This window comes from Telopea speciosissima, chromosome 10 (assembly GCF_018873765.1).
Source record: "Telopea speciosissima isolate NSW1024214 ecotype Mountain lineage chromosome 10, Tspe_v1, whole genome shotgun sequence".
Classification (NCBI taxonomy): domain Eukaryota; kingdom Viridiplantae; phylum Streptophyta; class Magnoliopsida; order Proteales; family Proteaceae; genus Telopea; species Telopea speciosissima.
In genome coordinates, this window is record NC_057925.1 from 43,018,400 (window position 1) to 43,071,769 (window position 53,370).

Sequence of the window (53,370 nt, forward strand, 5' to 3'; positions counted from 1 at the left end):
CTACTTTCACAAGGTCTTCTATCTCCCTCTTCAGTTGGTAGCCGTCTTCTGTGTCATGCCCATAGTCCTTGTGGAAGAGACCATACTTGTTGGGATTGCGCTTCTCAGGTTCTGCTAGCATGGGTCATGGCCATCGAATTAGGTCACGGTCCTGGATCTGCATAAGAATTTGGGACCTGGTGGTGTTCAGCAGTGTGAACTCTGGACTGCCTGCTCTCTCACTCCTCTCTGGGCGACGGTCACTTCTTCTTGTTGGGCGATTGCCCTTCTCTTGTCGACGTTCAGTCCTCGACCTGTTACTCTCTTTACGGTCGTCTGGTGCTGACCTCTTGTTGTCCTGTGGCTTAGCTTCAATTGCCTTCTTCCGAGCTTGTACTATCTCGGCCATGTTGGCAAACTCGTTGCATCGCTCCAGGAGCTCCTTCATAGTCCTGGTCTCATGACGCACCAGGTCCTTGATTAACTCCATGTCTCGGATGTCCCTAGCCAAGGCAGCATGCTGGGTCTGATCCTCTAGGCCTCTGACTTATAAGGACTCCTTGGTGAACCTGCTGACATACTCCCTGAGGGACTCCCCAGGATTTTGTATCATGTTAGTAGATTGACCGTGGTCTTCTTTTGTTTGACACTGCTCTGGAAGCGGGTCACAAATTGTTCGCATAACTCTGCAAATGACCCAATCGACGTGGTCGTAGTCTGGAGAACCATGAGGTCGTCGCACCCTTGAGGGATGCAGGGAATGCTCGACAGGATACCACGTCCGATCCACTATATAGCGTCATCATGTCATTAAAATATTTGATGTGATCATTAGGGTCGGTGGTACCACTGTAGAGTTCAAACGTGGGTAGCCTGAACCTGGATGAGAGTAAGGCTGACATGATCTCTTCTGAGAAGGGGTGTTGTCCAGGGATTGAGTGTGTCTCACCCTTGGTCTGCTTCTTCAACCCTTCCAGCTTCTCGTCCAACTCTCGGAGTCTCTTGTCTAGCTCTTCATCCCATGTTTGTCCTTCACGTCTGACTGGTCGCTCGCTGCGAGCTCGTTCGCTCCCTCTCCTGGAAGTCCCCTCCCGTCTCGACTGCTGGCTGGATGGTGAAGGGTCATGTTATGATGGATCTTGTCTTGACCGCGAGGGGCTTGCTCTATAGTAAGTCCGACTTTGCTCTGGCGCATAGCTTCCTCCTAGTCAACCATCAAACACCGACCTCCGGATGGACCCTTCAGGGTTAGGTACAACAGATCGGTGTGATGGTGTTCTCCCCTGATTCGACCATGCTAGAGGATCCGCCGATCTCCCCTTAGGTTGGGAAGGCTCTCCCCGCTGCCTGGTGTGCCTCTCTGATCTGTCACCCCTGGGAGGGGTCCTTCTGGGGCTCTATTCATGTCAATGGTCCGTCCTGCGACGGAGTGATGTCGCACGTTGCCTCAGGTAGTCACGAAAGAGTCGTTGATCCTCGAGGATCTATCGCTGTAGGCCATTGATCTGACCCATAGTTGCTGGGGCATTGGGGTCAAGTACCACCTCCACCACCACTTCGTTGTTGGGTTCGACTACCGCAACTTGATCATCGTCTGGGATCTCCCTCTCTAGAGAGACACGGTCTTGGTCATTGGCTCTGCGACGTGAGCTCTCTGGAGGAGGTGATCCATTCCCCTCCCTCGGGGCATTGTTGGTGGAGGGAGTGATCCTCTTGCCTCATGGTGCCATGGTTGAACAGATATGGAAACTGGCTAGTAAAGGTAATGGCTAGCGTCGTTCCCACAGACGGCGCCAATTTGTTGTGTCAAGAAATCTCTCAGTGGTCCTTTGAGTGTCGTAACCTGCAAAAGACCTTGGGTGACAAAGGAGAACCAGTGTGGTTTCGGCCTTGGACTCTCCGATGCCTAAGTTAGATCTCTCTGAGCAAACAGATGAGTGAATAGTAATATTCAAGATGAGTTAAGATGTCCCTTGATGGGGCTGTGTACCTTGCCTTTTATAGTAGAGCATGGCGGTGTGGAGAGTCCCAGTCGATGTAGAGTGTTTGCCGTAGGTGATAGAGTCCCTGAGTAGTAGGGCTTATCCTTTATAGGTTGTCTTCCCGTGAAACGTGGTGTCACGGTAGACCTAGTAGTCGTCTTCCTGTAAGAGGTAGTGTCATGATAGGCTTAGCATCCTTGGTGGATAGACCTCATCTACGTGGTAGGTGAGGTTCCTAGTATATGAGTCCGTTCAATTACGTGACTTGATAGGTGGTGGCCTAGAGTCCTTGGTGATGCGATCTGTGTCTTGTTGATGGCGATGGTTGCTACCGTGTTCGAGGGAGACTGTGCCTGGGGATGACGTGTTCGAGGGAGCTGTCATCCAAGGGGGTTGGCGCCCAAGGAGGTCCACACCCCAAGAGGGGTTGGTGCCCAAGGGTGGCCGCGCCCGATGGGGTTGGCGCCCGTGGTCGTTGGTGGTTGGCGTCTGCGGTCGGTTCTTCCCCCGCTCTGTCTTGGCCTGCATTCTTAGGTCATGCCACATGGCGACCTCTGATTGGTTGGTGTGAATTTAGGTTCATCACTTCACTATTTGTTACTTGGTGGTGGTGGAGTTAGTCCATGTTATAGAAGACTACAAATACATTTCACCGAACAAATTTTAGTCCAAAGTAAGGAAGAAAAGTTGCTCAAACTCTAATTCAAAGTGTTAGTAAAACTACCAAAATTACCATGAAATAGAGATAGAAAATATATAACAAGAATAATTCCTCTGCCCCAGAAAATGAAGTGAAATTACCAAATTGCCATGAAATTTTAGTCTCTTTAGCTCTGTATGGCAACATTTCTGTGTTTTTTGAGTGTTTTTAGGCCTGACACATGAACTTTTATATGTTTCTATGTTTTTTTGAGCGTTTTTACGTCCTAAAATGTTGTATGGTAACTTTGAAAAAATAAACATTTCTGTAAGCTTTAAGAAACAGAATTATGTGTGGCTCACACCTAATAGAATTCCATTCCAATTACTTAGAAAAAAAGTGTACATAAATTCCAGAAATGTTGCAGTAAACAAATCAATACATTTTACCTATATCTCCCAAAAAAATAACAGTAAAGTAATAATGTATGGAGTAAACGAATCAATCAGTAACGCAAGTGGCACAAAGTCAACTCACTGAACACAAGCTGGGACAATGTAGTTCTATGACTTAATAACACCCACAGAACTTCGATCATGTTGAGGCCTGATTAGAGATTTGAACATCAATGAGGCCAGATCAAACATATATTGAGGCTTGATTAGGGATTCCAACATGATACACCCATAACAGAGCAGAAGGCTTGATTAGATATTCCAACCAAGGATTGGTTCACCCAAATCCAAGTTCAAGCAGAAGAAAATCGATTTAAAAGAAGATAATGGGAACTAGATCGCATGGAAGAAGGAGAGATTACCTTCAAAAAAACGATTCACGCAAGGTTCTTTGAAGAGCTTAGAAGTTCGCTGCAAATACCCTTCTCTTGCTTCGATCGCAGAGGTTGTTCAAAGCACGCAATGGTCCTTTGTAGAGCCAAGGAAGAAGACGATTTACGCTATGTTTCTCCAAGAACTCCTCACACCTTACTTTGTGTTTCTCCAAAGAAGAAGAAGAAAACGCTCTATGTGCCACACAAGGGAGAAGACACTCTCTAATGGGATAAAAATTCCTCTCTACTATGTGTTTCTCCAAGGACCTTTGTCTACTCCATTTCCTCTCAAGTCCATTTCCCCAAGTTCCGCTAATAGAAGGGGAAGAAATGACCATCCTACCCTTGCCTAAACACACTGCCCGGGTGAGAGCTGAATTTTTATCACCTGCGGTTCCCCTGCCTGGTATGGTTCCCTAGTGCTTCTAATAATAGGGGGTGGATCCCACCTGGGCAGTGTGTTAGGTCAGGGGGTGGAGTGGTCATTTCAGCCCCCTATGAGAGGAACCATACAATCGTACTGGTCAGCGAACGTCAGGGGATAACGATTTGCTGAGGTCCACCCCCTCTATTATAGGAACTTGGAGAAATGGAGCAGGCAGGAAATCGAGCATATACAAATACCTTTCTCCAAAGAAGAAAACAAGTTAGGACTCACTTTTGACTAGGGGTGTAAATGAATAGTCAAAATCCGTTTCCATATCCGTGTCTGTATTTGTTTAGCACTATTCGAATCCATCCGAAAGCTACACGGATGCGGATACGGATAGGCTATAGCTATCCGAAAAGCTATATTTACATGTAAATGGATAAAATATCCGATCCGTATCTGTGTCCGCACTATACGAATCCGTCCGATAGCTAATCGGATGCGGATATAGAACTATCCGAGCCGAATCCGATCCATTTACAGCCCTACTTTTGACTTGTTTTATGTTTTGAAAGGTAATTTCCAAATATGCCCTTCGTAACTTAAAACGGACATTTGTTTCTCCGTTTTTTATAAAAAGTGTTTTTATCAAATGAGAAACATCAATTTTATGTTTCTCACATGGGGAAAAAGAGTGTGCCTAATGGCCCTAATCACCGGTTTGTTTTAAAAAAACATAAAAACAAACCAGTCAATCCATAGTCCATAAAGGTTTCAGTCTGTTTCTGTTCCAAATAAACGAAAAATCACTAGAAGCGTTTTTTTGGTGTTTTTTTCTTGAGCGCGTTGCCTCTGCATTGTGAAAATGAAGTAGTCTGAAATCGAAGAATCATATGGAGCCTGTCTTCCCTCCCCCTCGGTCTCATGTTCTTAGATCTATGAATCAAATGGGGTGATTAACTTGTAGATGGGCCTTCTTGTTGCTGGTACGAAATACCCTGGAGAGAATATCGAACAACTGAGTTCGTCCTAGACGCTCCGGCCGTCGTTTTTGTCTCTCTCTCTCTACAATCTGGTTGTTGTTGCGATCTGAGTTAAAACTCTGGGTTTGTCTCTCAGGAGGCCTTGAACCATTGAGATTTTCGGACATCGCGCGGTTGAGCTACGAGGGTAGCAGAAATCTGTAAGCTCTCTCTGTGTGCATCTTCCTTATAAATGAATTTTCTTGTTAGGGTTTTTAATTCTACAAATAAAAATGTAAATCTTGCATTCCCAGAGTATACTCTGCAAGTAATTCTTGTAGGTATGAGGTGTCTTAGAAGCAAAGGTATTCAACAATAATTTTTGTGTAATGGGTAATGACATTTGTTTATTTGGTAAAATTTATTGATGGTCTATCTCAGGTAGTCAGGTGTGACTATTACTCATTTGTTTTGCTTCCAGTGACTTGCACTACTGTAAACGCTCATTGAAGACCTGAGTTAGAGAGAGAGAGAAAGAGGATGGGAGGAGAGGTGGCGCTGGCTCCAGGATTGTCAAGGAAGCTGAAGAAGGTGTTGGAGTCGAGGACGGACTCGCCCGATCTATTGGCATCACTTAATACACTCTCCACCTTCTACATTGACAACACTCCTCAGGCTCGCAGGAACCTTAGATCCACCATCGAGAAGCGATCCCTCACCATCAACCATGAATTCCTCCTCGCCTCCAAAGCTGCCCAACAGGTAAAGTTACTACCTCTATCCTCAGCTCTCTCTCTCTCTCACAAACACACACACACAATTATGAATTCTGATGTATGTTTTGATTTTTGATTTCTCTTGGTGGTAGGCCTTGGATCGAGTGGAGGAGGAAGTTAACGCATTGGCCGATTGCTGCGACAAGTTAGTTCCCCTCTTCCTTTCCTTTTACTTTGCTCAGTTTCATTGATCAATCATTTCGGTCGCATCTTCCAAAATCTATTGCTGGGACTTGGGTGTGTTCTCTTAATGGATTAAGTTGGATATGGTAGAATTTAATTTCAGTTCACCAACTAGGTCTTGGCTCTTTCTGGGGTCATTAATTTTGAATCGGAATTGCCAAAACGCAGTTCAAAATATCTCAATTCCTTGTTGTAGATTAACAATTTGCATTGATTGTCTTACTTTCACTTGTAAATGGCAGTGAATTGTCACTTCTAATAGATATAGACGTTTAGGTAGATTACTCCTTTGCTGATACCTCATCTTGTGTGAAGACTAAAGTCCCATCAAATTTCAGTTTAATTATTGCTTGACATTTGCATTTTCTCAGGATTGCCAAGGCATTGAGCGGTTGTAATGCAAGCACGGGAGATATCATTAGTACTACAGAAAGGCTCAAACAGGAACTTGAAATCACCACTCAACGGCAAGAGATTGTGTCTTGCTTTCTTCGGGATTATCAACTTTCTAATGACGAGGTATGTGGCTACAACTTGAAGGCAGAGACCGTGAGCCAGGAAATTACTGGCTTTCTATTTTACGGGATATTTTTTGTTTGTTGAGTGTTGGGATTCTCTCTGCTAGTTCCTTAATGAATATAAAAATATATCAACCACATTCCTAAGGCCAAAAAGCATGCATCCAACCTAGACTTATATAGGAATAAAAAGATAAATCTCCATATTCAAGAACATTATTCCTAATGCCATAAAGGAATAGAATCCATCATAAATTCAGAACATGAAGTATTCATTGCTCAAAATATAATATAACTGATTTCATATCAAAAGATGAAGCATGCAAGGTATCAAAAATCTGGTGTTTAAACACAAATATTAGTATAGACCATATTGTTTCTCAAATTCCATAATTGAATTGTTCATCGGACAGATTAAAAAAAAAAAAAAAAAAACTTAGATAAGTCTTCAATTTCTTCACTCAACAAGGGGAGTTCCTGGGCAAACACAGGAGAAGATTTTCTTCACCATCTCCTTGATGGAACACACCTCATCCTTGATCAAGAATTTCTACCTTTTCTTCCAGAGACGAGAGTAGGTCATTCAGAATTCCATGGTCTCTCTTCCATGTAGGTGTTCATGTCCTCCATATCTTCCTTAGAGATAAATTGTGATGGTTCTCAAGATGGCTCACCTTCTTCCTCTGAATCTGCTGACATTGCATCGTAGCCTTCCTCCACCTCATCCATCCTTTCAGGTTCTAATTTCATTTTTCTCATAGTGGCAGCATCAGGAGGTTTTTCATTATCAACCTCAATTACCGCATCATCAAGATTTACTTCAAAACGTCTCAATATTTTGGTGATCAGTTTCCCATAAGGAAGATTTCCAACATTGCTGAATTCAGTACTGATAGCCATATTCTTGATTATGATAAATGGAAGGTTTAGAGCTCTCCACCGAAGTGGAACACTGTCAACTTAAAGCTTTCCCTACCTTTCCCTTATAAATTAACATGGAAGTCCAACGTTGAAGGTGCTAACTTGGGAGATTCGATTTCCTTGAAAAAGGTAAACACGTGTGATATGCTACCCTTATGATCTATTCCTCATCAAATGTGCCAATTATGTCATGTGGATGGGGAGATGAAGAAACTTGCATTTCATCCACTGTGAGTTTGCAAAAGAGATGTGGGTTAATTTTGTAAGGTCTTTGGGATTTTTGGATATATTTGTGAGATTGTGATGGTTAGAGCAGCCATTTGGATTGTATAGTCATATTGTTCCATGGGATTCTCCTTCGATGTGGTGATAATGTAGACAGGGTTCATAACTAGATTAGCTCTATTGGTCATGTGGTTAATTCACCAATCATTTCCTCCATCACCTATGGCTATCTTGCACAATTTTGATGGGAGTAGCTTGGCAATCATAGTCCTAGTCTTTCCAGGTTCAGTTGTTATTGCTGACTCAGTAACAGTGGAGCCAAAAGCATTGATTTTGCGTCAATAGATATCCTCATCCATAGAGGCTAATCAGTTAATTATTGAAAAATTCAGCTACTGTGACTGGATGGATATGTCTTCTCAGGTCCAGGGCTTTGGAGGATATATAAGTTGAGAAGGAGTGCCAACACTTTTGTACCCACAGGAATATTTCATTCTATTGGTGCCTCAGTTCAGCCAATACCATACTTGATGCTTTGGCTGGAGATAGAGATGATCTTTATGTTGGCCTTGCCAAAGACACTGATTGAGTGGGAAAACTGATGTGGATGTGTCATGTTTATGTTTTTGATTGATTGTTTATCTGCTGTTCTATTATGCTTTGTATTCCTAGAGCTTATCAGTTTCAGACCCTTGTATTCTTTCTGCATTTGCAGCTAGTCTTTGAAAGGGCAAAATTTCTTATTTATTAAAAGAAAGTTTGCATGATCTGAAATGGCAGGTTTAGTAGAAATATTGTTCTCATGTTATTGTTGTGGAAACGGCTATACCGTTGCAGATTAATGCTTTGAGGGAAGAAGATCTGGATGAAAAATTCTTTAAGGCACTTTCTCATGTTAAAGAAATCCATGCCAACTGCAAAATACTGCTCAGGACACATCACCAGGTATCTCCACTCACACTCTCCATCTGTCTTTACCCTACATTATATTATATATATATATAATCCACCTGAGAGTTGTGCAATCCATGTTATGCAGCCTCTGTCATATATTTGTTGCTCTCTTTTTTACCCCCTTTGGGTTGGTCAGTTTGCCTTATGATTGTACACACACACACACAGAGACATGCATTTCATGCTTTGTTTACAGAGTGTGCTTTCTCTACGTCAGTGGTGCTAGTGAAGACATGATTTATCTAGTTCTCTTTCTAGCTTTGAAGATCACTTTCAAGCTTCCTGATATTTGACCTAGTATTTCATGCATAGAGATATTCTCCGGCAAAAAATTCCTTTGATTCAATAGTTGTCACATCGTCACGGCGATCCAAGTCGGTGGAGGGGTGTCATGTCGATATATCGACATGTCGCCCACCATGGCGATCATATCGACCTTGTTTTATTTTTTATTTTCTCTATTTTTAATGTCATTTAGTATGCTATAATATATACCCTATAACATCAAAAATTAACATGAAAGTGTACTAATCTACTATGGTTTAATTCATGAAAGTGTAATATCCATTAGTGTATATGAAATCGTGGATTATCAAATAATTGATAGCAATAGTCTTGCTGATAATAAAGTTGAAAAATCATGAGAGTTGAGATATGATTCATATGAAAGTGACTACAAAAGAAACAAAACAAAAAAACAATTACAAGAACGTAATTTATAGAGTGAATAAAGCTAATAAACAACCCATCTAAATGAAAAAAAAAATTTTCTGATGTGAATATGTGATTGTGTATTAGTGTTTTCTGTTTCATGTTTTTTAAAATTTTTTTTTTGTTAAGGAAAAAGTATTAACATAAAAATGGTTAAAAAAAATTATTGTTAAAAAATTAAGTTTTATAATTTGAAACAACCATGTCGCCCGATATGGCCATATGTTGTGGTATGACGTCCATGGCGATGACATGGAGGCCATATCGGTTGATATTCTTACATCATCCATATCGGTGATCAATATGCCCACTTCTCCAGTGATATGACGCCATGGCGCCGCCATGACAACTATGGTTCATTCAAAAGCAAATATGAAACAACTATCATATGGTATTCAGTGAGAGTATAGTTGTCCTGTCCTTTCTTTCTGATTTTGGAACCAATCTTAGTAAGAAAATTCTAAAAATCATGGCCAAATGTAGTTTCTAACATATGGCTGTATTCCAATTAACAGTCAAACTTACTCTGATGCAATCCGTGTCACATAAACCATGAAAAGGATTTTGCAGAAGTTACCAAGCCTCCAGTGAAAAGAGAAATAAGAGAAAACTGATTTGACTGGTCAAACTGATGGGAAAATGAAAAATTGGTGCAAGGGGTTTACTCACTGTGGTTACGAGGTTTACACTTCACAGCCAAGATCCCCTTTTACTTCTCAACAAATGGGTTTTTGACAAAGGTTGATCTTTCTCTAATTAGATAATGGCTACTTCTCAAAGAAATAACAACCCAAGTATCCTTTGTATGATTGATGTGTAAAAGCTTCATTACCATGTTTAATATCTGCAGCATTTGCCTTGGACAATGTGGTTTGGACTGGAATGGAGGAAATCGATCACCTTTAGTGTTTTCTTTACTTTGTTTTGAATTTTCATGGATGGAGCACCATCCTGTTTTTTTTAGGATGTAAGGGATTTTTTATTTTGATTTTGTTGTAAAAACTTAAATTTGATTGGTGAAAAAGGCCTTTAGAGGTCTTGGAGTACTTCCCCCGGACCCCCCCCTCTTCAAGCCTTGTGCTGTTGTTTTGTAACTTCACGGGTCCTTTTTGAAGGTGGATTCTTAGGTAGCTATTTCTCCCTTACTCTTTTTTCTTGTTATTTTATTTTTCTGTTGCAGTAGGCTATTCTGCTCATACAAGTGATCTTTTCACCATTATTTGCTTTTATTAACCTCTACATTTAGGCACTCACTTCCTGTCCAAATCATGCCTAGTCATTCTGTTTTTATCCATCATCAGTCCTAGCTGTTTAGGGCTTTTTCCCATACTTCCTGTTTCTGTCTCACTGATCCATTCCAGCCCATATAGCTTCCATCCAAGTCCATGAAAACCATACTTTCCACCTCCAGAACTCTAACTGTAATTTCATCTAAAACCCACAGAGGCACAGCTTAGGTTTATTGATCTTGCAGGCAGTGGGTTGTTACTTGTGACATCCTCGGTATTTAATGGATCTTCAATTTGGTTGTATCCCTTTGTTTGCTGTGGGGGCAATGAGGCCTCTGCATATTGTGTATATTGGTGGCTTTTATGGGAGGATTTTCTATCAGAAAAAGCCTACCATTTAAAACAAAAGGGAAAAGAGTAAAGAACGGACAGGCAATTAGGGTGCTATGGGTTTTTTTTTGGGTGACAGGGTCCAGTCTCTAATTGCAGGAAAAATGTGGATTTCTTTCTTTAGTTTTATTTTATTTTTTTTTTTTTTATGGGTAAGCCCCTAGGACAGTTGACTCATGACCTCTCTTAATTGTAAGGTGTTAGTCCTTGGTGCCAACCGAGTTACCTCCTTGGGATTCTTTCTTTAGTTGATCAGCTATTTGGAGGTTACTGGATCTAGGATTAGAAATAGGGAAAGGGAAATTGGTCTGGCCGTTTGAATGTCTTCTGGTAGCATATTAGCAGTGGTAACGGTGAAGAAATAAGAAAAGGAAGAGGGGATCTTGTGCCAGAATATTATTAAAAGATAACATAGAGTAGAGACATGAATTACCTGGACCTCCTAGGGCTTAATTCAACTGGGATTTCCGCACTGGAGAAAATTTCTCTTCACTCTTAGTCTTTTGAAATAAGTATTTTGTTTACAGATGTTAACCGTCTACCCACCACTGATTTCTACTGACTTTTTTACTCTTCAAATTATCTTATATCTTAGAAACCTCTGATGATCCAAATGAGCATTAACAGAGATGAATATCTTCATTACGAAACCAGATCCAAATATATCTATTCCCATTGCCAACAGCTTCCTATCTGACTTCCCTTTTCTGCAGAATTCTTGGAACAATTTCATCAATTCTACTTTAATCACACTCCAACGATATTTGCTAAATGGGATTCCATACATTTATAGGAATGTACAATTTTTGTCCAATTATTCTGGCGGTAAGCCAAGTCGCTAGATTAGATTGATCGGCATGATTGACTTCCTACTATTTGGATGGAGGAGACTGCAGGTGGTGATTAATAAGTGAGAAAAGGAGTCTTCTGCTATTTGTTTCTTATTTACTCTTTCTCCAGATATTGATTTTAATTTCTCTTGTTGATATTGCACAATCCTGTAGTTGCAACTCATGATTTTGGATTGCATGCCTGGATTGTACCTTCCATGGAAAGTAACTTTTGTTCAAAATTTGCTTTTAAAATACAAACCAATGTACAATAATAAACTGTTGTTTTTTCTGCCTGGGAGTATTCCACAGCGTGCAGGTTTGGAACTGATGGATATGATGGCTGTATACCAAGAAGGAGCCTATGAGCGTCTTTGCAGGTAATGTTTCTCCAGCATGTAAAACTGTTCAGGCCCTTTTTGCTGGTATCTTGATCTGGTTGTGTTGAATATTATGATCATCAACATGAATGCATCATCACTTTTTAAACTCTGGATGCCTTTATTAGTTTAATTCCCGAAAAGTTACAGAGAACACATCAGACGTGTCTGAACTTTGAAATCCACATGCACTGTTGTCTGTCGAGATAGATGTAGTCTTCATTATGGATGATTCACAGAGATCATTATTCAGCTATCATTCTTAAATAAGTCTGACTACTTGGTATTGTTGCACTGATGCTTCTGTCATAAATGTGTATATGAACTATGCGACAGGATGTGAATTGATCTCATCGTATAATTGTCAACCAGCTCATAATATCTTATCTGTCAACCCGTGCCCTTCAGGCGTTGGTGGCCTGATCAGATCGTCCACAGAAATGGTATTGGGGGTGTACTCAGGTCCCATGGGGTCAGGAATTTCATCAGAGCAGAGCTTCTATCTCTTAGGATGGGGCTACAGTTTGCATTGCCAGACGAGTTTCCCAACATCAGTATGGAGGGTGACTCCGCTACCATTATAGCTTGGCCATGGACCAATATAGAGGTTCCCTGGCCCAATGTTTGAAATTTTAGTCGAAATACCGAGATTTTGATGAAGGTCGAAACGAAAGCAAGTGCGACACTATAGGATTACAAAATTTCAACCGAAATGCTCATTTTGGTGATACGTTTCGGTGTTTTGACCAAAACATTACTTACGTTTATATAAAACACTATTTCACGAAATGAGGTGGAAATTCTGAACTCCCTGTTTCGACAGAAGCCTCAGGAAACCCCCAGAAAACTGGATTTTCACCCCAAAAAACCTCATATCTCTTGGTGGATCATAACATTGTGGATTACTTTGGAGTATCTACATCGTTTGCTGGATTAAAATGAAGATTTGTGCAAGATTTGGATTCGAAGGTAAACCCCTTTTCCCCAAAACTAATTTTTACATCAAATAAGGCAAATATGTATTGGTTGGCCTTCATTTTTTTTATGTTAGAATGTCAGTTGATCTACCAATTTTCTGTTTTAAATAATTTTTTTTTTAATTTTTTGGTTTGAAAATTGATTTCTTGAAATTATGCTTTGGAAAAAAAAAGGGGTCAATATATATTGGTTGATTTCAATTTTTTTATTTATGAGACACCATCGGTCAATCTACGACTTCACAGAGTCAGAATTTGTTTTCTATTAAAAAATAATATTTTATTTTAAAAAACCAAAAAATATAGAAAAATGCTGGGGAAGAGTTGGTTCCTCCGTAGTCTGGACCAGCTGCACCAAATGCTGGCGGTAGTGGTTAAGCACATGGTAGAGATGGAGGGAGGAAGAAGTAGATGCAAATGAAAATTTCCTACAAGTGGTCATAGAATATCAGAGGACCCATATTAGACGAGGATGTCAATGACATCCTTGAGCACGATATTGCCATCTTCAAGACATAGGATACAGGCAGAGGAGGCTGAAGCACATGTGGTCTGATTGGAATGGCAAAGTGGGTGGCGCCATGTCCAAGTGGTTCTTTTACCATAGTATCCCAATAAATGCCACTGAGGGACGATACTGCCAGAACATGTTATAGACATTGTAGGGAAGGCTGGCCTAGGAGTGAAGGGGCCCACTGCATATGAGCTCATGAATTTCTACTTGCCTTACTAAATAGAAGAGCTTGGGGACTACATGAGGGCTTCAAGCAGTTGTGGCCAGATTATGGTATGACTGTGATGTGCAATGGATGGACTGAACCCACTAGGCATTCCATCATCAATTGTATGGTCTATTGTGATGGGAGGACCGTGTTCTTTAAATCAGTGGATGCATCCAAGGAGAGGAAGGATGCAAAGCTTATCTGTAAGTTGCTAAAGGAAGTGGTACAAGAGGTGGGTGTATAGAACATTGTCCAAATGGTGGTGGACAACAACAACAACTACAAGAAGGCTGGGGAGAGATTGATAAACAGCAGCAGGTACCACCTATTTTAGATCCCGTGTGCAGCCCACTGCGTTGACCTCATATTGAAGGACATGGGGAAGAAATCCATTGTACAAAGTATGATTGAGGGGGTAAGACAAGTGACCACATTTGTATACAATCATGTACATGCCCCCTATAGATGTTGAGGAGCAAGTGTGGTAGGGATTTAGTGAAGCTTAACATTACTCGATTCACCACAAACTATGTTACCTTGAAGAGCTTCGAGGCAAAGATGGTTGGACTGTCACTTCGGTCCGTGTTTGCTTTAGAGAAGTGGTTTGGTTCAAGGGATTTGAGTTCTCCACAGGGTAAAGCAGCTCGGACAACCATGTCTATAACCAGTTTTGGCGTGACTGAAAAAGGTTAGACGAAATTACTTGGACACCCCCTAGACTATTGCCCGTTTGCTTACAATACCCAACTTTTCAAACAATTACTTGACACTCCCTAAAACCTGACGGTGTTAGTCTGCTGTTAGTGTTTAAATGAAAATGTCTATTTTACCCTTATGAGTTAGTTAACTTAAACGTATGAAGTTAAATGACCAACTTACCCTCCTTCTTCTCCTTCTCCTTTCTTCAACTATTTCTTCTTCTTCTTCCTGCAACTACAGTTCAGCTGCAGAGGGAGGACCAAACCTCACCACCGTCACCATCAATGCATGATGGGTACATCGGGAGGGATTCTCGGTTTCTCGCCCTCTTTGCTCTTCTTCTTCTTCTTCTTCTCTTTTTTTTTTTTTTCCAATCGGTGGAACCCTAGAGGGAGTAGGGGTGGAGTAATAATCTCAGTTCATCTCGCGGCAGTTATCCACTTATGCAGCAATAATCTCAATCCATTTGTAAAGGTCAAAATTTTCAATTGGTGGAACCCAACAGTCCATTTGTCAAGGTCAATCGATGTACACCATTTGCAGCAATAATCTCAGAATGGACAAAATCTAACTGCCATACTATCTTCAGCCTGTGATACCAGATACTTCAAGTTCAAATAATCCACTTATGCTGTTGGTATTGGGGAACTAATCTAGAAGCATCCCAATTGAATGATAATGAAATAATATTCTTCAAAATCAGAACCCTGAGGGCAGCGAAAATACTTAATCGGAAATCAAGTTTTTACCTCCATGAACAGAGGAACAGGCAGCAGGATCTCAAATTAAATTTTTTTTTTTGGTACTTGAATCGGCCATGAAAGAGATTTATTAGGGTTTAAATCTGAAATCAATTAAGGGTTTTGGGTTATTTTGATTTGAGATTTGTTTAAGAAAAGAGAATTTTTTCTGAAATTGATTAGGGTTTGAATCTGAAATTGGGTTGTAGGAAGAAGTAGAAGGAGGAAAAGGGTAAAAGGGTCACTGCACTATCTTTTAAGGGTAGTTTAGGCATTACAAAAAATTTAACCGATGACATCATCACTAAACTAACGGATAGAACCTACTTGAAAGAAATGGTAAAATGCAGGGGGTGTTCAAGTAATTGTTTGAAAAAGGGGGGAGAGTAAGCAAACGGGCAATAGTCTAGGGGGTGTCCAAATAATTTTCTCAAAAGGTTATTATAGTACTTGAGCCAGTGGTAAAGGTCTTGAGGATGACTGACTCAGAGAAGAAGCCTACTTTGTTACACTTGTATGCTGCAGTGGAGATGACGAATGACCCGGCAGTGATACCACATGGTGGCAAGAGTTTCCTTTAGATCATACAAGATCATTGGGAGAAGCAACTTATGCATCCACTGCATAGGGCTGGTGTGTTTTTTATTTTAATCAATCTAACTCAATTACTTTCCGTTAGATCCTCAGTAAGCATTGACAATTTGTTTATATAATTTCCAGCTTATTATCTTAATCCCAAGCATAGTTGTCATGGCGTCGCCATGGCGCCGCCATGGCGTCGCCATGGCGTCTGGGCCGGGAGAGGTGGCATATCGAGCTACGCCATGGTGGATGTAAATATATCGCTCGATATGGCTTCCATGGCGACGCCATGGCGTCGCCATGGACGCCATACCACGATATGTTGGCATATCGGTCGATATTTTGACAAGTTAATCTATATTTTCAATTTTTCATACTTTCATATACACTAATGGATATTAGTTACACTTTCATGAATTAAACCATAGTGGCATAGTATACTAGTAGTAGTGTAGTACACTTTCATGTTGATTTTTGATGTTATAGGACATATATTATAGCATACTAAATGACATTAAAAATACAGAAAATAAAAAATTAAACATGGTCGACATGCTCGCCATGGCAACGCCATGGCGGGCGACATGTCGATATATCGACGTGACACCCTTCCACCGACTTGGATCGCCGTGACGCCGTGACAACTATGATCCCAAGTACTAGTATAAGCACAAACTTGGGATGAATCAAGGCCTAATTGATGCAGTTCAAGCAGTGGTGGCAAAGTTGGAACCAAATCCAGATATACAATCCAAGTGCAATAATAAGGTGAGACTTGTAGTTTTTAAGCACTTAGAAATGAAGGTAATTGTATTTAGTATTTTTTGTAAAATTACCAATAATTGAAATGGGGTAGATAAAAAAATTTCGGAGTTTCCTCTAGGACTTTTGGACGTGCAGCCGCAAAGTCTAGTCGGGAGACTACTGCTTCTGGTAGGTCCGTGTTCATCACCCTAGTTTCTTAGTTCTATATAAGTATGTACAAAGTACAAACACTTAACAAGAGTAATCTTAATGCTAAATGCTCTAATGCGGGTGAAGGGTGGGTGCTATATGGGAAAGAGGCACAACTTGAGGAAGATAGCAATGAAGGTGCTCTTCCAAACATGTTGTGCCTTTGGATGTGAGCGTAACTGGAGTACATTTTCACTTATCCACTCCAAGAGGTGAAACTGATTGGCTTATGCATGGCTGGAAAACTTGGTGTATATGCACTACAATATATGCATGAGCATGGAAAACGACAAAGATCCAATTGAGCTCAACAACGTCTTCCAGTTAGAGTCAAATGAGGAAGAACTCCTTTACGAGTGGGTGAAGGATCAAGGAACCCTGCATTGGATGAGCCTAAGGGTAAGCCCAACACCGAGAGTGCTAGTAAAATGGCTGCTGATGTCAATGGATTTATGGCTTTTCGAGAGGGTCAAGTTCACTCACAGACACCTTGACCTTTTAAGTCCCAACCCGGCAGTGGATATGAGGAGGAAGACATCGACTGGTCACATTCCTACGGCTGCACTTGCACACCGTCCCTAGATGGTGGTGGTGGTGATGATGACGATGACGATGATGTGATGGTGATGATGGGGTTGATGCAACATTCAGATTAGAGAAACAGGTATGAACCCATTCAATCCACATGGGAGAGTTAGTTTATCCATGCCACCCAAGATCTTAACTATGGTGCATGTGCCCTTCATAGAGGCTACTCGAGAGGTTTGCGCCATTAGTTCAAAGTTCAAACCAGCTGAAGAGGATGATAGCATGGATATAGACATTATGAGCTTGTTTGGCACACTAGGAGGCCTGAGTTTGGAGGAGAGTAGTGGATATAGTGGGTATGGACAGGCAAGACAGTGGCGTGCACCCTCGTTTGTGATAGAGAGCTCCAATTCCATGTCTCATGGCATCTGTGAGTTGATGTGGCTTCAAGGTCTCTTGAAAGACCTGGACCTTCCCGTTTCTGTTCCTATGATGCTTTGTTGTGACAGGCTGACAGCTAGTCCGTGATTAATATTGCTCACAATCCAGTCCAACACGATTGCACCAAGCATGTGGAGATTGATCGTCATTTCATCAAAGAAAAGTTAGATCAAGGATTGATTTGTATTCCTTCTGTAAAATCTGGAGGTCAGTTAGCAGATGTTTTTACAAAAGGGTTAAATAGTAAGTTGTTTCATCCTAGGCGCTGATTGGTAACACTTCAGCTCCCAATTCCATGATTCTGGGCAGAATCACTTTTTTTTGGATTCTATGATTTTTGGGTGCAATATCACTGATTGGTAAACTTTCGTTGGAGATGATCTCAGAGTATATTCAGAACAAAATCATTGATTGGTATGCAATTGGTAGAATTATTCTGAAATGATTAAATCATTTGTCCACAAGGTTCAAACCTTATGAATTATCAAAATATATAGATATGTAACCATAAGCCAATATTGGCATATAATATTTCAGTTGCTCATAACGTCCGTTCTAATTGTTATATGCTACAAACTTTAATCAACATTAAAGTTACAATTATCTTAAGCATGTTGTATAAATAGTGAAATAAGTCAAAAGAAATAGCCATAGAGCCAAGAAGATAGTTAGGCCATAGTAATGGTATAGGAGAGTTCGATGAACTGGAACTTCACGTTGCACTTCTCGAGTGACCACAGTTTCATTCACAGTGAATTGCGAATCAATTGTTCGGTCCATTTTTCTTTCATAAACATCGATCCACATAAATGAACGTGAATGTAATATCTCTGTTGGACAAGTGTAAAGTTGCCTGTTTGGATTGTTTTTAGTTCGGGAAGTCCTCTTTATCATGCAACCATTACCACATTGACACATGAGGGGGGTCATCTGTATTCATTTTTTCTGCAAATAAAGTAACAATGATCAAAATTGAAACATCTATTCATAAAACAGTAAAAGCATTATAATGTAGAGATATTATAATGAACTGCAAACAACACCGAAAACAATGTAAACAAATTGGTCATTACAACATTGCAGTAAACAGATTATAAAATCAGAAATCAAAGTATGTTTTCCAACTTAAGGAAGCGGATGCATTCTGTGAATTATGAGTCATGTTGATACACACCCAATCTGGCAAATTCCCCATCAGCTTTTTAATCCGACATTGCTAGCACAGGCATAGGAATCCCCAAATATCATCTGCTATTCTGTCCACTGAGGTAGACCATTTTTCTTAAATTTTTCCCATGCTGGGTTTTCCTGAAAAAATATTAAATGTTATTATATTGTAGATGATATATGTTAATACATAATTATAGTATTGCAGATGATAAATGGTATGAATAATTACCTTCAAATGCATGTCACATACACCATCATCTTCTACAGTGCAAGTCCGAGTCACTGCATTCCAGCTGAATCCCGTTGTTTCTAACAGCTTTTTGAAACTAGCATAGTCATTCCTTAGTTTATTCATTTTGTTTTTAAGCTGTAACATTTCAAAGTTGCGGCCTAATTCGGACTGAAGATGCTTGTGTATGTTATTCCACCCAGTTTTGTTGAAGGTGCTGGTGGTTTTGTTACCCCTTTTGACCTCTGTAATCATTACATCTACATAGGCATCTACTTCATTTTTGTCCATTTTGCGGACTCTACATCATTGGTGGAAGTGCTTGCCATGTAATAGTAAGTACTATATCAGTAACAGGTCTATATCTGGTTAAAGTATCACAAACAAACTACACAAAGAATATAGAAAAACAAAGAGATAACTGGTAAAGCAGAGTAGAATCAAAATATCCAAAAAATCACAGAATGAGAGATGAGAGACCAAATATTGCTTCAATATTATCCTGAGGACCTCTGCTCTCCGGATTGGTACTCAAATAGTTAGGATTTGGAAGGCATTCAAGTAACCATATCAGAAACCTATGGTACCTAATAAGTAACAGACTAATAACTGATCTACAATTTCTTCCCTTTATGAATGAACAAAACATCCTATCAATGTAGGCATTATGATATCAATGCATATTCTTTTCCTTACTAGTGTGGAGCAGGTTAGCCCTACCCCTGCCTCTCTTCTGTATCCAATATGGGGCTGGATGATGGAAACCTATAGCAGTATAGGACAGATGGTATAGCTCTCTGGGACATGACTCCTACAAATTGCTGTCAAGTGAAAACAAAAAAAACAGAGTTTAATGGAAACCAGTGTATCATTACCACAACACAACTTCTAACTCTCAAATGCTTTTGCAACTTTTTGCTTCTACAACCACATAGAAGGCTTCAAGTTCCAAATGTAGCATGTTATTGCACTAAACTGAATGTTATGGTGAGCTATATGAAACCAAACGAAAACTCATGATTACTAGACACACTACAACCATCCAATTCAAGCTCGGTTATGTACAAAAATCCAAAAATATTCACAAAATCTTATTCTGAATCTCAAATCTTACCAAATGGGGATGGTAGGGTTTCAAAATCCTGCAATCCACCAATATTCACAAAATAAATTACTGAATTGGCAACAAAAAAAAAAAGGTACCCTATTCGGTTAGGGTTTACGGAATTGATTTTAGAGTAGTAAAGTAGGGATGTACTGGTAGTTTTTGATTTTTTTATTTTTTTTTAATCCGAATATTATCTGGGACCCGGGGAAGCCCCTAAACTTTTATTAATGAAAGTGGAAAATAGAAATAATTACAGGGGGGGGGGGGGAGACAGCCGCCTTCAAAATAAGAAGAAGAAGAAGATTTCAAGGATTAAATCAAGTTGCAGAAGCCATTTTAGAGAAGAAGAAGAAATCCATATGAAAACCTAGTTGCATACGAAGAAGAAGAAAGAGTTCAGGCGCAGAGCTTACCTCCTTCGATAGTTGGTTGCGAATCTGCCTCTCGCTGGCTTGACTGGGTAGCACGACTTGTCGGGCTTTTGCCCGTTATTTTGTTTTTAAGTATTTGCTCTGGAATCCCCAGAGAATTTTTAAAATGCTCTCAAAATTTTGTTCCAAGAGCAATTGTAACACCGGTTCACTTCGTCGGAGCGAAGAAATGGACCGGAGATACCAATCACAATTCCACTCTAAAACTGTTCTCGGGAATCAAAAAACATGGAAATCATTTCCACGGTGGGTTACCAATCAGCGCCCTATTGTGTGCAAGTTGGGCATGTGTCACATCTATGCACCAACTTGAGGGGGAGTGTTGTCATAGTGGGTGAAATATGGGTATAAGGGTAAATCTGTCCATAGGGGCATTATTGTACTTGTATCTGTATGTCACTTGTTATGAATAGAATAGGGCTGTCTTACCGGCAGCCTAATCATTCCCCTCAATCAAACAGTTTTAATTTGAGTTGCTTTGTTTTCTTTCAAGTGTTTTTAAGTTGTGATTGAGTCGGTGGTCCAATGGTCCAATTTAAGTTGTTTTATTCTTTTATTTTCTTTAGAGTTTTAAGTTGGGTCCACATTATTGACTTTTAAAAGGAATGGGACAGCTTGTAGGGGAGGGGGGCGACTAGGGTGTTTCCTAGTCCATTTCGAACTTTTGTTTAGGGGCGTTTATAAATAAAAAAAAGGGTGCTCTTCTCTGCCCATGTTTTCCTGTTTTTCAAAGACTGTTGCATTGGTGCTCTTGTGAATCAATGCTCATTCCTTGTGAAAAATCAAGGCCTCAATTGGTGGTGAATCCAATCAACTCCTTGCAGTGAGAAGCCCAGTTGTTATTCTTTTATTGTTTTGATCTCGTCTTGAATAATATTGAATCTGTTTCTGTTCTAGCCTGTAGTTGAGATTCAGTTTTCTGTTCCTGTGATAGAGCAACCCTAGACTCCTAGTTACATCAAGTTTGCTTGAAATAAAGAAAACAAGGATCTGATTTCAAAAAACTCTTATGGTCACTACTCTAAACACCATCCTAATAGCAAGTTCTGAGTTCTCCAAATGAAAGCTGAAATCCTATTCCAAGTGGGATTCAATACTTGCTATTTTGGAGGCTATTCATGAACTGAGATTTGCTGATCTATTAAGTCTATAATCAATAGCATAGATTGACTTACTGTTGGATGTATTGAATCTGAAACCTGATCATTTAAATGAGTAAACAACGTTGTTTGGCTGATTTTGAGTTTTCCTAGTTCTATAAGGACTTGTCTATACTATATAATCAGATCCAGCCCTTGGATCTGGCTGATACTCTCAAGAACTGTTCTAAGCATTAAGAGAAGCACTCGACCAAGATTATCCATCTATCTGGATTTTGCTTGGTGACTTTTCTCCTCAATTTTGGAAAATTTCTCTGTTTGTGGTCCTGTTCTGTTGATACTGATTTGCATATATCAGAACCACATTAACTCCCCAAGCTCAGAATTCTGTAACTTGTATTCATATTGATTTGAACATTCAGACCTGTACTTAGGTTCAGACCCATTTCTTCCAATGAAGCCTTTCCTTTTGCTGATTTCATGTTCCAGATGGGTTCAGGCAGAGTGTAGGAGATTGGGTGACAGTGATAATCCTGAAGTTAGTGAGCTTCTGAAGACAGCTGTCCGTTGCCTCAAAGAGAGGCCTGTTCTTTTCAAGTATTCTGCAGAGGAGGTGATTCTGTCAATAAACTAGAATTATCTAGATCAGTATTTGAACTTGCAATTCCATCATTACCTTGTGGAAGCTTATCATCAATTTTTTCATCATGTAGGTGGCAAATATGAGGCATAATGCATTATTTAGAAGGTTCATAAGTGCCCTTACACGTGGAGGGCCTGGAGGGTTGCCTCGACCAATTGAGGTGCATGCTCACGACCCCTTGCGATATGTAGGTGATATGTTGGGGTGGCTGCATCAGGTGTGGACCTATGATTCTTGGTTATAACCTATGTTTCAACATTTTAGTGATGCTGATGGCTCTGTGTTTTGCTTTCTGGTTAGGCCTTGGCATCTGAAAGGGAACTTGTCCTTGTATTACTTGATCCAGATGCAGTGATTAATACTGGTCCAACTGCACGACGATTCTCCAAGAACACAGACAGTGATGGTGCAACAACAGAATCTGACATGACATTTGTTCTGGATAGAATATTTGAAGGTGTTTGCCGGCCTTTTAAAGTGAGAGTTGAACAAGTTTTGCAGTCTCAACCTAGCCTTATTGTTTCATACAAACTAATTAACACACTGGAGTTCTACAGCCACACTGTGAGTTGATCTTGTGCCTCTTAGTTATTGCCTTTTTGATAACTGTTTTGTCTATTGTCTGGGAAATCTGTTTCTCAACTCAAGTTTATATTTGTGCATAGATTTCAGATTTGCTGGGAAGAGAAACAGCTCTATATAATACCCTTTGGTTACTCAAAGATGCTGCTCAGAAAACTTTCTTTGACATCCTGAAGACTCGAGGAGACAAGCTTTTACGGTACCCGCCCCTTGTTGCTGTTGATCTTTCACCTCCAACAGCTGTTAGGGAAGGAGTCTCTGTGTTGCTTGAAATTATTGAGACCTACGACAGCAGGATGGTTCCTGCTTCAGGAAAGAAGCCTGATTTTGAGCCGGTGCTCTCTGCTTTACTAGATCCTATTGTACAGGTATTGTTCTCTTCAGCTTTCTATGTTTTTTGTGCATATTGTTTTATGGCCAAAGGTTGTGTGCACAGCTGTGCTCTCAGCACTCAGCACTATGCACGGTCGCACACATGACGTGAGATGGAGACAATAGAGGGGTCGAAATGACAAACCCCCCGCCCCCCCATTTAAAGAATTTTTGGATCCCCATGTTCAACCGTGCATGAACTCCTTCCCCTTGTTTTATTGATCTGTTTTAACTTTTAAGTTCTATGTGTATAACTTAGCTTTTTTAACTTCTATTGTGGTAATATTAGTGTTGCTTCTCCAATTGGAGTGAATGACATGAAATAGATGGTGATTGAACCTGGATACTTTAAATGCCTATTGAACCTTACGTAATGTCTTTGGGCTTTGGCTTGGGGATATTCAAAATCAATCCAGCTCAACTCAACCTTATAAATTCTTATATTAGATAAAGGTTAGCTCCAAGAATTCTGATCCTTTAGTCTACTTAATTTTAGGCCACATACTTCTAAATAATTATCCCTCAAGTATTTCCTTATTACCTTCATGCACATCCCTTTTTGTCATTGCCCTTGTTCCACATTATTCTTTTTACTGTGAAGTCATATTGAAGTGTCCAACCCAAAAGCTTAAACTATTAGGTGGAGAGGCCTAACTGGTATATGCAATCATCTAAGGTCCTGGAGTTAGCCAATGTGGGATTATTCCCAACACTTCCTCTTGCATGTTGCCCCTCTTTTGGGTTGCAGTACACGTGGTTTGTATGGCCTCTCGTTTGGGTGACCTTACACAGATGTTTACTTAAGATAATGGGCCTGGTGCTTTGATACCATATTGAAGTATACCATGTTACAGCCAACTTAACTCACCTCAGCCTTATCCCTACTAAATGGAGATGGCTACATGGATGATGGATCCTTTTTCTCCAATCAGAACTATTCAAAGCCATACTTGTTAGTTGTTACTAGTCCTAAGCTATGCATGTCTTTTCTCACCACTTATCCAAAGTCATTTTAGCTGTACCCCTGATCTAGTTAGATTTAGGTTAAGGAAGTAAGTAGAAGAGGAGAAGCAGTTAGAGGAAGAAGAGGAAGACAAGAGAAGAATAGAACAGGTTTTGGTTGTAATCGATTGTGTTGGAGAGACTTCTCCATACACCCTATATTCATTCAAGCATAACTAATAGAGAATTACATCCACCTCCCTAGGGAAGTAAAAGGGAAATAAAGAAGAAAAAACAGAATTACATAATAAGGCAACTAGTAATATAACTAGTTCCTAAACTACCCCTATTACATGACTTCTAACACTCCCCCTCAAGTTGGAGAATATATATCATGCATTCCCAGCTTGCTGAGGAAAGAGCTAAACTGAGGAGAGCCAAGAGCTTTGGTGAAGATATCTGCCAACTGATCACCAGTCTTCACAAAAGGAGTACAAATATAGCCAGAGTCTATCTTCTCCTTGATGAAATGCCTATCAACCTCAATGTGCTTAGTCCGGTCATGTTGCACTGGGTTGTGGGCAATACTGATAGCAGCCTTGTTGTCACAGTATAGTCTCATGGGTCCTTCAGTGTCAAATCCCAATTCTTGAACAAGTCTCTTTAGCTAGTGTGCTAGATTTGGCCACAACATGCTGTTTCTTGCTCCTCCATGTGACTAAGTTACCTCCCACAAAGGTACAATAGCCGGAGGTAGATTTCCTGTCTGTAATGGAACCAACCCAATCGGCATCTGTGAAGCCTTCCACTCTCAAGTGGTTGTGCCTTGCATACAACAGTCCTTTCCCTATAGAGGACTTCAAATACCTTAGAATACGATACACAGCATCCAAATGGCCACTCTTGGGAGCATGCATGAATTGGCTGACAACTCCCACTGCATAAGAGATATCTGGCCGAGTCATAGAGAGATAGATAAGCTTCCCCACTAGCCTTTGATACTTCCCCGCATCAACAAGAGAAGGACCACAATCCTCTTCTAATTTGTGGTTCTGCTCAATAGGAGAGTTTGCTGGTTTACAGCCTAACATCCCTGTCTCTGTTAACAGGTCCAGAACAAACCTCCTCTGACATATGTTGATTCCTCTCTTGGTCCTTGATACTCCTATTCCTAAGAAGTACTTCAAGGGACCCAGATCTTTGATCTCAAACTGTTGTGCTAAGTAGCTTTTCAATTTACCTATCTCAGCTGTATCATCTCCTGTGACCAAAATATCATCAACATAGACAATGAGAGCTGTGATAGTACCATTACTCCGCTTGGTAAAGAGAGTATGATCAGCTTGGCTCTGGGAGTATCCATTTTTCAGAATAGCCTGTCGGAAGCGCTCAAACAATGCCTTTGGTGACTGTTTGAGACCATATAGAGCCTTCTTAAGGAGGCACACTTTTCCTTCAGCTGAAGGCATCTTGAAGCCTGGTGGAGTTTGCATGTACACTTCCTCTTCCAAGTCACCATGAAGGAAGGCATTCTTCACATCCAGCTGATATAAAGGCCAATCTTTATTGGCAGCCAAAGATAAAAGAACTCTTATTGAGTTATGCTTGGCCACAGGGGCAAATGTCTCCTGGTAGTCAATTCCATAGACTTGACTGTACCCCTTGGCCACCAACCTTGCTTTGTATCTCTCAATACTGCCATCAGATTTATACTTGATTGTGTAGACCCATCTGCATCCAACTGGGACACGTCCCTTGGGAAGGTCAACAAGTTGCCAAGTACCATTCTTCTCAAGTGCCATCATCTCCTCAGACATGGCTTGTCTCCACTTTGGGTCAGACATAACATCAATGACATTCTTAGGAATGGAAGCAGTAGAGAGATCAGTAATAAAGGCAAGGCCTGTAGGAGAAATTGCATCATAGGAAACAAACTGGGATATAGGATTAGTACAAGTTCTTTTCCCTTTCCTAATAGCAATAGGAAGGTCCAAATCAGATGGAGGAGAAGAAATGTCACCTGATTGAGAAGGATGAATCTCAGGATGTGGATCTGGATCTGAAGAGGATTCTTGGTAGGTCTTCTTTCTTGTATTATGCAAGCCTTCACCTTTTTTGTATATAATGTGGTAATCCTTCTCCTTATCAGAACCACTTTCAACAACCAAATCTGTATTCCCCCCTGGTTGATCATCAACCTCAACCACATCTACAGTCCTGTGTTTTCCAATGTCAAGCATAAAAGGAGATGTAGGTAGAGGAGAAAGGAAGAAATCCTCAGTAGCCTGTTCACTCCCACAATTTTCCCCCTGAAGAGGATGCTGAGAAGGGACAAAGAAGGGGACTGATTCAAGAAAGTAACATCCTTGGAAATGATACATCGGCAGGAAGAAGAATGAAAACACTTGTACCCCTTGGTAGTAGAAGAGTACCCAAGGAAGAGACACTTGAGAGCTTTGGGGTCAAGTTTAGTGCGAGCAGATTTGTTAACATGCACATAACAAACATAGCCAAAGACTCGAGGAGGAAGAGAAAAAGCAAAGGCCTTGGGAGATAAGATGTCCAAGGGAGATTTGAAATTAAGAAGCTTGGTAGGTAAACGATTGATGGGAAAGGAGGCAGTGAGAAGAGTAGCGGACCAGAAGGTCTTGGGAACATGCATGCCAAACAATAGACTACAGGTGACCTCCAGAAGATGGCGATTTTTCCTCTTAGCAACCCCATTTTGTTGGGGCATGTCAACACACGCTAGCTGATGGATAATGCCATGAGTAGTAAAGAAGGTTTGAAGACCACCAAACATGTACTCTCCCCCTTTATCAGATCGCACAATTTTGATGCGGGTCTCAAATTGAATAAGGATCATTTGATAAAAATTCTGAAAGGCATCACAAACATCACTCTTATGCTTCAAAAGTACAGTCCATGTGGCACGGGAAAAATCATCAACAAATGACACAAAGTAACGAAAGCCAAATAAAGAAGTAGTAGGGGAAGGACCCCAAACATCAGTATGCACAATATGAAAAGGAGCAACAGTTCTATTACCATGATAAGGATATGAAGACCGACAATGTTTGGCAAACATACATGGTTCACATTGAAAAACATGAGAAGAGGCAATAGATGAAAATAAGTGAGGCAATTGTTTCCTCATTACTACAAAAGATGGATGGCCAAGACGGCGATGCCATAACATAACAGAATCCACAGAACTACTATCATTGCGACCACACACATAGGAATGAGCTGTGGGCAAAAGCGGATAAAAAAAGTAGAGGCCTTGTTCCTCACGTCCACTACCAATAATCCTCTTCGTCACCAAATTCTGAAAAAGACAGTGAGAAGGAAAAAAAGTGACACAACAGTTGAAAGATTTAGTTAAATGACTCACAGATAAAAGATTTAGTGTAAGGTTAGGGACATGAAGAACAGAAGAGAGGGAAATAAATGATGTCACAGGGATATTACCCTTACCAGATATGGAGAAAAGGGAGCCATCAGCTACCCTAACCTTGTCCTTACCAAAGCAAATGGTATAGGAATCATAATAATGAGACGTACCAGTCATGTGGTCCGTGGCACCCGAGTCAATGACCCAAGACTGGCCAGCAGTGGAAGCTGAGGTGGAGACCTGCAAAGCTGAGGATGATGAGGATCCAGCCATACTAGATGTAGAAGATGTGCTCAACTGTGACACAACCCTGCGAACCACTGCATCCATAAAGGTGGAGTCATCCTGTGGGGCATCAGCCTCAGTTGTCACGGAATGAGCTCGAGCTCCCCCTCTACGGCCACCATGACCACGAATACCAGGAGGACGACCATGGAGAGACCAACACCTATCCTTGGTGTGTCCAGTGCGTCCACAATGATCACATTTAAATCTGTCTCGCCCAACTCCACTGGCACCAACTATCTCCACAGTACTAGCTTCCTCACGGTTAGGCCCTGGGCCTCTACCACCTCCACGGGTGTCTCGAACAGAACTAGAATTGAGGGCAGACCTCTCATGAGATGATGCAGGTGCTGGTGCCATAGTAAGTCGCCGAGTCTCCTCACTCTGTAGGTAATTGCAAACCTCACTAAGAGAAGGGAGAGGAGACCGGCCTAACAGTTGGAGTCTAACTGGCTCATAGTCCGGATTCAGACCACCAAGTAAAGAGAAGACACGCTCATTTTCAAGAGTCTGATACACCTTAGCCTCATCCTCTGGGTTAGTCAAATGAAGGCCTCTGTAGTAATCATACTCCTCCACAAGACTAAGGAACACACTGTAGTACTTAGAAATAGTGCTGTCACCTTGCTTCAATGAGTGAATTTTTTGATGGAGCTGATAGACTTCGGCACTGTCACCTACTTTGTCAAATGCTACAGAGACCCTATCCCAGATAGCTTTGGCAGTTTCCTTCCTTATAAACCTTCTCCCAATCTCAGGCTTCATGGAGAAGATCAACCATGTCATAACGGTGGAATTTTCGGTCTCCCATTTATCAAAAGTGGGAGAACTAGCCTCTGGAGCCTTGATAATGCCTGTGATATATCCAAGTTTTCCCCTACTCCTAAGGGAAAGTCTCACAGAGTGTGACCAATCCAAGTAATTGGTACCATCGAGTTTCACAAAGGAAATCTATTGGTGAGTATTCTCATAAACCAACTGAGGAGCTGTTGAAGGAGGCTTTGAATTAGCCGAACCAAGCTCAGAAGACTCTGTACCAGCCATCATGTAAGGGAAATGGTACTTGACCATAAACCAGATAAAAAACAGCAAGTGGGGAGTATAAACTCAACCCAAATAGGGATTCCCAATACAAAAAACAGAAATTCCAGCTAGGATGAAACTTCACCCTAACACTCTCTCCGGAGTAAAATAGCTTACACAAGCTTCAAGGTTGCAAATACAGATATGCATGATCATCTCTCAACCAAACAAGAAGTCCAAAGTACCCTAAATGCAAGAACCATAGTACTAAAACTCGCGAAATTTCAATCGAGATATCGAATATTTCGAGTATCTCGACCTGTCCGAAACGAAACACAAGTCCGATATGAAAAAATGCAATATTTCGAATATTTCTGAAAATTCGGTCATCTCGTTTCGGAAATCTCGGTAATATCGGTCATCTCGTTTCAAAATTTTCGAAAATCTCGGTCATTTTTGGCATTTTACACCCACAGAAAAATACCATATTTCGATCGAGATTTCGACGAAATTTCGGTATTTCGGAAATTTCGGTCAGACCGAAACACCGAAACGAAACAAGATTTAGTACCATGGCAAGAACAACATTATCGGGTTTACCTGGGTAGAAAAAGAACACCACAAAACTGAGTTGTGCTCAATAAGGAGATTCATCCATCATTAAAGGACACCAAAGGCAGAGAGAGGATCCTTTTACGATCCTAATGGGCTACTCCAACCACCAAGTCCATCCCTAAATAAGGAGGAACCAAGGTCTGCAACTTGCAACAGCGGAAATCTGGGCAGAAACTTGATCCTGCGAAAAGGGGCTGTGCTCCGATTGGGTCTTCAAGCAGCAAGAGGAAGCACAAGTCACTTAAATAACACTCTTGGGCGATTCTACTGAGCTATTCCAATCCTCAAACCCATGCTAGAAGAAGAAGATACAGAGACTGCAATGGAAGGCTGGCGGTAATCCTAGCACAGGCTAGCAAAGCTTCAAATCATCAAATGGGCTGCATCAAGGCTCAAACAGCAGCAGTAATAACTAGAATAGATCATTCTGAACCTATTCCATAGTGCTCTCACAGATTCTTTATATAGGAGGCTTCTCCTTGAAACCCTTTATGCCCTAGGATTTCAAAGAGAAGGAAAAAATGGAAACAAGAAGCTGGATTTGACTCTCAAACCGTAAGGCTCTGATACCAAGTTAGATTTAGGTTAAGGAAGTAAGTAGAAGAGGAGAAGAAGTTAGAGGAAGAAGAGGAAGACAAGAGAAGAATAGAACAGGTTTTGGTTGTAATCGATTGTGTTGGAGAGACTTCTCCATACACCCTATATTCATTCAATCATAACTAATAGAGAATTACATCCACCTCCCTAGGAAGGTAAAAGGGAAATAAAGAAGAAAAAATAGAATTACATAATAAGGCAACTAGTAATATAACTAGTTCCTAAACTACCCCTATTACATGACTTCTAACAGATCTTTTAGCTCCTTCCATCTGAATCAAAATATCCTTCTGTACTGGAGTACTCAAAGGCCTCTGTTTCACATGTCCATACCACCTCGAATGACTTTCTCACAACTTGTCATGTATCGGAGCTACTCCTATATTAGCTCTAATTTGTTCATTCCTTATTTTATTTTTTTTCTCGTTTTGCCACTTATCAATCTCAACATCGTCATTTCAGTGAGTTTGTTTATATGTTGTTTCTTCACTGCCCAATATTCAGCTCCACTTATCATTGCTTACAACAACCCCCTGCACGTGTAAAAAATAAGGGCTTACCCAGTGCACGAGGCTCCCGCCACTGTGGGGTTTGGGGAGGGTCATAATGTACACAACCTTACCCCTCCTTTCACAGAAAGGCTGTTTCCAGGCTCGAACTCGTGTCCCCTTGGTCACTATGGAACAACCTTACCATTACACCAGTCCCTAACGTGTAGTGGTAACATATACCATGTTACAACCGCTTATCCCAAAAGCTCAAGCTATTAAGGGCCACAACAATGTATATCCACACACAACACCACCCCCAGCATGAGTAGGCCCACACATACAAATGACTTTGCACGTGACACCATCATGTGGTGGCACCATCACGTGCCACCAAGGGTACAATGTGTATGGGTTGAACCAAGATTTAAAGTATCATATTGTATATTTGTATCAGCCCATGTTGGACGATACGTGTCGGCATTGAAAGGCCTCAATATGATACATAGAAACAAAAAACAATTATATCTACCCCTTATTGTCCGATACGGGTTGATGCGTCACTGATGCAGGAAAGATACACTTGATATGCCTCCTTTAAACCTGCAAAACAGAAGCGGTGACAGCAGCAGATTAGCATGGTTTAAAGTATCGGTCTGTATCGTATCGTATCGGCCGATATGTATCGGTATCGGTATGATACTGACCGATACGTCTCTTTTTCTTTAAAAAAATGTATTGTATCGAATCTATCGATATGTATCGACTGATACGTGTCGATACAATACGATACGTATCGATACACTTGATATGTACTAATATTACCATTTGTTTGGGTTTTTAAATGTATCGATACACATGCTTTTTTTCACATTTTATAGTAAACACGAACCAAAACCCCCAAAAATCTCAACTTTCTCCCTTCGGGTCGCGCCACAAAATATGTCGGGTCGGGTCGGATCCACATCGCACTCGAATCCTTGGAATACAAGACAATCAATACTTGAAGGGAAAGGTAGGTTTTCTTCAAAAAACTTGATCTTTTGCTTCAATTCTTGCATTTTAGTTCTTTTATTTTTTTTGCTATGATTCAAGGAGAAGAGGTTCAACTAACTATTAGATGCATGCTTTGTATACATTTGCAAAGATTTGAACTCAAATCCACCATTTTCACCCAAAACCGAAAATGGCTTCCTTAAGGGTCAGTATTGTGCTTATGTTCGGTCAGTTCACAACATCATCCTAGTTGCTCTTATTCTTGAAGACCCTTACAGACATGAGTTTGATCTACCCTGACATTCTTCATGGCAATAGAGTGACTTTGCATGTAAGACATCTCATCTTTTATAACAATTTCAAAGTGCCGCACTTGTCTAGTTATGCATTATTCACAATTCTTAGTGTATATGCATGATATATGACATATATTGCTTGTTTATATTGTTTTTTTTTGTGTCCAAAAGTGTATTTCCATGTATATTTTGATCATTTTCATGTGTTCTGCACTGATCGATATGCATCTCCGATACGATACGATACGTTACAATACGTCTCTTAAAATCGCCTGACTGATACGATACCCGATACTGATACTTTAAACCTTGGCCGTGAGTGAGATACGTAACTGAGAGAAACTGAAAGCCTTGGAAACTTGTTTTACTCTTTGATCTGGGTTGGGGGGTAATCATCTAGCATAAAAAAACGATCCTATTCTTCACCATTTCAATAAGTTTTGGGGATTTATAGTGTTTAAATCACAAATCGAAACATATTTGGATGAAAAAGAGGTAAAGTTGCAGTATCTCTTTTTTGATGATGTTGTGCATATCTAGATTAGGTAAAAACGACTCAAATCCTTGCATCAAACTGATATATATTCACATATTTCATAATAAGGTATTTTATTCTTCAAACTGTATTTTGCATATATCCGAAGCATATCCATGTGTTTCTCAACTATTTCTATGCGTATCTTTAGCGTATCTTGCACCTCTCTAATACGATATGCTACATGTCTTGTAATTACCCTTTTGATACGATACCAATACCGATACTTAGACCTTGGGTACCACATAACACAAAACCCTTGCACATATCAAGGATTGAACACTCGATCTCCTAGTTCTGATACCATATTGAAGTGTCCAACCCAAAAGCTTAAGTTATTAGGTGGAGAGGCCAGCTGGTATATGCAGTCATCTAAGGTCCCAGAGTTAGCTGATGTGGGATTATTTCCAACAAGTCACTAGACTTTGTTGCACATGAACAAACCATCATTGTCTAATATCATGCATCTTCTCATCTATTGATGCTTTCCCTGAGTTCACCAAAATGTTTAGCCTTACCACTCTGCGTTAGAAACCTAAACAATCTCAATTATACTTCATCTATCTATATGTCGTTGGCTATCATTTCATTTTGTCCACTTAAATTCAATGGAAAAATCCTATTCAATCTCCTCTCCTTGAGGATGATTTTATAGTGGTCACTCTTGGATATTTCTTCGTGAACAATCTTAACTATTATGTTGTTTTAACTCACATTTTTACTGAAATTGCACCCCATACCTTTTCTTTATCTTATCTTAAAAACCTCTTGAGTATGGAGCACCCTCATAATTGCAATTTTGCATTTGCTCGCTTGTTAGTCTTATCAATCTGAGAGTTCTGAAATCTATTGTAGATATTTCAATGAAGTTTTTCACATTGAGGCTTGAACCTGCTGTTCAAAAGTTGGTTGGTTAGGCTGTATGTGCTTGGGTTGACAATTGACATTCTATAATGGTCAGTCTCTGTGATTACCCTAAGCATAATGTTTCTCAAGCCTCTCTTTGATTCCCACCTTGCCAGATTTGTCTCTTGCGATCCAACTTGATGTAATTATCACTGTTGGATATGATGCTGATAACTGCTAATAGACTAGTTACCCAATGACCATCTTTCAACTTGATTTGGGTGAAGACGATCAGTCCTTCACTTGCTGTTTTGAGTTCTGAAATTTTGCTCCCATGTGAAACAGTGAAAGCACTTGTAGTCTATCCTCCTATACTATGGATAAGATTATGCTTTGCAGAATTGATTAACTTCAATTCTACCCATCATTGCAGATGTGTGAACAAGCGGCTGAGACACACAAGTCCAAAGGAGTAACCCATTCGTCAAAGAGAAGTAGAAGTTCTGATTCAGGCCATATCAGCAAAGATTCTGCTTCACCAGTTGATGCATTTTTGACTGACAGCACATCTATCTCTTCTCAGGTTAGTTAAAATGGTTTCCATTATGGACACTGATTCCATGCTCCAAGTTTTTCGATCTTCGAAAGTTTCTTGAGATACAATGCTGTCATTGCCCTAGACATGGTGTTGCAGTTATTTGTAGATTTTTTTCTCTAGCAGAACATCTACTATTTCTAGTTTGCTAACGGCCAACTGGTACACCATGTTCTCACGTGGGGTTGATGGGACCATTTTTTATATGTGAGACCCTAAAATATTTTCTGGACTAGAATAGTCTGGCAGAAACTAGCTTAACACACACAGAACAGGGGACCAAACCAGATTTGGGAGGAATTTTACAACTTAAGACAAAATTCATAAGAGACCCATACTCTAATCAGATGCTCTATTCTAATAGCTGATTCAGCCTGCAGAACTTGAGCCAAATCTGATAACAGAATAGGGAGATCTATTAGAGTCCTAGAACTACTGGGAGTAAGAGTAGCAGATCCAGAATAGTACAAATCAACTTGAGAGATATGTGAAGGAGAACAAAACCGGAATATAGAGAGAAAACAGGGGTGCCACAGGGGGTGAAAACTAGTATATACTGACCTGTGATACTAAAATAAAAGAGATAGAAGAATGAAAAGATAAAACAGAGCAAGAATCCACCTGCCGTGGTTTTGGAATCCACTTAGAAGAACATACTGAATTCACTGTACTTGGTGAAAACTTTAATAGTATTACTTATAAATTCGTGTGTATGGTCATAGGCCAATGCATCTATAAAAAATTTACCGATACTCTAACACTCCTAAACTGATTTGGAATTCAAACTACTACTTGGAATAGTCAAAACAGACTAGTATTTGGCAGTCCTATTCAAAATAGACTCTAAAAACAGAATACAGACTTAGAATGTAATAGCTAAATTTGAACATAAGGAGGGTTCAAAATTTGAACTAAACTAATTTTACTTTACTAATCTCGTAGTTCTAGCTCCTACCTTAGTTTAGGCCCATTAAAGGTGCCTATTACAATGACAACCCATTGGACCAAAGGCCCACCATGTATAGAAGCCAACCCAAGGTTTATTTCTACTAAAATATGTTCATATCTGCATCACCCCATGATTGGACAATCTGGTCATCCAATTTAGGCTGCTCTTTTTAGGAGTCTGGACATCTTGCTATAAGCAGTACATTTTCTGGCTGAAAGAATGTGAAAGAGTGTTGATTTACTATTTTGTTTTTGTTAGGCATTACTTTGTAGGGAGGGGGGGGGTTTGGTATGGGATAGTTAGAATATAAATTCTAACATAAATCCGATAGGTTTCGTGAAATTAAACTTGAAAATTTAGAGTCTGCATGTAATTGTGACTTAGGAATTCAAAGACTTCTAGTTGAAACGGAATTTAGTAATTAGGGGAAGTAGGCTTGCTTTGTCGTGTCCTCCCAGTTCCAACTTATATGGGTTAAATCAGTAAGAGAAAGAAAGGAAAGGAGGAAGAAGACAGAGAACAGAAAAGACTCTGTGAGAGAGATCAATCACTCTCCGGTCTATATTTCCTGTTTTAGAAAGATTTAACACAAGATTGCATAAATGCACCTATAGAGTGAATCCTAACCATAGTTGTTAAGGTGTCTAGGCAGCCCAATACATTGGAGGGCCACCAAAGCGCATAGGCACAAGGCACCCTCCTAAGCGCCCTAGTATTTTTTTGTATCCACTATATCTAGTATAAAATTAATATGATTATGCTTACAACTTTACGTCAACAACAATGCAGATTGAATCTATGCACTAATTTACCGCTATGTATAGTAACATCAATGCAGCATTATAGCAACAACATTATGTTAGAAAGAACATTATTTAGTTGAAAAAAAAGTATGTAAGAAAGAACATTATTTAGTTGAAAAAAAAGTATGTAAGAAGAACATTATTTAGTTGAAAAAAAAGTATGTAAACAAGAGAAGGAGAACAAAAGAAGTAAACAAGTGAAGTTCGATTTCTTTCTTTCTTAATTAAAATTTTTTTTTTTTTGGGTAGTAAATGATCCCATGCTTCTCACTTATACACAAACTTGTACACAAGCCAATAGAAATATTATGATCAACATTATTTAGAGGGAGAAAAACATCAACTGCCCAGGGACCTAGGTGTCCCAAGGCACCCACCTTATTTGGTTAAAATAAGATGGATGACCACCCAACCCTTGGAAACCTGCCCAGACGCCTAGGCGGTGCCTTGACTAGATGGTCCTAACACATTATTTCCCATCATAGCCCTTACTATATGTATCCTAACACTACCCCTCAAGCTGGGGAATAAATTTCATACATGCCCATCTTGCTAATGAGGGTATGAAACTAAAGAGAGTTGATTCCTTTGGTTAACACATTCGCTCGCTGATTCCTTGTTTTAACAAAGGGTGTGCAAATATAACCAAAGTCAATTTTCTCCTTTATGAAATGATGATCAACCTCGGACCTTTATCCCCTCAAGTACAATACACCCTCAAGTGCACCAAAAAGGTACATCTGATGGTGCACTTGCACTTGGGGGAGTGTTTTAAACAAAATCACTTTAAGGTGCACCGTCAGATGTACCTTTTTGGTGCACTTGAGGTGTACTGTACTTGAGGTGATAAAAATTCATCAACCTCAGTATGCATTATACGATCATCCTGTACATGATTAAGTGCTATGCTACTAGCAGCCTTGTTGTCACAATATAGTCTCGTGGATCCATTAGTTTCAAATCCCAATTCTTGAACTAATTTCTTGAATGATAAGAGTTCGAAAACTCTATGGGCCATGGCTCTAAACTCTGCCTCTGTACTGATCTTGCAACAATAGTTTGCTTCTTGCTTCTCCAAATAACTAAGATAGCACCTAAAAAGGTGCAATATCCTAATGTAGATCTTCTATCAGCCACAAAGCCTGCCCAATCAATATCACTGTAGGCCTCAATTTTCTAGTGGTTATGTTTGGTGTACAACAGTCCCTTTCCCGGATTGGATTTCAAGTAGCTAAGAATGTGATACACAACATCCAAATGACCACTCCTAAGAAATTGCATAAACTGGCTCACTATCCCAAAAACACAAGCAATGTCTGGATGAGTGAGAGAGAGATAGATCAACTTCCCCACCAATCCTTGATACTTCCCTGCATCTTAATTAAAAGATACAACCCAAGATCTCTGTCTCCTTCAAAAGATCCAACATAAACTTCAACTGACAAATATTTAGGCCTTTCTTTGACCTTGACACTTCAATTTCCAAGAAATACTTCAAGGTACAAGGTCTTTGATCTCAAACTAATGAGCTAAGCAAGTTTTGAGCCTCTTTACTTGATCTCATTTATAGTTTCTACGATGTTATCCACATAGACAATTAGAGTTGTGATGTTACCACCATAGTTGTCATGGCGTCGCCAGGGCGTCCTGGCGCTGGAGAGGGTTGCATGGCGACCTACGCCATGGCGTCCCTCTTTGATTTCTTCTTCCTGTCTCTCTTTCCCTCTTCGATATCTTCTTCCTGTCTTCGATTTCTTCTTCCCTCTTCGATTTCTTCTTTCCCTCTTCAATTTCTTTCGATTTCTTCTTTCCCTCTTCGATTTCTTCTTCCTGTCTTCTTTCCCTCTTCGATTTCTTTCGATTTCTTCTTTCCCTCTTCGATTTCTTCTTCGATTTCTGAATTTTCTTCTTAAAACTTGAGAAACAATAGAGAAAAAATAAAACATAGCTTGAGTATACATCTATTAACACATTAAAAATAGAGAAAATAAAAAATAAAACATGGTCGACATGCTCGCCATGGCAACGCCATGGTGGGCGACATGTCGATATATCGACGTGACACCCCTCCACCGACTTGGATCGCCGTGACGCCGTGACAACTATGGTTACCACTGCCTAGTTTGGTGAATAATGTATGATCAGCCTGACTTTGAGCATGTCCATTCTTCAATATAACTCTGTCTAAACCTTTCAAACAAGCCTTCAGAGACTGTTTGAGGCTGTAGAAAGATTTTTTAAATTGGCAAACTTTACCTTTAGCTGTGAAAAATTGAAGCCAGGGGGGCTTGCATATACACTTACTCTTCGAAGTCACCATAGAGAAAAGCATTTTTCACATCAAACTGATACAAGGGATAATCCCGATTGGCTACTAATGATAAAAAACTCTTATCGTTTGAGTTTAGCCACAGAAGAAAATGTTTTCTGAAAGTTAACTCCATACACTTAGCTATATCCTTTAACCACCAGCCTAGCCTTATGAGTATCGATAGTACCATTTGAATGGTGTTTAACTGAGAAGACCCATCTGCATCCTACAGGGACTCTTCCCTTTGGAAGATCAACTAACTTAGCTACAATTCGTCTCAAGTGCCTTCATCTCCTCACTCATAGCTTCCTACCCTTCCTCAGTGACATTCTTGAGAATAGGGATCTAGGAAAGGGCGACTGAATAAGCAACACTTGTAGGAGACATTGAATTATAGGAAACAAACTTGGCTATAAGATTAGTGCAAGATCTTTTTCCTTTCCCCTATCAGTAATAAGAAGATCTAACGTAGGAGAATAGAATGAAATGTTACCTGAATCAAGGGGATGAAGCTCATCATGAGGATTAGAAGAGGATTGTTGGAAGGTCTTCTTCTGCCTTTGCTGCAAAATCAGAATCTCCTCCACCTTCCCCAATTCTTTTAGGTTCACCTTCTAGAACATCTTCATTTGTTTTTTATTCTGTCACTTCTCCTACATCCATACCCTTGGTCTTCTCAACATTAAAGAGAAAAGTTGGGACAAGTAAAGGTTGGATGACTACCACCTCTTCACTCCTCTCCCCATGAAGAGGTGGCATTTGTGGGGAAAAGGAAGGCACAGACTCAAGGAAGGTAAAATCCTCGGATACAAGCCATTTTCAGGAGGATGGATTGTAGCACTTGTAGCCTTTTGTGGTGGGAGAGTACCCAAGAAAGAGACAATTGAGAGCTTTAAGATCAACAACAACAACAACTCCAGCTTTATCCCAGCTAAATGGGGCTGGCTACATGGATCCTGGCAAAGACAATAAAAGAAAAAACAACAGATCAAAAACATTGACAGAAACTTAGGAATATCCCACCTAAATTGGGTCGGCTACATGGATCGTTGCCCTCCAATCAGCTCTATTTGAGACCATACTTGAGACAAGGCCCAACCTATGCATGTCTTTCCTCACTACTTCTACGGTCATTTTAGGCCTGCCCCTAGCTCTTTTAGATCCTTCAATCTGAATCAAATCACTCCTCTGTATTGGTGCATCCCAAGGCCTCAGTTGAACAAGTTAATCTGTTTGAATAGATTTATTGTGATCTGTTGATCCCCTGTTTCAGGTTTATATCTCAGCAGTATAGATCTACAACCATAGGCTGATCTGTTAATCAGATTCAGCCAATATTTTATGGTTTTCAAGGACACCTTAGGAGAGGAACTCGACCAGAAATTGGGGCCATTCTGAGGTCTCCTTAAGCTGCTACTTTAAAGTCTCCTATTTGCAGAATACTTCAATTTTAGAATTTTGGTTTGCAAATTAGTTTTATCCTAGCCACTTGATCGATCTAATTGTTTGGGGGTTTGGATTAGTTTGCTGAAATAGAGAATCCACCAAGTTTTATTCAGTTCTGATGGTTGGATTGGATTTAATTTCAGTTTCACTATTTCTGAGATATCCGCCTGAGAGATCACTGTTTCCTAAATTACTCCCAAACTGCTTATCAGATCATTCCCATCTTTTGAAGGGTTCTTATCCTTCCTATTAACTATTGTTTCATAGAGTTTGGTGTTAATCTGAGAGGTTTGAGAATTCAGTCAATTTTGGGGTTTGCTATCTGAGTGGGGTTTGTCTTGGGATCCTATATGGGAGGGTTTTAGAGTTCTTCCTACCTTCCCCCCCCCCCTCCCCCCTCCCCCCTCCCACCCCCAATCAAAGATCTTATGCCAAAAAAAAGGGTCCAATATTGTAAGCTTAAGGACGATAGGTTGGCTTTTTGGTTTTTGAGGTTAACTAAAGAGGCTTTGTTCATCTTTTTTTCAGGTGAAGGCAAACTTAAGATGGATATGTTTTCTTTGGAGATAGTCAGAAATAAGGTTGAAAAAAAAAACAAAATATTGTGTATATATTTAATTCAAGAACCCAAATAAGATTGGAAGATGGCAAAAAGCCAAGATTTTGTTTTTTTCTTCTCCTTAAAAAAATAGATGGTAAACTTAGAGTAGATGAACTATTTACTTACAAAAAACAAGGGGCTAATAACCGATACTTAGGGAGTGACATATTAAAGAAATAAGAACTGTAAATAGAGTTAAACTAGTTTATGATTGCTGGAGAAGCAAAGGATATATGGCTGGTCAAATTTTTGAAATTTAATAGGCTGCAAAAAGGAAAGAAGATGAAAGAAACTAAATGAGATTTGAAGAAGAATGGACTGAGAAAAGGAGATGCAGAATGGATCCTCAATCTTTGACGTCACACCGAAGGAATGATGCTATCACCTCAGGTGCATTTCATTATCTATAAGTCATCAAAGCATTAAAAGTTTATTAGGGATAACATCTTCCTTTTTCCTGTTTTGGTTGAAGGACTTAAGTCTAGAATATCTCAAATTAGTATCTCTAAGACCTTTTGCTAAATAAGAGTTTTGTATAAGGGAACTACTTTTGACTCTTTGTTTCCAGGCTGGCAGGGTTACTCCCCTCCTTAGTGGTAGAGGAGCAGGGTGCTTTTGTGCAGTGCAGGTGTATCCATGACAACATCTCCATTGTCTGGGAGATGGCTCATGACTTGAACAGAAAGACTCGAGGGGGTAATGTGATCCTAAAGCTTGATATGGCGAAAGCATATGACCTTCTGGAATGGAAGTTCCTTTGGCTCGTTCTCTCCAGATTTGGTTTTAGTGAGGCCTGGATCGCCTTAATTAGAAAGACCGTGGAGAATTGTTGGTTTTCGATAGTGCTGGGAGGCAGTCGGTCGGGCTTCTTCAAGTCTTCCAGGGGGGTCAGGCAGGGGATCCCTTATCTCCAGCTTTGTTCATTTTGGCTGAGGAGGTGATGAGCAGGGGCATCAAAAGCCTATTTGAGGAGGGGCATGCATCTTATTACAAGCTCCCGAGAGGGTGTCCTGGGATCTCACATTGCCTGTTTGCTGATGACACCATTATTTTCACCAGGGGTGTGAAAAGCTCGCTCAAACAAGTCATGGGGTTTATTAGCAGATATGAAGGCTTTTTGGGGCAGCTGGTCAACAGGCAAAAAAGCTGCTTCGTCTTGGGTGACAAGGTATCTATGGCTAGGGCCCACATGGTTGGGGTGGTGACCGGGTTCTCCAGGAAGTCACTACCAATCACCTACTTGGGGGCCCCTCTCCACTCTGGGAACAGAGTGGCAGGTTGGATGGGGAGACTCTTATCCTCCGGGGGACGCGTTACGCTCTTAAAACATGTCCTCTCTTCTATCCCCATCCATGTTCTCGCTACGCTGGACCCGCATAAGGCAGTTATTCGGAGGTTATATGGCATTTTTGCAAATTTTCTCTGGGAAAGCTCGGAATGGGGAAAACGCAGGCATTGGGTGTGTTGGAGGAAGGTCTGTAGGCCGCTTGATGAAGGGGGGCTTGGGATCAGGCTTCTAGAGGATGTTGGTATTTCGCTCAGGCTCAAGGGTCTTTGGAGGGTCCTTGCTAATTGCTCTCTGTGGATTGGTTTCTTCAGGGCAAAGTTCTTTAGAAACCTTCATGTTGCTCTGGCTGGAGTGCAGGGGGTTGGCTCAAGGTCTTGACGTAGGGCGTTGGCCTTTAAGGGGCTCCTGATGGATAGAGCTCGGTGGCTGCTTGGCTCTGGCAGGGTTTCTTTCTGGCTCAATAAATAGACGGGAGCTTGTCCCCTGATTGACTTTGTTGACAATGGCCTTCTGGTGGATACAGATTTGATGCCTTGGGGGTGGATGGCACTAGGAGACAGGACATCCTGGATCACATTGACTCTTCTACCATAAGAAATAGCATTACTTCTGGAGGCTTTGCTCTTTCTAATAGAGATGATGTCTTAGTGTGGTCTCCTTCGAGTGATGGATGTTTCACAACCAAGTCGGCTGGGAATGAGGTGCGGAGTGTTTCGCCTGTGGTACCTTATGTGAAGTGGTTATGGAATCTTTCTGTTCCAGTGAAAGTTGCTTTCTTCTTTTGGTAGCTTCTAAACGGAAAGGTCCCCACGGACGAGGCTTTAATGGTGGTTGGCATACCCCTGGCCTCAAAGTGTAATTGTTGTGGGAGCCCACAAAGCGAGATGACTGACCATTGTCTATTGTATGGGGGTACGGCTTCCAAGGTGTGGAGATGTTTCGAGCGTATTTTTGACATCCCTTCTCTTCCCTCACAGGATGTTAGAGGTCGAATTGTCCTGTGGCAGAATTCGGCAAGCGGTAGTAGCCTTAGTGCTTACATCACGGGACTCCTGCCATCCTTGGTTGTTTGGGAGCTGTGGAAGGAGAGAAATATTAGAAGGCATGGAGAAGGTAGGCGCACTACTAGTTCAATAGTTGATAGCATTAAAGCCTAGGTGAAAGAAATCCGGCTTCCCCCCAAGGTTGGCCGGTTAGGGTCCCTGAGGGATGGTCTAATTCTGCAGTGTTTTGGCCTCGTTTCTCCAACGCCCAAGCTAAACCCCCCCTGCCAGTTTATTGGTGCCGTGCTTTTGCCTCTATAAAACTCAATGTGGATGGTGCTTGTAGGGGTAATCCGGGCCTTGGAGGAGGTGGAGGGGTCATAAGGGACCCGAATGGTATGGTTCTGGCGGCCTTCTCTAATTTCTATGGTGCATGCACCAACTCGATTGCCGAGCTTTGAGCCTTGAGAGATGGGTTGCTTCTATGTCAAGATCTTGGGCTCCTTGACTTGGTGGTAAAGTGTATTCAGCATCCACTGCTAGAATGGTTAGTCAGAAGAGGTGTAACTTATGGAAAGGCTGGTATTGGTTCCAGGAGATTTTGGCCTTGGTCTTGTCTACCCGAGCTTATGTCTCCTTTGCCTTTCGTGAAAGTAACAAGGCGGCTGATTGGTTAGCCAACCTTGCCTGCGACTTTGGGTCTTCTGTCACGTTCCATCAGGGCTGCTTGCCTACAAGCGGTTTTCAGGTTATCCTTCGGGAGGACAAGGCGGGTCTGCCAGTTCTCAGGAAATAGATATTGTTTTTCTCTCTGTTCAGGCTAGGTATTCTGTTTGAGAGGCCTTGGGTGGTTAGCTCCTTGGGTTGGGGTAAGGTGGAATGTAACCCCCGTGTACGGTCCTATTCTTTTGTTGGTTTTAATAAAATGCTAGGGGCCGGCCTGGGTCCCAGATAATATTTGGGTTAAAAAAAAAAAAAACTACTTTTGACTCTTAAAAAGCCTACATAATAGTAATCTAGATCCAATTGGACCTGCTTTGTAGAAATTAAACCCTAAACAGAGTAAAACCAAAGGTTTAGTAGGTAATCATATATCTGGCAAGTGGTCGCTTCATGGTTGGATAACCCCTTTAACTGCCTTTTGTGATTAGCTTAGGTGGTTTAGAAGAAGAAAAATCCACTTTCCTGGTGAAGTTTTGACGGGCCTCATTGCTGGAAATAAATCCAGGTGGACCTGCATTCAGAAACCCCCAGGGCACATATGCACTTCATGTGCTTCCCTTGATTTTTGTTCTGGAAGATGAATTTCAGTCATTGTTTATTATTTTCTAGTTAGTGGAGCCTGGGTTTGTTATTGCAATGCTCTATCCATGTATTGCTTTGATCTTGGCTTTTTGTGTTCAGTTTTGGGGCCACAGATTTCTCCTGGTTTTATGGTTGTGTGGACTAAATGACCTTTTTTTGTATTTCTACGAAGGAAAAGGAAAAAAAGATGTCAGAGTCCCATTAACTCAATATTTTATGCTTTGAGGAAGATAGGTAACATGTTCAATTTTTTAAGTTAACTAATGGGGTTTGTTTGGATCTTTGATTAGGTGAAGATAAAACTAAGATGGCTAATCTTCTATGTACCTTGGAATTTTGGTTGCTAAAGATCGTTGGTACATATTGAAACTTGAAATGGTGAATGTTTCCTTAACACTGGTTGAGATAAGGTTATCTAGAGGGTACAACCTTTCTCAGCCACTTGGAGGGCTTAGCTTGGAAAATCAACCATAGGGTAGGTTGTATAACCCATGGATTAGTCTTTTGTCAAATTAGATTTCCGTCTTGACCATACGATCCGCCATTTTCAACTGTAAACCTTGTATTTTCAGTGGGTGAAAATCCTCTTGGCCATGGTTGAGTTTTCAAGCTCTTTTTAACATTTTTATATCTCTGTGTTGAAAGTTCTGCTTCACCTGAAATTTACCAGCTAGGTAGATGGTGACATGGGCAAAACATGTCCATAAAATGTGAGCAGTAACTAAGCTGAAACTGCAGATATTTAGGGCCATTAAACAAAACTTCTTTAACTGGACCATGTAAAGGACATTTTCCCTTTTATAGGATCTATAGAAATCAAGAAATCAAATGAAGATTGGAAGTTGGTAAACTAAGGTTTAATAGGCTGAGGGTCTATACTTGCCCAAAATGAGCTGATGACCAACATTTATGGGATTGACATATTCAGGAAACAAAGGCTGTGAAGAGGATTTAAATGAGGATTGTTAGGGCTGGAATGATTCTATCACATCAGCAGCATTTCTTTTTAAAACAAATTTCATCATTAAATAGAAGCAGGATTGACAGCCTCCTTTTCTTTCTTTTCGTTAAATGGAAAATCACTCAAATTATTGTTTCTAGGCTCTTTTTTTTTTTTTTTGTTAAGATGGGTCTTTCAGAAGGAATCTGCTATTTGACTCTAAAAAACTTAATTTATAGTATTCTAGATTTAATTGGACATGCTTAGTAGAAATTGAACCTCGAACAAAGTAAAATTAAAGTTTTAGCAGTTATACATGGATCCCTTTATGGATTGTAGTGCCCCATGTGGTTGAACTATGTGGGCTGGAAAAACGAACTCCATTTTCCTGGAGAAACTATGATGGGCCTCAATGCTGCAAATGAATCCAGATGGACCTGTATTAGCACTGACTTCTAGTGCGAGTGGAACGTATTTGTTGCATGTGCTGCTATTCCATAAGTATAATGCCCTTATGTTATGTTCTGGGAGATGAGTTCCAGAGACTTCCATTTTTCCTCTTTCTGAGTTTTAATGGAAAATCTTTGCTAGGGGCTTAAATCCAACATTAGCAAGTTTTCCTGTGTCATATCTTTTTCTTTTTCTCCTCCCCTTCCCCTCTGATATGGTGTTTTGTCTCCATGGATCTGCACAGAATCGAGAAACACTCTCCAAAATCTTCCTGATCAACTGCTTATCTGCCATTCAGCAACCATTGCTTGGACATGATGTTGCCGCAGAGTATGTCAGGAATCTTCAAGCAATGATTGATAACCATGTCAATGTTCTTGTGGAAAAAGAAGTTGATGCTATTTTAAGAAGATGTGGGTTGTTGAACAAGATATCTCACTTCCAGAATCAGTTCAATGAGGACACTGATGGTCCACCACTAGCAGAAGTGGAAGATATATCACCAGCTTCACTTTCAGAGTCGCTGAAAGCTTTCTTTGGACTTGTGTTAGGAAGTGAAGGTTCTCTTCCAGAATTTGAGCAGATGCAGGTTCCTCGGCTGCGTTCAGAGGCTTGCATTCGGGTTGCTAGGTCATTAGCTGATCTTTACGAACTCATTTATAAGGTGATCATGGATCCCAAGAACCATTACCCAGATCCCAAATCCTTGGCAAGGCATCCGCCGGATCAGATAAGAACCATCTTAGGGATTTGACACTGCTAAAATACTCATAAGGAAGAATGCTTGTAGGAAGAGTGTTTGTTTGGCTTCAAGAAACTGAGTTATTTTGTTCATTTAACCAACTTTGCTTATTTACTATTTTATATTTCATTCATTCATAAATTGGAAGGGTTTCACGTGTTCTTTAGATTAATGATGTCATAATTTCCTTGCCCCGGTTCACAGCATTATTCTCATTCGCCTACTAGTATCTTCTCAACTCACTGTTCTGTGATTTTCCATATGTTTCATGAACAGCACTGGAACCTTTATATAATGGTTGGTGCTGTTGTTGTAATTCCTTCAATTCATATATTAGAGAAGGGCTGATGTTCTCTGTGCCGCAGCGCAGCCTGTGCCCAGACACATGGGCCTGCCATTCAGGGGAACAGGATGGTTATTTTGCCCACCCCATGTGTCTGAGCGCAGCCTGCGCCCTCGGCACAGAGAGAACATTTGGCCATTAGAGAAATATTGAATACATGAAACTGTAGAACTCTTCTTAACCTTCTAATTTGAATCCAATTTGTTTGTTTTTTTTTCATACCCTTTCTATTTGCGTGAGCCTAATGTAGCCGGCCAGCAATTGAAGGTTCTCTGTCACTGATAAAAGGCACAAGGAAAGTATTTGTTTGATTTTATTCTGAAACTCTGTTGGATTCTGGCTTCTTACAACCCATCTTTCCGTGTTACTAAACTTTGGTTTGGCAGATCTTTGGGTTACTTGTGAAGAAAGCACAAGAAGCTTTGAGATATCTGTTTCTAATTGTTCATATTTATTCTACAGGTGAGGGAGGCCAAAAAGCCATCCGATTAAAAGAATCTCTCTTTCAGACATGGTGATGAAAAAATATACCCAAAAAAAGGGACAATTTTCTAGATTCAAGTCAAACCTACTTGTTTTGTAATTCTTTTTCTAATTTAAGTAGATGTAGGCAATTTTTTCAAAAAAAAAAAAAAAAAAAAAAAAAAAAAAAAAAGGGGTGGGCAAGTAAAGGTGATCTGAACAATTTCTCTTGGGTATACGCTGTGTAGCCCCTTGAAACCGCTGGATATGCAGTAAGAAAGATGGGTGGTAAAATAGATTCATATCCAAGGGCTTAATGTGGGCCAATGGAAACCTTGTTCAATTGTGAAAAGAGGAAGACAAAATTTAAAAACTCATAATGAAAGTTGTTTTCCAAATATCTTTGAAATTTTTTTGGGAAAGGTTTTTGTGTACAACTGCTTGTGCACCGCGGACGATGATGCATTTAATAGGGGGCGTTTGGTCACTTCGATCAACTAATTGTCCCCATCTGACGACCTTGTGTGCGATCGGGCATAAAAACTTTTGTCAATTCTTTGTAACAAATATCGTTTCTTTTGCATCAGACAATTCCAATAAATCGAAACAAATTAAACTTCTAAAGATTGAAGAGAGAGAAAACATCATAAGTGAATTATTGAATAGAATAGAATAGAATTAGTGTTTGTTAGGCAGTTGCTTAATTAGAAGCATACTAATCCACTACTCAATTTCAACTTCAAGGACCTAATACACCAAACCTGGACCACTTGGTAATTATCATGGCACTACTCTTGCTCTAAATCCTTAAATTTACAACACCTTGATAGAGTGACTACCCGGATCCACATCCTCTAATTCCAAAGCTCTACTTCCATCCTACTTCCGTGAGCTCCCAGCATGCCACCTAGCCTGAAATCCATCCAACGGTTGTTAATTAAAAAATTCAAATTATTTTGAAATCCAGATGAGATCTATTTGAACCACCTTAAACCCCAAACCAACCCCACCCGACCGTTTCAAAACAAACCAAACCGAACTTATTTCCCTCAAACTAAACACATTTCACTCATCTGCCTAGGGTTTCAAATTGAACAAAAATTCCCAGCAGAACCTCTCTCGAATCCCTCCCTCTCACAACTCCTCAGTAGCGACGGCGACATGTTCTCTCTCACCCTGCTGTTGCTGCTTTCCGATGTACTCGCCCTAACCTAAATCTCGATCTCCTCTCTCACTCACCCTGGAAATACTCTCTCGCGCCTCCCTCATTCTCTCTGTGTTCTAAACGACCCTTCTGCTCTTTACAAACCCTAAGCGAGAAAACTAGTTGTAGCAGATTTCTCATCTTCTTGTTTGATCGGATTCTCTTTCCTTATTTCCCTCCCATTTCACAAACCCTAAGCAAGAAAACCAATTGTAGTAGAGAGGGAGGAGAAGGAGAACGTCTGAGTCTATTTTGAGTTTTGAGTTTTCTCGTTTTCCCTTGGCAGAGAAGGAGAAGGAAATTGTGTACGTATGTCTTCTTGAGTTCATTCACAGAGATCGATTATTGAGTAGGGTGTTTTTGCTTTTGCTAGTTCTTTTCCATTTTCACATTTTCCTAGACCATCAGGTTTGACAAGAAAAATGAGATCAATTATTGAGCTATAATGTGCAATGGCTAGACTTGAGTGTCGATTACATCTACACTTCATGCATCAAAACATTTTGGGGTTATGCAAATACGCCAACAGAATCTACCTCACAAGCTGATCAATTTTTTGTTTAGGTTTCATTTGTTTCCAGCTAAAACCATGTAAGATATATATCTAAAAACAAGTGGAGAATTGTTTTTAGTTGAGAAACAAATTGCTCCTCAGATTTTGATTTTTTTTTTAAAAATCTGCACCTCAGATGTGTCCTGTATATCATTTTTCGAATAACAAAATGACATTAGATTATTAGTATTCTCCTTCGTTATTTGGGTAAAACATTGAATTAGTAGAATTGGATTTGTTTCTTGCTTATGATGGAACCTATGATTCAGTTGCACTGTTGGAATTGGATTTGTTTTTCATTTTTTTGTTCTTTGAATCCATCCATTATTTGTGATCCATTAAATTTTTATTATATACCTTTGTTAACACGGTTTATTTAGGTAGGTGAGTCTTTAGCTCAAACGGAAGAGCACGTGGGGTTACACCGAGGACTCAAGAACAATTTTTCCTTTCATTTTTGTTGTCTGTAGCTTTTCCCCCCTTTCTCCATTATTTAGAAGTAATCTGTTTGATCAATCTTATTGCATGTAATGGATCCACTATCAAGTGTTTAATGCCCAAGAATAGTTAACTTGATCCACTGTGTTCAATGGTTTTCTTTGATCTATCTCAAGTACCTTGCAGCCAGCTTGGATACCTTGTATTCTCCATGTATCATTGTACAAAATACTCTGTAAAATATGATTCAGCAGACCCTACTCTGTCCTTGAGTTACTACATCAGTAATATTGAATCCTTAGCTGGTTGATCCCTTATTACCCACCCTTATCCATGTTGTCTGTTGCATTATTTGCAAAGTTTAGGGCTCCCTGGAACAAGATGTTCAATTTTGGGTTTAAACACTGGTACAACATATTATGTAATTGTGTGGATCTACTGCATTTAATGGTTTTCTCTAATCTAATGCGTTCAATGGTTTTCTCTGATCTATCTTAAGCATTACTTCTTCGAACATTATCCTGAAAAGATTCAGCACACAAACCAATCTATTAATCGGGTTCAGCAATGTGAGGATGATCATTACATGTAAGAAGCTTTTTCACTTGAGCAATTTGTAATCTTTGTAATTTTTTGCAATGAATCGACTAAGCTAGCTGCCATAGGCATGAGGTAAAACAAATACAGACTTAAGAAGAAGAATCTGGATTAATTGCAGAAGCCTCTCAGCAAGGGGGGAAGGGGGAGAAGGGGGAAGGGGAAGGAGAGACCTGAATTGGATTTCATTTTTTTAGCATAGAAACACCTTCTCCAGCCACTGCTTTGTTCTCAAATCTCAAGAATGTTTGCTTTTCTTCAGTACTATTTGCTTGAATGAATTGGGTCTTATCTTAGTGGGAGTAATGGGTAATCTTTTCTGTTCAGTTCCTTCAAATTAAAACAAAATTTAAGTTGGTTTTCTCTCAAAGGCAGGAAAGTATGCTTTTTCTTAGCTTACCCTGAGGGGTTTCGGTTTTCATATTAGAAAGATGAGAACAAGGACGACTCTCTAGTCCTTCCCATCTACTCATCCTTAGATGTCTTGGTTTCAGTCTCAAATCAAGGAAAAAGATGATACTTGTAACTTTCCACCTGGTATTTCTCCTCTTTCTTCTTATTCCTCATTCAGATCTCCTCATAGTAGTAATGATCAGAATGGATCAACCCCATCGTCATCTGGTAGAAAAATCAGTCCAATTGTTCTTTTAATCATAGTTATTCTAGCTGTTATATTCTTCATATCTGGTCTGCTCCACCTGCTCGTTATATTCCTCATAAAGAAACCATCTTCCTCATCAACTTCTCAGTCTAATAGGTACCTAGATTTGTCCGGCTCTGATGCTCTACAAAGACAGTTACAACAGTTATTCCATCTCCATGACTCGGGTCTAGATCAAGCTTTCATATATGCTCTCCTTGTTTTCCCCTACAAAGAGAAAATGGGTCTAAAAGAACCCTTCGATTGTGCTGTTTGCCTCTCTGAATTTTCAGAACAAGACAAACTTAGATTGCTTCCCATACGTCGCCATGCTTTTCACATCAACTGTATAGACACTTGGCTCCTGCCAAACTCAACATGCCCTCTTTGCAGAGGAACCCTCTTCACCTCTGGCCTTTCTATTGAAAACCCAATTTTTGAATTTGATGATCCAATGGAGGAGGATGGGATTCCCACCGACAGAGAGGATAGGTTCCTTCTCTGCGCTTCGCTTAGGATTTCTCAAATGGGAGGGAAAGAGGGTAAGAGAAAAGATAGAAAATGGGAAACACGATTTTCGCCTTAGGGTTTGTGAAATGGGAGAAAAATAGGGAAAGAGAATCCAATCAAACAAGAAGATGGGAAATCTACTACAACTATTTTTCTTGCTTAGGGTTTGTAAAGAGCAGAAGGGTCGTCTGGAACACAGAAAATGAGGTAGGCACAAGAGAGTATTTCCAGGGTGATTGAGAGAGGAGATCAAGATTTAGGTTAGGGCGAGTACATCGGAAAGCAACAGCAGTGGCAGGGTGAGAGAGAGGATGTCGCCGTTGCTATCGCCGTCGCCACTGAGGAGTTGTAAGAAGGATGAGTGAGAGAGGGAGGGATTCGGGAGAGGTTCTGATGGGAATTTTCGTTCGATTTGAAACCTTAGGCAAATGAGTGAAATGGGTTTAGTTTGAGGGAAATAAGTTCGATTTGGTTTGTTTTGAACCGGTCCGGTGGGGTTGGTTTGGGGTTTAAGGTGATTCAAATAGATCTCATCTGGATTTCAAAATAATTTGAATTTTTTAATTAACAACCATTGGATGGTTTTCAGGCCAGGTGGCATGCTGAGAGCTCATGGAAGTAGGATGGAAGTAGAGCTTTGGAAGTAGAGGATGTGAATCCGTGAGTACCCACAAGTTGAAGCCTCAATTTTCAAGATGTTTTTAAGAGCATGTTTTAAAATGATCTTGGTGCACCGGTAAGGTTGCTCCATTGTGACCAAGTGGTTATAGATTTGAGTCTTTGGAAACAGTTTTTCCGTGAAGTAGGGGTAAGGCTGCGTCATACATTATGATGCTCCTTAGACCCCATAGTGACAAGAGCCTTGTGCATTGGGAACGCCCTTTTTGATAGGAAGGGGGGTTTGTTGGTGATTGTTTTTCCTCAAATTGATTGATTTGGTTTGAACACTCAAATTTTTCTTGGTTTCTAAAATTAAAAAAAAAATAAAACAAGTGCTTTAATAAATTGATTAAGAATGTGAGCACCGACAAGTTGATAAATATTTGGTTAAACATTGGAGATGCTTCCCTTGTTCTGGATAAGCCATCTTCTTGCTCCAACTCAATTATACATGCATGCTCTAGATCGAGGTGCTTCATTTGTCTCTCTATCGTGATGCATAGACTTTGCATTTTGGTTTAGGTGATCTTAAGTCTTAACCAGGTTATTATGGTGGTTGGTTGATCAATAAAGGAAGCAAACGAGGTTGAGAAACATGTCCTAATTTCGATGTGAACCACGAAGACAGGAATCAGAAGAAATTGGCCAAGAATGTGAACCGTTAAAACTTAAAAGTAAGGTTTGAGGTCTCTGTTTCGGGCATGGATTCAGTCAGGCCTGAAATCGAATTGTCTAAGTCCAAACCTGAGATCTCAGCTGAAAACATTTTTTTTTTTTTTTTTCAAATTTCAGCCCTTGATTTAAGGGGGCATATGACCTAATTAGATCATGAAACTTGTAGTACAGTCTATTTTAGGCCATATAAGCATGGTGGAACCTAGTTTTTTAAAAATCACACTCAAAATGGTAGTTCGACTTCGGACCCTAGATTGGTAGTCATAGTTTGAGGTTTCGCCGAGATTCCAAAATCACCCCTTATTTATGTCAAATATCATTTAAGTAATTTTTTTTATTTTATTTACTTAAGATATTATTCATAAATAAACAAATACTCTTATTTGAATTTAATAAAAATAGTTATAAAAATCAAATTCCAAAAGGATAAAAAATCAACCATCAGATCAATAACAACAACAATTGAATTTTCGATTGAAGGGGCGATTTTCAACTTTCAAATGCTAGGTTTTTTCTTAAATCTAAAAATTCCATTGATCTTATTATTATAGAACATCGCTAAAAACCAGAAGAGCTACAAAATAATCTTTTGTTTTGGTGTCTAAAAATTTATTTCCATTCAGAACGATTTTATACAGTATTCACACACACATACCAAATAAAGTTTGACCAAAACATAACTCAAGTAAATACAAATCTCTACTCAAACAAATCCAAGATTGATTAAATCTAATTTATATTGAAAGAGTTATATTCCGTCAAACCTTATTTGGTGCATGTGAATGCTGTTTAAAATCGTTCTAGATGAATATAAATTTTTTGATATCAAAACAAATGTTTGTTTTTTTGTCATTCTTTTAGTTTTTAGTAATGTTTTATCATATTAAGATTTACAAATGTTTTAGATGAGAAAAAAAAAACCTTAACATTTGAAAGTTGAAAATTTGGGTAAATAAGGGAATGATTCTAAAATTATTTTGAACTAAGGGCGATACAGGATGAAATTTTGACCCAATCTCATTGAGATTGGACCAAAATTTTGGCCAAAACCTAGTATATTTTCTATTTTAGTAGTGGTTTTGACTCGATAGCTATCGAAACCAAGATCTCGGCGAGACCTCGAATCTTAATTAGAAGAAAGAGTTCATACCATGACTCAAAGGAAGGAAGGAAGAGAGAGAGGGAGAGAGGAGTTAGGGTCAAGGGGTGAGTGTCAAGGGTATTCACGGGTTCATCTTTGTTCCTTTGATTTGTTCCTGAGATAGAAACAAAATTTAAAAAAGTTTTGTTCCAAATGTCCAGTTCATTCTAGAAAAACGAACAGGCATTACCAAACATGTTTCTACTCTATTATTGTTCTTAAGGAACAAAAGAACAGTAGAAACGCTCCAAAAAGAACATTACTATTTGATCAAATTAGAACCGCCTAGGGGTGGAGTACCATGTTCCAGAAATAGCATTGTTAATTACAGCGGATCTTAGATAGTGAGTAGTTTTTATAATAATAAGTCAAGTCAATAATAATAATAAAACTGGATGAGCTTGCCATGATGGCTTGGTAAGCACACAGTTATGTAGGTGCCAACTAGATCTCTATTTAGAAATTAGGGCTATGAATGGCAAACACAAGCCCTGCTTTAAGGAGATTTTTTTGTTGAATCAAGGGCTTAAAAGCTTGCTAGTTTTGGTATTCCAGCAGCC

General features: G+C 40.0%; 2 protein-coding genes across 2 annotated transcripts; both read left to right on the forward strand.

The window, feature by feature from the left end:
• The first annotated feature begins 5,273 nt into the window (after positions 1-5,273).
• Positions 5,274-45,928, forward strand: LOC122642317 (conserved oligomeric Golgi complex subunit 6). Its single transcript, XM_043835756.1, has 12 exons — positions 5,274-5,524; positions 5,631-5,683; positions 6,093-6,240; positions 8,223-8,330; positions 11,812-11,879; positions 22,050-22,173; positions 22,274-22,420; positions 22,504-22,767; positions 22,869-23,153; positions 33,608-33,757; positions 45,090-45,674; positions 45,714-45,928. The coding sequence occupies exons 1-11, from the start codon at positions 5,303-5,305 to the stop codon at positions 45,597-45,599; spliced, it is 2,079 nt and encodes a 692-aa protein (XP_043691691.1). The 5' UTR covers positions 5,274-5,302; the 3' UTR covers positions 45,600-45,674; positions 45,714-45,928.
• Positions 45,929-49,380: 3,452 nt separating this feature from the next.
• LOC122643594 (RING-H2 finger protein ATL46-like) lies at positions 49,381-50,981 on the forward strand. The gene is made up of 2 exons (XM_043837208.1): positions 49,381-50,316; positions 50,924-50,981. Exons 1-2 carry the CDS (start codon positions 49,664-49,666, stop codon positions 50,979-50,981), a joined length of 711 nt encoding a protein of 236 aa, XP_043693143.1. The 5' UTR covers positions 49,381-49,663.
• Positions 50,982-53,370: the final 2,389 nt, after the last annotated feature.

Excerpts from the sequence above, each read along its gene's own strand:
- LOC122642317 (XM_043835756.1), top strand. The coding sequence starts at position 5,303 with ATGGGAGGAGAGGTGGCGCTGGCTCCAGGATTGTCAAGGAAGCTGAAG. Across the intron at positions 11,880-22,049 it reads GCCTATGAGCGTCTTTGCAG|ATGGGTTCAGGCAGAGTGTA; the intron begins GTAATGTTTCTC and ends TTCATGTTCCAG. Across the intron at positions 22,768-22,868 it reads TGGAGTTCTACAGCCACACT|ATTTCAGATTTGCTGGGAAG; the intron begins GTGAGTTGATCT and ends ATTTGTGCATAG.
- LOC122643594 (XM_043837208.1), top strand. The coding sequence starts at position 49,664 with ATGTCTTGGTTTCAGTCTCAAATCAAGGAAAAAGATGATACTTGTAAC. Across the intron at positions 50,317-50,923 it reads CCCACCGACAGAGAGGATAG|GCCAGGTGGCATGCTGAGAG; the intron begins GTTCCTTCTCTG and ends GATGGTTTTCAG.